This window comes from Pelophylax lessonae (assembly GCF_965119305.1).
Source record: "Pelophylax lessonae genome assembly, chromosome: 9".
NCBI lineage: Eukaryota > Metazoa > Chordata > Amphibia > Anura > Ranidae > Pelophylax > Pelophylax lessonae.
Genome location: NC_138776.1, coordinates 104110357 through 104164274, shown reverse-complemented (window position 1 = coordinate 104164274; position 53918 = coordinate 104110357). Strand labels below are relative to the sequence as shown.

At 41.8% G+C, this 53918-nt stretch overlaps 1 protein-coding gene across 1 annotated transcript; it reads left to right on the top strand.

Moving 5' to 3' along the window:
• Positions 1–5258: 5258 nt before the first annotated feature.
• On the top strand, positions 5259–30376 carry LOC309562565 (uncharacterized protein). The gene is made up of 3 exons (XM_082266814.1): positions 5259–5351; positions 18620–18736; positions 29503–30376. The coding sequence occupies exons 1-3, from the start codon at positions 5300–5302 to the stop codon at positions 29706–29708; spliced, it is 375 nt and encodes a 124-aa protein (XP_082122940.1). The 5' UTR covers positions 5259–5299; the 3' UTR covers positions 29709–30376.
• Positions 30377–53918: the final 23542 nt, after the last annotated feature.

The following is a 53918-nucleotide window of genomic DNA, read 5'->3' as shown; positions in this document are numbered from 1 at the left end:
ATGGTATTGGCCAGGTGATGAGCGGTGCCTGGTTTCCTCTAAACATGACGCTTGCCATTCAGGCCAAAACGTTCAATCTTTGTTTCATCAGACCAGAGAGTTTTGTTTCTCATGGTCTAAGAGTTCTTCAGGTGCCTTTTGGCAAACTCCAGGTGGGCTGTCATGTGCCCTTTTACTGAGGAGTGGCTTCTAACATAAAGGCCTGATTGGTGGAGTACTGCAGAGATGGTTGTTCTTTTGGAAGGTTCTCCTCTCTCCATAGAGAAACGCTGGAGCTATGTTAGAGTGACCATTGGGTTCTTGGTTATCTTCCTGACTAAGGCCCTTCTATCCCAAACACTTAGTTAGGCTGGTGGTTCCAAACTTCTCCCATTTACGGGTCATGGAGGCCACTGTGCTCATTGGGACCTTCAATGCTGCAGGAATTTTTCTGTACCCTTCCCCAGATCTGTGCCTTTATACAATCCTGTCTCAGTGGTCTACAGACAATTCCTTGGACTTCATGGCTTGGTTTTAGCTCTGAAAAGCCCTGTTAACTCTGGGACCTTATATGGATGTAGAAACATCTCAAAGATGATCAGTGGAATCAGGAGGCCCCTGAGCTCAATTTTGAGTGTCATGGCAAACACTGTGAATACTTATGTACATGTGATTTTTTATTTTTAATAAATTTGAAAAGATTTCAAACAAACTTATTTCACTTTGTCATTATGTGGTATTGTGTGTAGAATTTTGAGAAAACGAATGAATGTAATCCATTTTGGAATACGGCTGTAACATCACAAAATGTGGAAAAAGTGAAGCGCTGTGAATACTACCGAGATAGGTAGGGTTCTAAAGTAATATAGTATTTTAGGCAATACTATCATCTTCACAGATGAGATTTTTCCCTTCCAGGATAGGGTAGCATCGGACCAAATCCGCACATCCTCTAAGAATTTATGAAACAATGCTGGGTAGTTTGCTTTATAGAGCGACAAGACCAGGGTGGTCAATTTAATCCCGAGATAAGAAAGCGATGCAGTCTGCCACAGGAAAGGGTACTGGGCCTGAAAGCTGCTTTGCACTGCATTCGGTAAGTTAATGCTCATGGCCTCCAATTTGGTGCAGTCGACCAATAGGCCTGATATCCGGCCAAATTGGTCCAGTAGAAAGAATAAATTTGTCAGGGTGGTATGTGGGAAGGTAATAAATAATAAATTATCTGCAAAAAGCGCACATTTATGGTTGCGGTCTCCACTCATGATCCCCAAGTTATGGCCAATGTCTCGAGGCAATGAATTTTGAACCAAAATTCGATCTTTCCAGAAACCTAAAAAAATAAGCCCACGAGAGGGAGTAGAATGCTTTATGTATGTCAAGGGATAGTAGCATCCCATGTATAACCTCTCCCCCGCCCCACGAGGATTGCAATATTGAGATAAGGTCTATTGCTCGATGCACTTGGTCCGCCCCTTGCCTATGAGGCAGAAATCCTACCTGGTCAGAGTGTACATATTGGTCAAGGAAAGTCTGCAAACGATTTGCATGAATTTTTGTAAAGAGCTTCAGGTCGTTATTGATTAAAGGAAATTGGCCTATAATTAGCCACGTCGCTCTGATGTTTATGAGGCTTCGGTATAAGAGTAATACATGTTCTATTAGAGTCTATGGTCTATGGAACCCCCCTTTTGGATAGGCAAATTTTTTGTAGTATAGTGCGGTAAAGCCATCAGGACCAGGTGCCCTACCCAATGGAGCCTGTTTAATAGCGGACAGGACTTAGTCGGCTGTGATATCCTTTTCCATAAGCTCCCTATGTTCCTCAGGGATGGGAGGTGAGCCATGTATTTATCGAAGTTCTGTGGGCTAGACACATTCACATTCGCGTAGAGGTACTGAAGGAAAGCCAAAAATTCCTGTAGGACCAGCTTAGGATTTTGCGCAAAGGAGCCGTCCACTCTCATGCGCTTAGCAACATGGGCAGCAGGGCACCTAGGGGCCAATTTTGTCGCCAATAATGTGCCAGACTTATCTGCTTGGGAGTAAAATTTAGCTCTAGACCACCATAGATTCTTTTCAGTCCTGGTGGTGCGGCACACATTTAAGGCGCTTTTCCACTGCATGGTACCGCATGGTACGGGTTAGAACGGTTCAGTACGTTTGGTACAGCGGCACTTTTCCACTACACGGTACGGCGTCGGTACGGCTCACTTAAACAGTACCACCTCGGTTGGGGTTCCAAGCAGGCCGTACCGATACCATATCCCACAATCCTTTGCATGCAGCATTGATTGTTTGTCACTACTAGCCACTGATTGGTCAGAGAATCGTTGTAATCCCACCCACTTAGTACTAAGTACTACAACAGTGGAAAAGCAAACCGAGCCGAGCTGGGCCAAGCAGTGCTTAGTGGAGCCGAGCCGGTACTTGCAGTGGAAAAGTGCCATTAGTTCTAGTCGGGCAACCTCTATCTGGTTACATAGGTCTGTCTGGAGATTCTTTTTATGATCCTTTAGTAAGTCATGCAAGACCCTCTCTTTTTGTTTAAGCGTCGATTCATCATTTTTATTATGCCTGGTGGCTATTTGAATCAGAGTGCCACATACTGCAGCCTTCAGGTTAGGTAGAAATAATCAGCTGGATTTCCTTAGGTCTGTCATTCATAAACTGGATACCCATCAAAATTTCAGTTTGCAAGTCTAAAATTAAAATTGTTTCCACACTGCCACAGGAAGTACCAATGGCTCTAACAATTTGGTATATTGGGACTTGCTGATTACCAATGACAAGTTTCTCAGGTTTTAGAAATCATTGCTGCAGTTCTGCTTGTTCCTGTTCCTCTGATTCTCTTTTTATCTCCTCATTTTACTTGACAACATTGGGAAAGCCAAATTAAAATCTCCCCATGCTGCACACAAATTAGCACATGCCTCTTGGGCAGACATCTCTTTAAATCACAAAAATTTTATAACGACTTAGACTACTTTTTTCCACAGTTTCACTTTCCTTGGCATTTTGACTACAGTCTGATAAAGGATCACCCTTCTTAAACATTAAATAAAAGGCAGAGGTCACAAGATGCCATTCTACTGATTACCAAGACCTTTGAGGGAACGTGGAAGAATTTTGTTTTTAAATGTCACCTTTAATAAAAATAATTTCAACAATTTAATTGTACAAAGAGCCTAAAACATGACTGTACTGAGGCCTCAGCAAAGCAGCTAATAGTAAATAAAAATATAGACACAAATGTGATTTAAATTGTGATATAAACAATAATTATTGTTGCATCTGCCCTTTGATCGGAGAGTTTCATGTGACATTCTTCCCCTTCCGCCCCTTATGGTCTACTCCACATAATTCCACAAGATGTCCCTCTTCTTTTAATGTTTCTATGTCTTTTCAATCAGACAAAATTCCTCCACATGTGTTAAGAGACTCTCCGGATATGGCTTCATGTTTCTCATATTATTTTATTCCTGTATTTTTAAATAAATAGTATTTATTTATAACACAATTTAAATCAAATGTATTCCTATTTACCATTAGCTGCTTAGCTGAAGCCATAGCATAGTCATGTTTTAGGCTCTTTGCACCATTAAAACTGTTTTCAATTACTTCATTAATGATAACATTTTTATTCCATTGATAGTGATGCCTCCATGTCCACAGTCCTCCTTGTGATTATATCTTTTGCTACAGTTTTATTTAACGTGTAAAAAAATGCATAGTTGACATACTAAAACAAATCTGTTAAAAAAACTTACATCCACAGTCCAGGGGAATTCAACCTGCAGCTCAAGGGCCACATGCGGCTCAAGATGGCTTTGAATGCAGTCCAACACAAAATCATAAACTTACCTCAACATGTTAATTTTTTTTAATTCTTCGTAAAAATGCATTTACACTTAGTGAACACGTGCGACTGAAGGAAAATTTGACAGTGTCTCTTTACTGGACTTTTTACTGGATTTATCTTCCCAAAGAAAAATATCCCACTCTTCACAATCACGCCTTATTCATGTCATCAGTTATAGGCAGCACCTACTGTATATTTGTGAGCAACTATTTTCAAGGATGAAGTACTCGAAGGGAAAAATTAGAACCAAATATTTGATGAGCACCTTGGGAATTCATTGACAATTGCTACTACATCCATCCAACCAGATGGGTTCATTCATTGGTCTCCAAACTGCGGCCCGAAGGCCAGATGTGGTCCTTTGCTTGCATTTATCCAGCTCATGGGGCACAATTCCTCTCACTGATACAAGGCACTATTTCTCCTACTGACTCCAATGATGGGGCACTATTCCTTCCACTGACACCAACAAAAAGCCATAATTTCTCCCATTGACACCAACGACAGGGTACTGTTCCATCAACTAATATCAGTGATGGGACACTATACCTCCTTTTACTGACCACAGGTGCTATGTAATTTTCTTATTCCCAAGGCTGAGGTGGTGTTGCTCCCACTGACACTGGGGTATTTTCTACTACCACTGGCTACAGCCCGGCCTCCCTAAAATCTGCAGGACAATAAACTGGCCCTTTGTTTAGAAAGTTTGGAGACCCACTGCGTTAGTTATCAAAAACAATGTCAATTATCACACTAGTTTTATATTACCTCCTTTCTCTTTTTTAATAAAGAATAATAGAAAAAAATAGGTTTTATTACTCAGATATCTATATCAGTGATCGTTAACTTGTGATCTGCCTGACTTTTTCTGCTCATCACCTATCCTTATTGTTAGTGTATTTCTTGTGCGGCCCAAGACAATTCTACTTCCTCCAATGTGGCCCAGGCAGATCAAAAGGTTGGACATGACTGCAGTAGTCAGTCATATTAGCAGTGCACCTGACTAGATCCTTTTATTACCCTTATATTATTACATAAGGCTGTGCTAAATTTATTGATAGAATCAAAAGTTTTTACAACAATTTTAGACCGGAAATTCAAAGGTACCGCACACACATAACAATATATTAAAAATAAATGATGTTCCATACATAGTTAAAATCATATAAAAATATTGTCTTGTGAAAGGATAAAAAGACCCTGAACTCTATACATGTGGTGCCATAGGGTTAATAGTGTGCAGAACTCAGGAGATCAGGATGAGGTTGGAATTGGAGATTTAAGCTGGGAGTCTTTTTTCGAGGGATAATGTCAATGACATGAGCTTCTAATTGGAAAGATTTGTCTTTATCAGTGTGCTCTGCCCCCCTCAGCACCAGATTAAGAAAAGATGTTAATCCTTGAGTTAGCTCAGGCCCATCTTCACTAGTCTGTGGGGAGATACAAAGACGTGTTACCATGCGGCTGGTGCACACCCTACTGCTTCTCTTTGCATTCAGTATACAAGAAGGTAAGTTTTTTGTTTTTATTTCTCTTATGTTGCTGTAATTGTCATGGTTGTAATGGTTGGATTTGAAAATTGAAATTTGTAAGAAAATAATTACTTTTCTTTACACCTGCTCTTATCAGTATGTAAATGTCAGCACTTTCAATAAGTTGCCCCTTCTTCAATGAAATTGGCAGCTTTTGTTTAAAGAAGTAGGTTATTACCACTTGTGGAAAACTGTTTGTAACTGATGACAGCAGCCAATCGTATTCCAGCTATTGTGTTTTTAGTGCATGCCACAGGTAAGCAAGCACCTTACTGTTAACTAGGGTAAACTAGCTTATTTTCTCTTTGATTTATTATACTATCAAGTCATAACACTTCATGACCATCAGGACCATGCAAACGTTCAGTAGGGTGAGGGCATCTATGTTCTTTAGAACATAAACAACCACAGCCAGTAATATAAAGGCCATTTCAAAGGCAGAGTGCTTAATTTGGGGCTGATGTCTCCATGTATGATTGTTAAAGGATTAGTTCACAAAATGATATTCAGATGTATGTAGAATCTCGGGGGGCTGAATCAGACCATGGCTTTTGATATGACTTGGATGCTCCTTGCCAAAATTCTTGACTGTTCCTGTCCATCTGGAAGATTTTGGTGCCTCCACCCATGTGTGCATGCTCCAGCATATCTTGCTGCTATAACCATGATAAAAAAAAAAAACATTCATAATGGCCACAGCAGGCACAGGTGCCTAACAACAAAGTCCCCTAGTAATATCAGACATTAATAGAAAATGTAACTATTCTGCATCTCTCAAAAATGTAGATAACAGCAGGAGTGATCCTTCTAGAATAGATGTGTGGGGATGATTTACTAAAACTGGAGAGTGCAAAATCTGGTGCAGCTGTGCATGGTAGCCAATCAGCTTCTAACTTCAGCTTGTCCAATTAAGCGTTGACAAAAAAACCTGGAAGCTGGTTGGTTTCTGTGCAGAGCTGCACCAGGTTTTGCACTCTCCAGTTTTAGTAAATCAACCCTTTTGTTTCCTTACAGCTACTTATCAAAATCAAACCTTTAATGTGACATTCCTGGAATTACTGTTTGAATTTTTTGGCAATGGGGCAACATTGACAATAGAAAATTCTGACACTTTATACATCAGCCCCTTTGTTTAATAAAATACTGTGAAGATAATACATAGAATAAAGAAACTGTTTACAATCAATTGAATGTTACCTGTCATCAATTTAGATAAGTCAGAACAATGAAAGGTTATTTGGGTTTGGTGGGTATTGCAGCGGGTTCAATGCCCCTTGCTTTATTAATGGAAACTCTCAGGAAAGGATTAGGGGAGCTGCCATTGTTGCCCTATTATGAGCTCAGGGATTGGCATCCTTATTTTTTCTTCACCACTATATGAGCTCAGGTATTGGCATCCTTATTTTTTCTTCACCACTATATGAGCTCAGGTATTGGCATCCTTATCTTTTCTACACCACTAAGGCCAGCCATACTCAGTGAATTTCTTTCCTGAAACCACGGGCAGGACACAGATGGTGTTGATCTAGAAATCCCTCCTTCCGGGCCATTGTCTTCTCCCCACTTAGAGAAGACAGTGATTATCACTAGTGGCTATAGCAGCTGCTAGCGATAATCGCAAGAGAAACCGGCAAGCTGGTTGTACCCAAGTTGATCGATCAACTTGGTACATTGAGGCCGACTCATTAACAGTTCAAATCTCATCTGGTTCCTGCTGAACCGGCTTAGATTCAAACCGTGTATTGGCCTAAGTGAATCCTTGACCTGGAAAATATGCATAAATTAGGTGTTTTGACACATCATGCTAGGTCCAGGTCAATAAATAGTGTATAATAGATGAATATGATAGGCCCAGAACTTCAAAAAGCATGTCAGCAATTTCAGCTCCTATACTTCTTACCTTATGAGATTCCCTTGAAATAGGTTTTTCTGAACTCTTTATCAAAGATATTTTTTAGATACCTTCCCTGAAACCTATCCCTGTATGAACTTGGAACTTCTGACTTACAATGTGCTATGTATGACTTTTTCAATTCTGTGGTTTTCTGGTATTTTCTGTTTAAATTTATTATTTTTATTGCATTTATGAAAAGCATAGAGGTTACACTAGCTACAGTATTTCATTACCCTGTGTAGTGAAGAAAACATTACCTGAGTTAGTCTCCTTACTATATAGCATGCTATATTTTGCCAATTATGGTTGTTCCACTATGCAAGTATAGCATAGAACAGAACATACTGGCATTCATAGACTAGACCTATTTTGTCTTTAATAATTTACTCTATTGGCATCAATTCGAAGTATTTGGTGTAATTGTGGGCTAATAATATCTGTTGACTTATTATACTCATTGCTGAGTAATAGATGCCTATTATTCCAGTTATAGTTCAACTATCAATAGTTCTGTTCTGATGGAAACGGTTTGAAATCTTCAGGACTTTCTAGAACTACACGTTTTGAGCTTTTTTCGTATTTTACAGAATTTGATATCCTCTGCATCCTTCTGTCAAAATCCATTACTACTGCATAGTTGCAGATCTGTCAGTGTGGGCTCATATCCAAAGGCAATAGTTCTCAGGATAATAAATATACTGATCTTTGACTATTTGAGTTACCTTGTAGGAGCAGTAGTTCTTGGCTCACTTTAAAGGTGATGCTTTAACCCAGCTGGAGCCTTCAAACTTTCTGGAATAACAAAATAAGCAATACTTTTATTTGTAAAGTGCATCCAAATGTTAGATGGTAAAAAATAAGACATTGAAATAAGACATTTAAAGGGTAACTCCACTTTTGTTGAGAGAAAAACATTCCCCTCTGGGTGCAGGGTCGGACTGGGAATAAAAACCAGCCCTGGAAATAATTTCATACCAGCCCCATAGCATTTTAATACCGGCCCAACAGCACAGCGTCATTTTTTTGATTATAAAAGGGAAAACCATGCATTTTTAAGCACATGTGAAGTGTGTATTATATGTAGATAAGACAGATATGAAATCACATAGGGTTTATATATATATATATATATTATACATATATATACATACATACATAAGAGCAAATTCCAGTTAAAAGTGGAGCAATTATCAAGAACAGTCCACTTATTGCGATGGTGATATATTACCAGAATAAAAAATAATCAAAGTTTGCCTTTACATGAGGGTCCGCAGAGTTCCCCCTTGTACTGTAATGAGGAATTCTGCAGACTCTGATGTAAAGGGGAACCCCAGGAACTCTGGAAATGTGACCATAGACCACCTTCTGCAGATAGAAGGGGGGGTTACTGATATAAGGGGGGCCTTTATATCAATGCCCCCCTTACATTACTGTATTCATTTCCCCCTTACATCACTGACCCCCACTCAGCCTGGTCTGGCGGAAGTGTCACTGACCTCCTCTCAGGGGGACCGTGCAGGGCTCAGTCAGTTGGCTCCAGCTTGTTGGCTCTGGGTTTATCCTATAGTCTTCTCTCCACAGTCCACAGACATTTGACTTCTCCCGTGACCCCCATCCCGGTGGCACTCTCACTCCCGACTCCTCTCCAGACTCCCCCTCAGAGACTGCAGACATGATAAAAGACAAGAGATGGTCATAGGCTGTGCGGACATGGTACAGGAGATGTCAGAGGTTGCAGACATGGTACAGGAGATGTCAGAGGTTGCAGACATGGTACAGGAAATGTCAGAGGTTGCCGACATGGTACAGGAGATGTCAGAGGTTGCAGACATGGTACAGGAGATGTCAGAGGCTGTGCGGACATGGTACAGGAGATGTCAGAGGCTGTGTGGACATGGTACAGATGTCAGAGGCTGTGTGGACATGGTACAGGAGATGTCAGAGGTTGCAGACATGGTACAGGAGATGTCAGAGGCTGTGTGGACATGGTACAGGAGATGTCAGGGGCTGTGTGGACATGGTACAGGAGATGTCTTAGGCTGTGCGGACATGGTACAGGAGATGTCTTAGGCTGTGCGGACATGGTACAGGAGATGTCAGGGGCTGTGCGGACATGGTACAGGAGATGTCAGAGGCTGTGCGGACATGGTACAGGAGATGTCAGAGGCTGTGCGGACATGGTACAGGAGATGTCAGAGGCTATGTGGACATGGTACAGGAGATGTCAGAGGCTGTGTGGACATGGTACAGGAGATGTCAGAGGCTGTGTGGACATGGTACAGGAGATGTCAGAGGCTGGGCGGACATGGTACAGGAGATGTCAGAGGCTGGGCGGACATGGTACAGGAGATGTCAGAGGCTGGGCGGACATGGTACAGGAGATGTCAGAGGCTGGGCGGACATGGTACAGGAGATGTCAGAGGTTGCAGACATAGTACAGGAGATGTCAGAGGTTGCAGACATGATGAGGGGGGTGGGATGAGTGGCAGCAGGGGTGATGGTGAGGGTTGTGGAATCAGTGGAAGCAGTGGTGATAGTGAGGGGGGTGGGATCGTGGCAGTGGTGGTGGTGAGGGGGGTGGGATCAGTGGCAGCGGTGATGGTGAGGGGGCGGTCGGAATCGGTGGCAGCAGGGGTGGTGGTGATGAGGGGGTGGGATCGGTGGCAGCGGTGGTGGTGATGAGGGGGATGGGATCGGTGGCAGCGGTGGTGGTGATGAGGGGGTGCGATCGGTGGCATCGGTGGTGGTGATGAGGGGGGTGGGATCGGTGGCAGCGGTGGTGGTGATGAGGGGGGTGGGATCGATGGCAGTGATGAGGGGGGTGGGGTCGGTGGCAGCGGTGGTGGTGATGAGGGGGGTGCGATCGGTGGCAGCGGTGGTGGTGATGAGGGGGTGCGATCGGTGGCAGCGGTGGTGGTGATGAGGGGGTGGGGTCGGTGGCGGTGATGAGGGGGGTGGGGTCGGGGGCAGCGGTGGTGGTGATGAGGGGGATGGGATCGGTGGCAGCGGTGGTGGTGATGAGGGGGTGCGATCGGTGGCATCGGTGGTGGTGATGAGGGCGGTGGGATCGGTGGCAGCGGTGGTGGTGATGAGGGGGGTGGGATCGATGGCAGTGATGAGGGGGGTGGGGTCGGTGGCAGCGGTGGTGGTGATGAGGGGGGTGCGATCGGTGGCAGCGGTGGTGGTGATGAGGGGGTGCGATCGGTGGCAGCAGTGGTGGTGATGAGGGGGTGGGGTCGGTGGCGGTGATGAGGGGGGTGGGGTCGGTGGCAGCGGTGGTGGTGATGAGGGGGGTGGGGTTGGTGGCAGCGGTGGTGGTGATGAGGGGGGTGGGGTTGGTGGCAGCGGTAGTGTTGATAAGGGGGGTGGGATCGGTGACAGCAGTGGTGGTGGTGAGGGGGGTGGGGTTTGTGGCAGCGGTGGTGGTGGTGAGGGGGGTGGGATCGGTGGCAGTGCTGGTGATGAGGGGGATGGGATCAGTGGCAGGGGTGGTGGGATCAGTGGCAGGGGTGGTGGTGAGATCAGTGGAAGCTATAGTGGTGTGGGGAGATTAGTGGCAGTGGTGATGGGGGGGTGCCATCCTCCCCACCGCCACTGCCCCCCCCCATCCTATCAGGAATAAGATCTGTGGGGGTGGTGAGATCAGCAGGGGGCAGTGGTGGGTGGTTGTCTGGGCTGGTGGAGGTTGGAGGATGGGATCACTAATTGCACTGCTGGTTTTTCTTACTAACTTGGTGGTCAGTCGGACTCGATTCCCCGGGTGAAATCATGCTGCTGGCTTCTGTGTAGTACACTGACTGTGTACTGTGTGTTGGGTACTCTCGGAGCAGTGACCGTCCATAATCCACCGCCGGCTCCGCGCAGCCGCTCCCGCCGGCGCCATGTGTGACGTCATGCCGCTCATAGCGGCTGACGAAGGGAATCACAGCGCGCCCGCGGCGCGGCAACCTATATAGCGGCCGCGGCGCGGCAACCTATAGCGGCCGCGGCGCGGCAACCAATAGTGGCCGCGGCGCGGTAACCAATAGCGGCCGCGTCTTAAAGCGGCCACGATCTTAAAGCGGCCCCAGGGCCGGCGGCCCACCGGGAAATTTCCCTGTATCCCGGTAGGCCAGTCCGGCCCTGTCTGGGTGATCTCTGTACATTACAAGGATTTTAACAAACTTTCTTGCAGATTCCTACCTTTTGTTATTCTGAAGAAATCATTATTTGTTCCTCTGTGCTGAGTGGGTCAAATGGTTGTGGTTTCATAATTATCAATCAGCTGTGGCAGCTACAGGGCTCTAGAGAGGAAAGCTGCTGGGCATGCATCATTTTAGACGTGTTCCTATTGGAGTATCTCACCAAAAAAATACATTTTTGTTGCAGGGGATGCCAGAAATCTGACTTGTATCTTAGGCAGACTTCTGGGAAAATCAGTGAGCCAATCACACAAGCAGGATATGATGTTTCTGGGGTGTGGTCAATACACATTCTGTATACAGAATGCTTCCAGGTAGCCATATTGTATAGCATTTTTAGAAAATGACAACAGCTGCAGGTTGAAAAGGAAAGATAATTTTTAATAACATTAAATTACAATGTGATTTGTGTCACAATTGTATATGCTATATTGTTTTTTCTTTATTTGCTGATTTTTTTCCCCCCACGAAAGTGGAGTTACCATTTAAAGGCTAAATATTTTACAAAAAAACAGCAAAAATTTTCAATAAATGCTATAAAGCAGAGATCCTCCTTCTGTGCATATTGCCCTCCACAGCAGAGTTCATATAATACATAATCAGCTTCAGCTATGACAATGGGGGAGGGATATATATCTTTTTTTCTGGCCACTACCCCTTCTGATTTTATCATACTAACTATATGTTTGTTTGTCCTGGAGACTGTCACCAGAAAGAAAGTGATAAAAAAATTAAAAAAAAATTTTGAGTTGTCACCAAAACATTAGATGAGAGTAAATTTTCCGTCTCAAGGACACGAAGTGAAGGTAAAGCCACTCAATGGAACAACAAAAAATAAACTGACGGGGTTTTACCCTTCCCTACTGCATCAAAACTCAAAGAATAGATTTTAGTACTTGCAGTAAACTCCGTTACTTCTAATTCTTTAACTAGCTCAGTACCGGGCACTTTCTGCCCAGGCCAATTTTCAGCTTTTAGTGCTGTCACACTTTGAATGACAATTACTCAGTCATGCAAGACTGTACCTAAATGACATTTTTATCATTTTTTGAGACGGATAGAACATCCTTTAGGTGTTTTTTAACCACTTACCAACCAGCCGCCGTAGTCATTCTGCAGCAGATCGGCTCTGTTACGCGAAACAACGTACATGTACATCGTTTCATGTAGCATTTAGTGGGGGCGCACGCACGTGCTGATTGACTAGAGGGGGAGTCAATCAGCGGGTCCTGCGGCTGCAATGTCCACCATGCACCCGCGATTGCTCCCCATGGAGACAGAATGGTGGTCCGCCATTGAAATCCTGTGTTCCTCCTATTTAGGAACACAGGTCTCTGTGTTCATCCATTGAATACAACCCCCACACAGTTAGAAAGCATCCCCATGGCACACATTTAACCCTTTGATCGCCCCTGGTGTTAACCCCTTCCCTGTCATTAGTACAGTAGCAGTGTATTTTTTTTAGAACTGATTACTGTAGTAATGTCACTGGTCCCCCCAAAAGTGTCAGTTAGGTGTCCGACCTGCCCGCTGCAATGTTGCAGTCCTGCTAAAAATCGCTGATTGCCGCCATTACTAGTAAAGAAAATAAATAAACAAAAATGACATAAATCTTTCTCCTAGTTTGTAGACGCGCTAACGTTTGCGCAAACCAATCAATATACACATATTGGGATTTTTTTTACCAAAAATATGTAGCAGAATACAAATTGGCCTGAAATGATTTATTTGGAATATTTTATAGCAGAAAGTAAAAAATATAGTTTTTTTTTTTTTTTTTTTCAAAATTGTGGCTCTTTTTTTGTTTATAGCACAAAAAATAAAGACAGCAGAGGTGATCAAATACCACCGAAAGAAAGCTCTATTTGTGGAAAAAAGGACATTAATTTTATTTGAATACAGCGTCGCACGACCACACAATTGTCAGTTAAAGTAACGTAGTGCCGTGTCGTAAAAAATTGCCTGGTCATTACGGGGGTAAAACCTTTGGGTCCTTAAGTGGTTAATCACTGCTGGATTTTTAAATATTGTTTTGCTATATAAACAAAACATAGCAAAATTAAAAAAAAAAAAACAAACAGTTTTTTTTGTTTCTGTTATAATTTTTTTTTAAAAAAGAATCTTTCTTCATAAATTTAAGCCAAAATGTATTCTGCCACATTTATTTGGTAAACATACCCCAAATCAGTGTATATTATTTAGTCTGTCTGAAAGTTATAGAGTCTACAAGCTATGGTATACAGATTTGAAAATTGATCAGTCCTGATGTACTGACTCCCTTTATCATTTCTTGAGGCCCTAAAATGGCAGAACAGTATACAAATACCTCCCTGCAAGAAAGAAATTCTCTCCATGTATGGCCGGCCTAATGCCTCGTACACACGCAACGATTATCGGCCGACCGATCGTCCGACTTTTGTCCAGAGTGGTGTTTTGTTGGTTGGAATGTGCCTAGACTGCACACGAATTTTCTCGGCCAACAAAAATCTACTTCAGAAGTGATGTCATGTGCTGGTTTACTTTCTGTGTGTTTTTTCTTCTCTGAGCATGCCCAGTCTTGCTCATCAGATTTTTGTCTGCCGAAATCTGTACTGACTGACGGAAAATCGGCCGTTGTGTTGACGGCCGACAAAAATTTTATAGCCTGCACACCAGATTTTTTTCGGCGGAAAAGTCGGAGTCGGTTGTCGGAAGCATCATACTAACAAGCCGAAAATCGACCGATTGGACATTGGCCGAAAATTCCCGGCCAATAATCGATGCCTGTGTACAGGGCTTAAGAGACAACTGGAACTTCCAAAAGCAATCCAACGGAAGGGTGGATAATTATATCAAAACATTAAAAAACCCACATAACAACAGAACTGGGATCTACCTGCAGATCAAAAAGCTGCCTGAAGGACCTTACACCCAAAGCTGGCATCAGATGAGGCCTGAACATCCACCTGGTAAAACTTATATAAAAAAAAAGAAACAGAAGACCAGGTGAACCGCTGTCTCATGCCAAAAAGCCCAATAAGCCCTCACAGATCTATTAGAGTAAGCTTTAACCGGAAAGGGTAGAACCCAATCCCTAAAACCATAAGCTTGAACAATAATCTGTCTGAGCCACTGAGAAATGGTGGAATGAGAAGCTGGTTTCCCTTTACAGGAACAATCAAATCAGAACAATCAGGGTCCAAACAAACCTTTTAAATGTTTGGGCTGTCTTCATTACATTGTCAGGAAGAATCTGTGTCCACTTTCCTTAAGCACTTTACCACTAGAGGATTTTGCTGTCTTACGCCTGGGCCACTTTTTGCGATTTGGCGCTGTGCAACTTTAACTGACAATTGCGCGGTCGTGCGACGCCATACCCAAACGAAATTTACGTCCTTTTTTCCCCACAAACAGAGTTTTCTTTTGGTGGTATTTGATCACCTGTGCGATTTTTACTTCTTGCGCTATAAACAAAAAAATTAGCATACATTTTGAAAAAACAACAATATTTTTCACATTTTTTTTATATGAAATCCCCCCCCCAAAAAAAATTTAAAAATCAAAATATTTTTAAATTTTTGGCCAATTTGTTTTCTGCTACCTATGTTTGGTAAAAAAAATCACAATAAGCGTATTTTGATTGGTCTGCGCAAAAGTTATTGCGTTTACTAACTAAGGAAAAGATTTCTGTAATTTTTGGTGTTTTTTTTTTAACGAGTAATGGCGGTGATCTGCGATTTTTTTTGCGGGACTGCGACATTGCGGCGGACAGATCGGACCCTTGACTGACATTTTTGACACTTTTGGGGGTACCAGTGACATTACTGCAGTAATCAGTGCTATATATATGCACTGTTACTGTAAAAATGACACTGGCAGGGAAGGGGTTAATTTTATTGGAGAGGGAGGGGTTAATGTATGCCTGGTGCTTACTGACGTGTGTGGGGGGAGGTGACTGTGTGACACAAGGACAGATCCAGGGTTCAGCTATGCTGAACCCTGCAATCTGACCCTGCCTGTCACTTAGGAGATCCGCCCGCTTGTGTTTACACAAGCAGGCGGATCTCCACACTAGATCCCCGACGATCGGGGAAGAGCAGCGGCGATCGCCGCTGCTCCTCCCCTGGCCCGACTCCCGCTGTAACTGAATACAGCGGGAGAGAGCCTCCGGCGGCGCGCATGCGCCGCCGAGAAAGGAGAGTGTCTGACGACGTAGGTCTACGTCATAAGACGATAACAGACCACTTTACCGCAGTAGTGTCAACGTAAGCAGACGGCAAGTGGTTAATAGGAGGTTGTCCAATTATCCTACAATGGGAATGCTTTTCGAGAGTAGTAAGGGTAGTGTTCTGTTTCAAATGCTGCTTTATGTATTGACTTACCTTTTTAGACCCAGTCTTTCTGGACAGTATTGTCACCTGCTAACTTGGCACCATCCACAGGCAGCTTAACTGTTCAATAAGATGCAGATGTTAAATCCAATGCAATTTTACTTCAGCTAATTGCCAGATGTTTTTCCAGTCTTTAAAGTGTAAGAAGACAATGATTTTCCTAAGCCCTGTCTCTAAATAAGGCAAGCCATAGATCACTATGCGCGGGGAGCCTTTCCTGCTGGCAGAACACAATGATTACTGCTAGCGGCGATAGCCTTTGGCGGTAATCGCATGCCAAAAATCCAACAGGCTAGTTGTACTGAAGTCGATTGATGGATCTATTTCATTACAATCAGCCTGAATGGATTGAATTTCTGCCAGTCCCGGCCGAGTTTTGATATATCTTGGGCCGGCTTAACACAGACTGAGGAAACATGGAATAAGTGGGGAGGGTCAAGCTAGGACTTAACTAACCAGCACTAAACAGAAGGGAAGGACAGGGAAAGATTCCCAAATTGCGTTCATTAAACAAGTTGTAGCGGCTACATGTCAGCATACTACAAAATTATTATTATACAGGATTTATATAGTGCCAAGAGTTTGCGCAGCGCTTTGAAACATGAGGGCAGACAGTACAGTTACAATACAATTCAATACAGGAGGAATCAGAGGGCGCTGCTCGTTAGAGTTTACAGTCTAGAAGGGAGGATCAAGTAATACAAAAAGTAATAACTGTGGGGACCTAATGGAGAAAATAAAAGAACAGTTGTTAGATGGAGGCAGAATAGGCTTCTCTGACAGGTAATTTCATATATCCTCCTGGCCGCTACGAGAGCCATTCCACTGTGCTGGCTGTATACTGCTCCTCTGTATCAACCGCACTTATTGCAACTCATAGCTGAAATTAGGAGAATGGAATACTTTACCGCCACTGTACACGAAGCAGTCCCTCAATTCAACAAAATCTGGGATCAATCTGAATATGGGGACCAACCACCTTGATTTAAACTTCTGTAGATTTTATAATCCTAACTGACCCTTTTTATTATGGTTTTTTGTGTCCATATCTGATCTTCCTATGGTCCACTATGTACCATAATACAACTAGATGCTAGTATACTCTTTTTACCCAATACTATATACAGTATTTAGGCCCTATGCAATGATTTCTGCTTCTACATTATGTGTTCTGCCTGCAGAATATTCAATACCCTTCATGTTCTTGTCCCTTTGTTTTATGCCTTCAGCATTTTGAGATTTATATCCTGTATACTGCTGTATTTCTATTTTCTTACTGAACCAATAAAAAACACAATTATACATACACACATACATACATTATACATATACTAAAAGCAAACAGAGTAATAGATAGTCAGACAGATTGGGGTAGGGAGTTCCATAGGATAAGGAGGCTCAGGAAAAGTCCTGAAGATGAGCATGGGAGGGAGTGACAAGGCAACTAGAGAGCAGGAGGTCTTGGGGGTAACAAAGGGAACAAGTAGGTTGGTATTTTGAGACTAGCTTAGTGGTGTAGCTGGGGGCTGAGTTGTGGATGGCTTTGTAAGTTGTTAGAATTTTGATTTTAATTTGTTGGATGAGTGAAAGCCAATGGAGGGATTGGCAGAGAGAAGTAGCAGATCCTGAGCAGTTGGCAAGGTGGATGAGTCTGGCAGCAGCATTCATGAATAACTGAAGGGGGATAGACTATCTAAAGGTAATCCCGTGGGGAGGGAGTTGCAGTAGTCGAGGCAAGAGATGACCAGGGAGTGAACCAAGAGCTTTGTGGCATCACTGGTTAGGAAGGGGCGTATTCCAGAGATGTTGCAGAGGTTGAGGCGGCAGGATTTGGACAGTGATTGGACGTGGGGCCAAAGGGAGAGTTCAGAATCCAGTATAACACCTGGAACCTTGGCATGCAGGGACAGGCTGATAGTAGTGCTATCGATCTTGACAGAGAAATCGGGGGAAGAGGCACATGGGGGAAGGAAAAATCACAAGCTCAGTTTTGGAGAGATCGAGTTTGGGGAAGTGGTGTGACATCCAGGCTGATATGTCTGTTATTAAATCGGTGATATATGAAGAGACTGAAGGAGCGAGCTGAGGCGGTAGAGAGATATATTTGGGTATTGATGGTATTTGATGCTTAACAAAACAATAATAACGTAATAATAATGTAATGCAGTTCAATACAACAAAGAAAAATTACATGAAAGTGGAACAGAACAGCTAGCACGAGGGCCAGTACCTTGCTAATACTAGGGGGGATGCGGGCACAGACCAGATAGTAGGTCCACAAGCTGGTAGTGATAAGCATCCATAGCAAAATGAAGATAGTACCGTTATGCTGGGGACATGCAAAAAGGCAACCCTGATGCCCACAAAGGCTAGCAAGTCTCCCTTATAGAGGGAGGGTATGGCAGTCTTGGTGGATCCTATTCATACAGCAAAACAAAAAAATATTTCTTACATTTTTAATTGATTCTTTGGAGTAGGTTTATACATAGGGCACTATAGGCAGCTTCTATTTCTTTGATTAGATGGCAATATGGAGATAAGGGACAAACATAGGGACATTTTTTTTTCTCTAAGGACATTACCATACAATACACATCTTGTTTACAAGTGACAATAAATGATTAACTATGGCCAACACAACTCTCCGACCCCTTTAAAAACATTACATACAAAGGTAGAACTAAGCAGGATTTTTTCAGCACTGGTCATATGGAGTTTCATTTTAATGATGCCAATGTGATTTGCATATCTGTTATACATGATTGTAGAGTTATTTTTTACAAATATATTTCTTCTGGCAGGCAGAGGCTTACAGTGTTTCTCCTGTGTGGGTTCAAATGATGAAGAATGTAATCGGCAAGGTTCACAGGAATGTCCCAGAGACTCAGATGCATGTGCCATAATACGTGGCCAGTCCAGTAAGTCATTGTCTTCTTTGTTACCTTTCTGTGCTGCTTTGGCCATTCTCTTATCATTGTGGGTTCATTTTTGCTCTCTTAGATTCTGGTTGATACTGGAGAACTCAATTACATTTTTTTATGTCTCAGACTGTGTTAGATATTTATTCCAAATTCATAATTCGGCACTTATTGGAATTATATTATATTCACAGCAAGCTTGCAAAATATATGTGATTTTATGATTAATCATAGTATTAAATATGTGTGAATGACCTTGATCCGGTGATTAACAATGGAGTTCTTCATCTGAGCTGAGACAGTAAAATGTCAGATAATTCTGGAGTATGTAGCTAGTTGGAAGATGACATATAAGGTATCTGCCGGGATAGTATGTCATGGAAGTCAAGAATAGGATCCATGTGTAATACTAGGAAGATACATATAGTAGTTTAAATAATGTTAGTTAGCATTAGAGTAATCCCAGTCATAATTAATAGTATTTGTATGTATTTACTTAATGTTATACAAGTCGTATAAGTTGGTTATATGTGTTACTTTTGTGTAAGATAAATGATGGTTATATGGTTTAACATGACATTAACCACATTAGAGGACAAGAATAGGGTGTTACATGTGGGCTTGTCAATCAAAGTCCATATATGACTTTATGGGCTTAGTACCTCCTCTTGTATAGAATAACTGACGTTAGCAGAGTTATGTATGCCATACAAGGTTTTGAGCTTTGAGATTATGACGTCTACATGTAAGATAAATTGCCAGGCGATTCGGACCTCGGGAGAACACACAGACACTCAGACTAGGAAAGATCACACATATCACATCCTCTCCACACAAATCTATTCATAGTCCTTTTTGACAACCTAAGCAGGTGTTTTGCTCTCCTCTCTGAAACCTAGCAACGTCATTTCCTGCTTCTTCCCAGACGAGAAAAGATTAACACTGAAGAAGGACACAGAATAACATACATGTCTATACAGCCATGACTTCAAGCTGAACACATTTTATTATAAGTATTGTTTTTATTCCTCATATTTTTACCTACACTGAACTGAACTGTTAGGGTCCTTTCACACGGCCGCTCCGTGTGAAAGGTCCGCTGCGGGACTTTTTTTTTTTTTTTCCACGGAGCGGATGACATTTCTGTCATCCGCTCCGTGTGCCCGCATATCATCCCATCCGTTTGCGGATGATATGCGGACATAATGCAAGTATATGGCACTGCGGATGTCAGCGGATGACACCGCTGACATCCGATTTTCCTTCCTTTACGTTTTTTACACGGAAGAAAAAATGGGGTTCTGTTCCATTCGAAAAAAACGGAACAGAACCGAAAGGAGGAAAATCGGGTGTCAGCGGATGGTATTCCGCTGACACCCGCAGTGCCATTCACTTACATTATGTCCGCAAATCATCCGCAAACGGATGGGATGATTTGCGGACACACGGATCGGCCGTGTGAAAGGACCCTTATACCTTTTACATTGTATTGTTGATGCCAAGTGTGTTTGAATAAAATCACACTTTGTTTTTAAAGTCAGTCTGCTAATCAAATCGAAAACTCCTAATGAGATTAGAATATTAGATATATTCTATATTTTACAGACTGTTAGAGGGGGAGGATTCTGGTGGTACACCTATTGGGAATGGGGCTTACTCCCCTTGTTGAATTTCTACTTTATAAAGGATGCAGTGGGAGGAATGAGACTATATTTGGTGCAGCAGAAGTCAGATTTCAAAGCAGTGGAACCATTGCTTGGAACTCCATAAAGGAATACATGAATGACTGAAGTGTGCCAGAATCAGACCCCCCCCCCCCAAAAAAAAAAAAAAAAAAGTGGTTTCAGGTTAACTGTCCCTTTAAGCTGTCTCATGTTTTTTTTTAAAAAAAAAAAAAATCTGATTTACTATAAATTTATAACTCTGAGTACAGCTAAAATAGCTGACCTTTTTTTATTTTCTAATGTTTGAAATATGGAAAAGATTACAATAATTCCAGAAATAGGAACAGTGAGATCCATGACAGCAGGAGGAAACAATTACCATAGCATGTTCACCCAGCTCATCAGGCCTCTGCTAGATAGCCAAGAACTATCAAGCCATCAGGATGACAGCTGATATTTTCAAAACCTTTGTGCTACTTTGTAAACAGATCTTTGTTACTAAGTCCTGTTTTCTTTTTAAAAAACATTCAATTCCATTTTTATTAATGTGTTCTGTTCCCCCAGGGCACAACGTACACGTAGTACTTTGCCCCATCTTCCTATCTGCTGTCTAAAGCTAGCTGTGAGGTTGGACAGGGCACCCCCTTCACTCCATGAAAACGCAGCTACCTAGAAGACATCTTATTTGACAGATGGCACTTTTCTTCATCTCTAAGCTTGTGCCTGCTTGTCTGCAACATTTTAGCTGACATGCCTCCTTCCCCTACATTCCTTGGGAGACGCTCATGTCAGGCAAGTGTTTACAGACAGAGAAAAATGGCATCTTCCAAAGCAGCCTTCTATCTAGCTGCGTTGTCAGGCAGCGGTGGAGGGGGTAAGAGTGCCCTTTCTGACCTCACAGCTAGTGGTAAGCTGGCCATACATTGCCATACAATGTTGGCCATACAAACCTTAAAGAGGAGGTCTACTCTGTAAAAAAAAATAAACTAAACTTAATTAAAAATTAGACTTTTAATAAAAAGACACCTGTCCAGAGATCCAGCACTATCCTCACCCAGGCTAGTTCTTCACTAGCCTTTGGGTTCACAGCACTGGCATCCTAACTGTGGGCAGCCAGCTGCTCACTGCACATGCTCGAGCCATGCTGAACTTTGAGAATGGTCCTGCAGTCTTCTGGGACCTGTGACGAGTCGAGTTTTGGGGAAATTTTTAGGCCCCTTTCCCACATGCCGCTCCGTCGGCGGACTCCGTTTTTCTCAGCAGGGGATCGATCCGCCAATCCCCCGCTTAGCAGGCAGATGGCAGCTCTGTCTCCGCGCTGTGTGCGTAGACAGAGCTGTCAGGTATCCACTGTTCTCTATGGGGGAATCAGATGAGAACGGACCGCCTGTCCGTTCTCATCCGATCCCATCCAATCCAATCTGCCAGATGGATGGAAAATAGGGTTTCCATCTGTCCGGATTTGATGGACAGGATTGGATCGGATGTCAGCGGACATGTCTCCGCTGACATCCGATGCCCCGTAGAGATGCATGGGGCATCCGTTCAGATCCGCCTGAAAAACTGACAGGCAGATCTGAACGGTCCGCCTGTGTGAAAGGGGCCTTAGGTATTTTGCCAAGGCACCCCCGAAGAAACCTCAAGGCACCCCAGGGTGCCTAGGCACCCTGGTTGAAAAAGGCTGCTCTAATTAATATCTATCCAAAGTGCCTTTACGGATGACAAAACTAGCCACTTTAGTGTCTATTCACTGCTCACACTATTCACCTTTCATCACCATCATTGCCTGCTTGATGTATATCTCAGGGCTAGAAAGGCTGTTTAATCCTGCCGCATAGGAAATCTCTTTCTCATGAGCTCTCTTATCAAGTCTATCTCAGGGAATATGTTCTGTCAGAAACTGGCTAAACATTGCCTGCCTGATCTCTAGCTGAGAACTGGAAAGGCTATTACTCATAAACTCTCTTATCAAGTCTGTCCCTGAAAATATAGCCTATCAGAGCTGGATAGCTATAGATCATTTAAATAGGCTGACTGCTCTTACTAAAGCATACTGCTCTCAAGATTGACCACCCAGCATCCCTTATCAAAAAGCTGGAAGGCCCTATCGCTCTAGTTCAAACCTATCCAAAATGCCTTTTCTGGTGTCAACACTCACCACCGAACATAGTATTTATTCACTGCTCACAAAGCTTGTTGGTTATCTGACATCTAAAGCAGCACAGATTGCCTGCCTGCCTGCCTCATCTATATCTGAGGACTAGAATGGTGGATCAATCCTGCCTCATAAAAAAATTGTCTGTCAAAGGCTGACTTTATGACATTTAAAGCAGAATGCATTGCCTGCCTGTTCTCTATCTAAAAGGCTAGAAAAGCTGTTTAATCCTGCCTCATAGAAGATCTCTCTCTCATAGGCTCTCTTGTCAAATCTGTCTCTGAAAATATAGCCTGCCAAAAACTGGACAGCTATGCACTATTAAAATAAACTGGCTGCTCTTACTTAACAAATCTTCCCAGTACCTGCTGCTCTCAGGATAAAAAGGCTGGTTAAATGATAAACTGGCAAATATTGTCCTGCCTAGTAAATTCTGAAGGCTAGGAACTCTGAACAAGCCTGCCTCATCAAATAAACTGAATGCTATTAGCACTATAAAAGCTTGCCAACCCTGTAGAAACACCCTCCCCACAAACCATGCTGTACCCCAGATTATATTAGTGCTCCCAAAAACAACTATACTCTACATGTTTCGCTTAGTAAATAAGCTTAGTCAGGAGTGGTAACTAAATGCACTAAAGTAAAAGTGTCAAAAGAAAAAGAAAGAAAATGGAGGGGACCAAGCTATCCCCACTTGGTTAGGAGTCAAAATGGTGGCCTCTCCCTTCTTCCCTTTATGTGTAGGGTTTTCCCATTCGGTGGGAAATATCGCTATCTAGTGGGGAGTAAACAGAGGACAGTCTCCCAAACTGGGGAAATGTCAACAACTTCACATAATTCCCCAAAAGACCTTATTAAATCCATATAGGAGGGCATAGAGACAATAGAATAAGGATATATCAATATTCCCATATCAGTCTCTACATATACCCTCTTTATATTCCCAGTCTTCTCTGACCATTTTTAGCCATCCAGAGCATTATAGGTTTATATTCAATTCAAGGGGAACTTAGAATGCACACTGCAGAGTCTAATTATTTTTGATAAAGGGCAGGTAACTAAACCCCTCATTCAAGCCTGATGGCGCCCGCGAGTTTAGTCGGAAAATCCACCTTGCTTCTGTTTTTAATAAATATTTGTCCAGGTTTCCCTTTCTTACACCCAATTTTGTTTGTTCAATGACCTAGATTTTGAGTTGATATGGTTTCTTACTATGTACCTGTCGCATACGTCTCGCCAAGGTCTTATCTCTATTGAGTGTAATATCCCCAATGTACTCCAAGAGCCGTCGTTGTAACCGATGGATGGTCTTACCCACATATACGGTAATTTGGGGCAAGGACACTTGGCTGCGTAGATCATGCCGTCTGAACTGCAATTGTAAAATTACATCAGTTGGATCACTGTATTATCCTTTGGGTTTATAAACTCCCTAGTTGTCGGGATATATGTGCATGCCTTGCAATGACCGCATTTAAAGCAGCCCCTAGAATGTCAGGGTAACCAAGTCGAGGTAGATGGTTGCACAGGAGTTCTATCATGACTATGTACTAACATATCTTTTAGATTTTCCCCCATCCTATATGTAATTAGTGGATTTTGGGGAAGGATGCCATGCAGGTCCTTGTCGTCATGTAAGATATTCCAATATTGTTTTATGACATTGAAAATCTGCCCCAACTGATTAAAATATGAGCCAATGATTCCAAGGCCCACATGTGTGTGGCTTTTCTTCTGTTTGTCAACCAATAGACTCTCTCTTGAGATGTCTTTTACCCTTTGATATGATCTTTTAAGGTCATGCATTTATACCCTTCCGTGAAAACTGTTCCATTAACAGGGAGCTCTCTGTTTTAAAAGCCTGCTCCGTTGAGTAATTTAATTTGGCTCGCATAAATTGGCCGATGGGTATACCCTTTTTAAGGGATGCTTGGTGGGCATCCCTTCTGATTGACAAATTTAAAAAGTTAATACTGTTGTAATTGATCTCACTTGTGAAGTACATGCCGATCTCGTTCTCGTTCAGACAATTCACAAACTCCACAAAGGTTTCTTTCTGGCCTTTCCGCAAGATGAACATGTAATCTATAAAACGTACCCAGAGGAGTATCCTTGATTTATAATGTTCCAAAGCTTCACTGAACACCAAGGTGCGCTCCCACCAGCCCAAAAATAGGTTAGCGTATGTCGGTGCACATGCAGTGCCCATAGCTGTGCCTTTCCGCTGCCTGTATATTCTTCCATCAAATTGAAAGAAATTGTGTTCCAGTATAAACTTTATTAGTTGTAACAAGAACTCTGTGTGTGTCCGGAAAAAAATTCCTCTTGCATCCAAGAAGAATCTACATGCCTGTAAGCCCAAATTGTGTCCGATATTGCTATATAGGGCTTCAACATCCAAGCTCGCTAGCCAAGTGTCCTCTTCTAAGACTATATCAGTCAGCCTGTTCACAAAATCCATTGTGTCCTCAATATAGGATGTTGATTTGTGAACAAATAGACGCATGACAAAGTCTATGTACTTTCTAGCTCCTTCTATCAGATTCTCATTGCCGGAAACATTTGGACGACCCGGAAGTCTGTCCTGCTGTTTATGCACTTTAGGGAGAGCATAGAAGGTTGCTATGATAGGGTGATTATTGATAATAAATGCATGTTCCTCTTTGGAGAGTAGGCCTCTATCTAGTGCTCCTTTAAGGATACCTGATGTGGGATCTTTTTATAACACTTCATAATTCACTTCATTACTCAAAATGTCATGACACATCTTAAGTTAGAAGTGTCTTTCCATCAGAACAATGTTTCCACCCTTGTCTGCTGGCCTAATCACCAGTGACTGACTTTTTCACAATTCTTTTAAAGCTTTCCATTCTGCAAATGACAGATTAAAGGATTTTTGCCTGCCTCCCCTCTTTTCTCACAGTAGTTGTAGATCCTTCTCAGCCAGTTTAACAAAAAGCTGGATGTGGCTACCCTGTGGAAATGGTGGGGTGTAAATGCTACTAGGTTTAAATGGGGAGAAGGGACCCACCACATCACCGCTTCCTCCCTCACTTTCCTTCTGTAATGACTCCAGCAATCTCAAGGCCTCAATATCCTTTGCTGTCATATCATCAGTTTGCCCGATTGGTTTATCCTTATACTCTTTTCTTAGTACCAGTTTCCTGGCACATAGATTAATATCCTTTACACATTCAAATAGGTCAAAATCCTGAGTGGGTACAAATGATAAGCCTCTTTTCAGCACTGCTAAATGCGCATCATCAAGTCTCATCTCAGACAAGTTGTAAACCTGCAGATCAACCTGCGTGGATGTTGATGGATCTATTGTTGTTGTTTGTTCCACCCCCTCTTTGTCCCTGTGTATCCCCACTTTTCCAGATTCCTCAGATATTGCAATTGTCCTAAAAAAAATGATCCTCTCTATTTCTTGGGGGACTTATTCTGCCCCTTCTACATGGAAACTGGATTGGTCTATAGCCAGAGTACGACTCTTCATGGTTTCTCCATCCCACCCTCAGTACCTGAGTTATCAGACTCACAGGTAGTCTCTGAGTCTAAACTGTAAGTGGTTTGTGGGGTTCTCCCCCCCTCCATTTTCCGGGCCCAGCTATAGACCCTCCCATTTGCAAAGTCTTGGGAATCGCTAATAAATTTGTAAAGTTTTTTCGCTTTAATTAGCTCTTTATGTTGTTCAACCTGTAGTTTCTCTTCCAGTTTCTTAAAATCCGGGTGATCTTTAAATAGGAGGATATTCGTCTGTTCAGCTTTCAATTGGACATTCAGCTCATTAGACTGGGATTTCTCAAAGTCTAATAGATATTGCATCATTCTGGGAGTATTATCAGTTTGTAATTTATCCCAGCCTGCCATAAATTTGGGATTTTTAGAGTGGATATAAGGCCTGATCATAATTCTCAGACCACGGACTGTGATTTGCTTTTTAATATACATCTCCAAGCTTGCCACCTCCCACCAGCATCTTGTATGTCTTTTATAGGCTCACAGTGTGCGTCTGAATGCCTCATGAATGTTAGTTTCTTTCGGCACAACAGGTGCCTCATCTGAAAATACATGGCTTGCTTGCAGAGAGAGTGACTCAAAGTCAATTACTTTCTCTGGGAAGCCTGTCATTTTAAGATATACGGCCCAGGTAGAGGCGTAACACAAACACAAAAAATTATAATCTACACAAACGAATACATGAAATTTAGCAAAAATACCAGACTGGCAATATACTGTAGCTACACTGAAAGAAGGGTGCGTTCCCTTATGCACCATAGGTATTTATAATAGAACTTTTATAAAGAGATTTCATATGCAACAGGATTGAGTCTTTATAACCTTTCTAGCCCTGAGATATAAATCAGGCAGGCAATGATTGCTGCTTTAATCATCAGGTGAATAGTGTGAGCAGTGAAAAGACACTACCTTCAGTGGCTAGTTTTGTCATCATAAAAGGCACTTTGGATAGATATGAGTTAGAGAGACAGGGCCTTCCAGCTTTTAGATCTGACTGAACAAGTAAGAGGAGCAAGCATAGCAATAAGTATACGGCTACTCGGTTTTTTATAGACCATCTTGTCTAGCTAGATTTAGTTTGAGATTCTATAGGAGTGAGCAATGGCTATTTCTTTTCTCTCTTCTCATAATCCACCGTTTTCCTATGCCTGATCATTTAGTATTATGTGCATACACTCATTAGCATACTATTGGCCAATCCATAAACACACCTTCACTTTTTGTTAATAATACAGTCCAGACAACTTTTATAGGAATGAATAAAAGTTATATTATAAATACCTATGGTTCATGGTGCGTAAGGGAACACACCCTTCGTTCAGTGTAGCTACAGTATATTGCCAGTCTGGTATTTTTGCTAAATTTCCAGTATTAGTTTGTGTAGATCTGCTTAGTTGAAGCAGCTGTAGAATGACAAATTTCCACCTGGCTCCATTGATTTGTTTGAGTTGAAGGATGTCGAGGGGGAGGGTGCCAACAGAATCAACTACAAAGTGAATTTTGGCCAGGTCATCAGGGACCATGTGTATGGCCAGTTTTAGACAGCACAAATGAAGATAGGACTAAATACTACATGAACTTTGCCCCTTGGGTAACATAATGCATAAATTAAAATTGCAGTGAGACTTCTTATTTAACTTAGTAATCTATACATAACTAATAATACTATACAGGAGCTGTTCTATCTGCCAAAGGATTTGCATTACTTTTGAGCCAGTGTTGAAAATGTATACATTCCTGGCAGGGAGGAAAGCCAGCTTGGTGACCTTACTTTTTTCTGCTGCTTTGAATTAGTACAGCCTGGTCACCTCCCCCACATCAGCCTGTTATTAGACAATGAAGGAACAGCAGCTGAATGATGAGGTTGCCTTTTTGCTCATTCTCTTCTCTCCTCTTGTAAGCTTGCTTCTTAGGTATGCATGCAGCATACCTAATTAAAGTAGAATTATAGGCAAAACATTTTTTTTCCATTTTGGACAGAACAAGAAAGGGTTAAGATCCCTGTCCGATTTTTTTCACCATCTGTGTTCCATAGGCAAACAGGAAGTGAGAGGGAATCCCTACAAATTAGGGGAATTCCTTGGGTAACATCAGGTGACCAGTAATAGTGTCCTCATTGTAAGATTTCCCCTTTATTACTTTTCTGGGGAAAACCCAACATTTTGGGATTTTCTTTTACTTCCACTTTCAATGGTGATGGTAAACAGGACAAATAAAGATGGTGAATCTCCCTAATGGTGGTACAGACAGCAAAAAAAAACAAAAAAAAAAAAACTGACAAGTGTTCTAATTCCTCTCCACTCTATGCAAAACTAAAATAAAAAAATTGCCTTTAGTTATACTTTAACTCTTAGTGTTTTCCCTTCCTCTGTGTCAAGGTCTTACCTTGCCCTCCTGTTGGCAGCCATCTTGGACATGTGCAGACTGCTGCCTCTTAGGGCTCTTTCACACGGGCGGTCCGATCAGATCCGCCTGTCAGTTTTTTAGGCGGATCTGATCGGATCCTCCATGCAGCTCTATGGGGCAGCGGGTGTCAGCGGAGGTCACCTCCGCTGACACCCGCTGCCATCCGCATCCGATCCTGTGCTGAAATCTGGACGGATGGAAACCCTATTTTTCCATCCGTTCAGTAATCGGATCGGAGGGGATCTGATGAGAGCGGACAAGCGGTCCGCTCTCCTCCGATCCCCCATAGAGGGCAGCGGGGGCTGAGACACCTCCCTCTCCGCTCTGCAAGCGGAGACGGAGCTGTCATCCGCCCGGCTCAGCGGGGATCGCGGATCGATCCCCGCTGAGCAACACGGATCCGCCTGCGGAGGCGGACCGTGTGAAAGAGCCCTTATAGACTCTGATTGCATCATCACTTGTCTATGCCTCGGCATTGCACAGTGAGGATGATGCACACCTGACTATATCTATCACCTGATGGGTTGCAGTCCTTGCCCTTGTGTTTGTGCTCCAGTGTGCATCTCTGCTAGCAGTCTTCTGTTCTCCGTGTTCCTCCATGTATGACCTGGCTTGGCTGATGACTCACCTGGCTCTCGACCCGGCATCAGCAGACGACCCGGCATCAGCAAACTACCCATTTTTGGACTCGACCCAAGCTTGAATGACTACCCGCTTCTGGACTTGACCCTGGCTTGTTCCTGCTCCCACTTCCTCCCTCTTGCTGTACGTTTATTGTTGTTTGCTCCAATAAACTTCTTTATTTTACCTGTATCCCCGTGTGGTCTGGTTTCCTGGCACCGTGACACTCTCCCAGTTTGTTATACAGTACAGAAAATTACAAGAGACGTATACTAAGTCAAATTCATGTAATATTTTTAATGCACATATAGCAGTATTTATTTTTCAGGTATCTGTGTGAAGCTAAGGCTTAATCCAAGATTCAAATTGATATGACTGTACTATTGTGTTTTGTGCAGATGGAGTGATGAAGTCCTGCTCCTTCAAGTCATTCTGTGACCGGGCACTGCAAGGAGGCTCCAAAGCTGCTGGTGTCAACATCCAATGCTGCTTCTCCAACAACTGCAATAGTGGCATCCAAGGATCTAGTAACAAGATCAGTGGCAGCTATGTACGTCTTCTAGTGGCTCTTATGTTAGGTTTCTGCCTCTTGGTCATCAGCTGATAGATTGATGTTACTCAACTCCAGTCCTTGCCTTCCAACTATGAACACATCTAAAAAATGGATATGTAGGTACAGATGGAGCAAACTTGTTTACACTCAAGAAGTGCCGCTATGGAAAGCAGGTGTTGGTTTCTGTGCTTTAGATTAGGCGCACTAAATGATACCAAAGATCCCCAACTGGTGTTAAGCTAACTTCTGGACTGCATGATGCTTAACCAACCTCTCAACTAAATGTCTTTACAAATTGGTTAAAGGAATCGTCCCCATTTGAAAATTGCTCTTTAGTTGGTGTCCACTCAAGTCGAGATCTGTGTGTGTCTCTATAGCAACCAGAGCCATGTTTTTCATTAGGAAGACTGAAGATGTGCAAAGATCTGTTAACAGTAGCAGCCATTTAGAATTTAGTATATTGATATAAGGCCAAAGAAATGTAATTCCGAAAGCTGCTATGGCTATAGTTATTAAGCTATAGTTGTAAAAGAGCAGTGTGTACAGCATGCTATTGTGATCCATTTGTAAAGCTTTTGGCAAGCTTCGAGCAGCGTTGTTGAAGCCTTTACAGAACTCTTCAGTTCCAGCTCGGAAACGTTAAACACAAATCTTAATATGAGTGCTCTCACTTTAAAAAAGCTACTAGCATATTTCAGCTGGCTTTCAACAAGCTTTAAATAGTGACAGTTTTTTATTTATTTATATTTTTAATTTATTGTTTTGGATGATAGTCAACGTTCCCATTCAGGGCTCATTTAGATGTTTGGTAGCCCTTTCCCCATCCACAGTTGACAGGCAGATGGGAGGTGGTATGTTGCCTTCTCATTGCCTGTTTTAATCCTAAAAAGGCCAAACCCCCATGCCAAAACTGCTTGTGTTGCACGCTATTGTGAGGCAGTTGTGTAGCAGTCCCATTCATTTAAAACAGGCTTTTAGGTGGTGGTATTGCCAGCTGAATACAACTAAGGCTTTCATTTTTTGCTATGGATGTGAAGCAAAGCATTGCGACCTTGGCATGTGTACAGCCCTGAGTGACTGCATTTCCTTGTTCAGATGGATGGTTGAGAGGTGGGAAAACCACGGTTCAAGCGCTTGCTTTGAATCAGTAATTACTGATGGAGTTTTTATCTCCACCAAATCCGATACTGAGGTTGGCGGTTTGTTTTTAAGACTTAAAAATCTTATGGTGTCAGAATTACATTCTGAATGGGACATTGCGTTTTTAGAATATTATATCTCTAAATCAATGGTTCCGAGAAGCCTGAGATGGGAGGTATCCCCCCAATCAGACGATACAGCCTTAGAGGCTTGGTCCGATTATTTCAATAATGCTGGTTTACAGTTATTACGGCATCTTGTTGAGATTAAACGTACCAAATTAACCTCCCTAGACATGGAGATTAAAGAGTTAAAAGAAAAAGTTACCCCTTTTAACACCACAGCTGAGTACAAAACTCTCTCTGAAAATCTTCAAAAGTATTTAGAGAAAGAGGAAAGGGAACAAAAAACTAAGAAACAAAAAAAGTTTATGAGAGACATGTCCGATTATGATAACCGTACTGTCTTTCAATGGCAAAGGAATCTACTGAATAGTGATCCTAATGATGGCAATCAGACGGACCATGTGATTCCTAATGCTCCTGGGGCTACCTCTGTTCAAACTTCTCTTCCACCCAAAACACAAAAGAAGCCAAAAAACAAGGGTCCCCCCCATAAAAAAGGAAAAAATCCAAAAAATCAGAATTGGAAGGGTAACCATCCACCACAAACACCACATGAAAGAGGCCCTGTTAAGAATAACTGGTATCCTCCTCATCCAGTGAATTCCCCTAGGGGACAGTGGTCTCATAATGAGAATTATCAAAGACATTTCTCTCCCCCTCCATTTAGACCTTACCCTCAACAAACATATGCTAAACCATATAATGTGAACACACATAATAGGTTTTCTCCTTTGAGGCAACAACCTAGACATGATGATCAGTCTCGTTCATACGATGAGGAGTATGACCATCAAAATAGTTCACCCTTTAATTATAACCAGCCACGCCCAGGACCCAGTCATGAATGGGATTTTCCCCGGCAACACAACAAGGGAAAAAGGGGTGCGGATCCAAGCGAGGTACCAGAGGGGGGTGGCGGATCCAAAGAAAAAAGAATAAAAACTTGATTGGATCCGGTATCTTCAACCTTAGCAAGGTGGAACTCAGTCCTGATGAGCTATACACCTTGGATAGAGGTTTGAAGTTCGCTCCACCCATACCCATTAACAAATTTAGTACATTTATCGATGTCCACAAATATGTACGCAAAATAAATGTACAAAGGTACATTCTGTCAAAACCCAGAACAGAAGTACCACATGAATATACCTCTTCTATTAAACATTCCGGATTATCAAATCCATCTTTATTTAACCCCCCTGGTCCGGTTGCTCCATCAGTGGCGGTGTTTAAAGATTTGGTGTTTAAAGATCTGGCTGAGTTAGCTGTTAAGAAACCCTATATACAGCCTCAACTGAAAAAGGGTCTAAAATCTCTGTGTGAACAGAAAGACCTCATAGTGCGCCCTGCAGACAAGGGCGGCGGCATCGTCGTCCTTGATAAACAGGACTACTATGATGAAATGGGTAGAATCCTAGGCGATCAGGACACCTATATTAAAATACAAAATAACCCTACTACTTCTTTTAAGAAGGAATTGGTGAGACTGGTGGAGAAAGGCTATGAAAGGAACTTAATAAACAAGAAAGAAAGGTCTTTTTTGGTTCCCACAGCCCCTCGCATCCCAGTCATGTACTATTTACCGAAAGTACATAAAAACCCGGTAAATCCTCCTGGTCGCCCTATTATTAGCGGCATCAATTCTATTACATCACGTATTGGCAAATACATCGATTTCTATCTACAACCGCTGGTTATTGAAACTCCTTCCTTCATTAAGGATACCTGTGATGTTATCAACAGGCTGAAAAATATCAAGTTAGAAGGTGAACATCTGATGGTGACAGCAGATGTCACCTCTCTCTATACTTGTATCCCTCATGATCAGGGTTTAAATGCTGTTGACCATTTTTTAAAGACAGATAAATCTATCTCTCCTTCACATCGAGATTTCATTCTAGATCTGTTGATATTTGCCACCGGGAGGAATTACTTTTGGTTCAATCACCAATACTTTTTACAACAAAGGGGTGTGGCCATGGGGGCGAAGTTCGCCCCTAGTTTGGCCAACCTCTTTATGGCCAAATGGGAGGAGGATGTCGTCTTTCCTTATGACGCACCCGAGCTGGTTCTCTGGGTGCGTTATATAGACGACATCCTCCTCCTGTGGAAAGGGGACACCTCATCTCTCGAGACATTCATGTTATTCTTGAATGATAACACGAGAGGTATTCATTTGTCTTTTGAATATAGTTCCACCAATATCCATTTCCTAGACCTCAATATTTCCATAGTGGACAATCAGTTTGTCACCAGTACTTTTTTCAAGGACACAGACCGTAACTCATACCTGCCTGTTGACAGCTGTCATCACAAGGCTTGGTTGGGTGGAATACCTAAGAGTCAATTCATCAGACTTAGGAGGAATTGTACTCATGAACATGAATTCCTCCAACAAGCCCAGCTGCTAAAGGATAGGTTCTTAGTTAAGGGTTATAATTCTGATGCTCTTGAGTCCACTATAAGGGAAGTAACCCAGATTGATAGAGTACAATTACTTTCTGGGTCTAAAAATAGAAATAAAACAAAAAACCAGTCTGATTTTGCTAAATGGTCCTTTTTTACCAATTTTTCTATTCAGCATAATTCCATCAAGAGAATTATATCCAAACATTGGGATGTACTTAGAAATGACCCCATTTTGGGTACCATTTTACCTGTACGACCCTCGGTCACTTTCAGAGGTGCACCTGCATTAAGAGGACAATTAGCTCCCAATGTACCGGATGAACCAATTAAACCAAAAAAATTTTTTGCTGATCTTATTGGTTTTTATCCCTGCCGGAAGTGCAGAGTGTGCGAATATAATTGTGATAAAAGAAGGAAATTTACATCCTTTCAATCTTCTGTCACAGGGAGTCTTCACCATATCAAATTTTTCGCCACTTGCATAACTACTCATATTGTTTATTTGTTAACGTGCCCCTGTAAAAAGCAGTACGTGGGACGCACTATAAGGTCCTCTAATGTGCGTGTTAATGAACATATTACGAGCATTCTCACAGGCAAGGATAAGCATACTGTAGGTAAACATTACCTTCTTTATCACCATAAAGATCCCACTGGCACTTTATTTCAGGTCATAGACCAGTATGTACCTCCCTGGAGGGGTGGCTCAAAAATTCGTGGTGTCTCTAGGAGAGAGACATACTGGATCTATACTTTGAAGTCCTACCATCCTTTTGGGTTGAATATAGAGTGGGATATAAACGCCTTTATAAACACAGCTTAGCGTATTAAATATCCCACTCCCATCTGCCTCTCTGGCTATCTTTAGCCTTATATGTTCCCTTTATCCTCATTCGTTCTTTTATGTGATTTTATTATTTTTATCCATGATATTTTTTAAAATATTTTTATTATATTTGTCTTTTGGCTGTATACATCATGTAGTTATGTAATAAAAATATTTTTTGTTATAGATATCCTGTATTAAGGGTCACCTAATATGGAGATAGACTATGGACTGTATATAGACAAAATTTGTTATTATGTCCCTTTAACCGTGGACAATTGACATTTTTGTTTTTTTCAATATACTGGTTTCTCAATAAATGAGCCCACTATGTTGATATATTATGGTTTAGATAACTAAACCGATTTTTTCCTCTCCCCTTTTTGTTGGCGCTGTTTAACTATAACGTCATCTTTTTATCCTCCCCTTTTTTTGTTCTCTTATTGGCGATATTCACTACTCGCTGAATCGGCCAATCTGAGCTGTCTCCATTTCTGTTTTGTTGACCTGGTGCATTGATATGCTCCAACTTCCGGTAAGGCGGTCCGCCTTGCCGTGCTGACATCACTTCCGCCCAATCCCGGATGTGATGTCGGCATATCCGGTCTTACACTTCAGATGGAGGCTTGGGGTTGATGATGGTTAAATGCCGTCCCCCCTCGATGTTTTGACGCTGACATCACTTCCGCCTATTCCCGGATGTGATGTCAGCACTTCCTGTCTTACAATTCAGAAAGAGGCTTGGGATGTACGATGGCTAATGCCATCCCCTCCAGGCATTTCATCACTTCCTGTTTCCCCTTATGATTTAATAGACTTCATTTTTGGCGCTATACCATAGTGAGGCTTGGAACGCACGCCGGTTTTCCTTCCGGTTTCCATGCAGTCCACCGCCTACTTCCTACAGGTGTACCCAATTAATTCTACCTCTATATATATATGAACACTGGCTACCTGCTGACTTTATCTTTTGAAAAAGGCATTTATGCCGAAACATGTAAAGAGGACTTGGTCAGCCCAGCTGTTTTACATCTTATATGCCTGTCTTTCACGGATGTCTGTAAGTGTATCAGCTTTATTGATATTAAATTGATTTTAGCAATATTACGCTATATGTCCCTCCATTTTTTTCGGTTTTACCACCCACCATGTGGAAGGGGAATCTCTGAACTATTCCATCTACCGGAGATTTGCATGGTTGCCGTTGGAATCGGTGAAAAATCTGTGGGGACACTCCATCATTTTTAAGCCTGTTTGACTCCTACACTATAAGGTGTTTTGGGGTCCCATCCATCTGGTGAGCGCAATATATTTCTACCTTCACTGGTGACGGGATTTGCTGCACTTATATATGATTTGCACCATTATATATTGGACTTTTTTTCACCATCAATTGTTTACGTTACTTGTGGAATGTTTCCTGCGATTGGACAATTTATTTTGTTGGGAATTTTTTTCTTCTAGCGCTGCACATATTTTTGTATTTATTGATTTATCACCCTCCTTAGTTCAGTGATTGATGTCAGCTGCTTACATTTTTTAAAGTTAGCGCAATAATCTCTATTTTATTCTCTTTGAATTCCCCCTGGTCACATGTTTGAACAAGCCCTAATAAACAAACTGGAGATAAAGGCTTAAAAAAAGCTTGCCGGAAGCTCTGCAAATACCTTGTAAAAACTTTCTATGCACATTGTTCTGATACAAGCTGAAGCCTGTGTGAACAAGGTAACATGTCCAACCCTGCTATACTGCAATACAGTATTCAGAAAAATGACTTTGGCCGTATATGTAAGTGTCTATCTAAATGGAAAGTACTTGCATTCCCTATGACAACCAACCAGATTCCTGCTGCTCTTTAGTATATTAGAAAAAAAAATAATAGGAACAAAGTAGTTTGCTTTTCATATAGATTCATAAAGGTCAGTACTGTTGTATGGAATGCATAGTCTGATCTATTGTTCAACCTGAAACATGAAATGTTGTTATGTACATGTGATATATGATATATGTATTTCTGTAACAATAAAATTTGAATTGAAATTACTGAATCATATAATCCATGTGCAGATTTGCCTCCAGTGACATACTGATGGCCATAGACTGCCTGAAATAAGCATTGTCTTGGAGGAATAACAGTCACTCCAGATGACCATCTGAAGATTACCATTTGAAGAGATTAGCCTGGTATCAACAGGCTAAAAATATTTGATTGATTGGTTTAGGCTATAGCTTGCTGCTAAACCTTGCCCCCTTTTGGCATTTTTGGTTTTCTATAGCCAGGCCTGACATTAGTATGCAGCCCACATAGAGACGCACTCCAGGTAAACATAAAAAGCAATACAGAATGAATCGGCGCTTGTTCTAAATATTGTAATGTCCTTGATGGAACTTACAGTGTCCTGTGGAATTTGAAAGGCATCATAAGGGGATGAGTCCACAAGTCTCTAGGCAGCCATTTATAGGTGGGGGAAAAAGAAGCGATTCTTGCAGGCATGAAATAAAAGAGAAAACAAGACACCTCTGAATGCAGACTGTAGACAATTTATTAAGCATGACACATATAGATGTGCTCACATGTTCCCAAAAGTACATGAGCCTAAAGATTGAGGGGGGGCAATCAGGCCCTCTGTGGCGTCCTGGGCATAGCGGATCTGGTAATCTGTTATCCTCTTCCTTCCTCCGTGAGTGTGCCGACCGACTTCCGGGAGCGAAGACGAGAACGAGGGCCGGACCGCAGAGTGAGCCGCAACCAAGCGCCAGTGACGTCAATGACCTGCGACGCGTTTTGGAGCATGCGCCATGTGGCCCTGGCCTACCAGCGCGCTCCTTTCTCCAGCTAGGATGGGGCTGGATGGATTTGTACCTTGTATATATGGAGACCAAACATAAAAAAGCATTTACAGCTGAACTCCAGCCTTGTCTTCATCTTGCACTGGAATACATGCTCCTCCCCTTCACTGAAATTGCTTACTCTGATTTCACTGCGCTGTAAGCTTTTCATAGTGTGCATTAGAAGCTGCAGCAAGTCAGAAAGAGCCTGTCCCACTTCCTGGCTGGAGGACATCAACCATCATCTAATTTTTTCTTCCCAAGCCTTACTATCCCTAGCCCTCCCTATTCGTTAATTGGAAGCATAGCATGTCTCACATAGCATGCAATAAAGAGTCTGCCTGCTCGCATTTGTTTTTTTTTTCAATTTAGTTCCACTTTAACAGTGGTTGGGGATGCTTACATTGGTCAGCTTTTATTTATATTGTTTAAACCTTGATCCAAAAATTGTTTCTGTAACTGTTTAAAAAGTGTTGGAGCTGGAGTTGGGCTTAAACGTGTTAGTCACTTATGTAAAGTCCATTTAAATCTACCAGTATATGTAACTACTACCCTCTCCCTAGGTTGACAATACTGCTGTCCAAGGGTGGCTGCTTTACTCTCTTTATAGATACATAGGAGGTGTGAGTGTAGCCACTCTAAGACAAGAAGAGTGTTACTACCCAGATCACCAGGTGAAAATAACACCTACGGATTGGTAAACTGTAATATAATATATATTGATGTTTGGAATTAGATACAATTTAATTGGCTGCTTGGGGCAATGTCTTCACTTGTGGTTCAGGTTTATAGAGTCAATGTTGCACCCTATTTTGTTTACTGTTTATCAGAGGTGGGGGACTTGAGTCACATGACTTGACTTAAGTCACCAGTTTGAGGACTTGAGACTTGCTTGACTAAAATTATTAAAGACCCGACTTGACTTTGACTTGGTATTCATGACTTGAGACTTGACTTTGACTTGAGACATATGACTCGAAATGACTTTACTTTTTTAAGTTATTAAATATTTGCATTTTCTCAAGATGTGTTAAAGCAAAATGAATGTGCCTGTTATGTTTCTGACACCACAGTCAATTAAACTCCTCAGTGTGTTCTGATTTTTAGGACACTGGTTGTTTAACAATGGAAATACTTTATGTTTTTAGTGACTGTGGTGTTGAAACATGACCGGAGGAAGGATTTTGAGCTGTTTGGGCATTCAAAGTGTTTCTTAATATGCCAAGAAAAAAGCACTAAGCAGTTTTGTTAATGTTGAAAATAAAACAAAACCTTTCCTGACCACTGATTTTTAACTTAATTAAAGGTGAAAATTGGGGTAGATCAATATTTTGACTTGATTTGTGACTTGACCAAAATAAATGACTTGACTTGACTTGCTTGACTTCTAGCAGGGACTCGACTTGACTTGCTTGCTTTTCACCACAGTAACTTGGGACTTGCTTGAGACTTGAAGGTTAAGACTTGAGACTTGCTTGTGACTGCACATGTGTGACTTACTCCCATGTCTGCTGTTTATATAAGACACCCATCTGGGTAAGAAGTGTGGCTCTCCTCCAATTGCCACTCTATATTTAGTGATTCCTCCATATATTTGCTCCTTACCCCTAGGCAGGGTCCCCAGTATGACCTACCTAAGCTTCTGAATTTAGAATTCATCAGATGTTTCTCCAAGTTTATAGTGGCTGAGAAATTTAAGACAAGCAACTTCCTCCTCCTGCTTCTTCAACTTCCATGGAGTCAAAGAGTCACATCTGTAGTTGCTGTACTGTGAGGAGGTTGTGAGTCATTCCAGATGAAGTGTAAGTGTAAGCACATGTGCATTATTTTTCCTAAGCTATCCCACCAGATACTGGGCTATAAACAGCCTGAGAACCACCCAAGGCAGCCACAGCTGGAAATTGTGTTATGAAATATTGAGGAAGATGATTGATTGTATTAAACACAGCCATTGTCATGATGCCTTCTGTAGCAGGGAGTGTAAAAATATCCCCTCCAATACTCTGAGCATGCACTACAGGAAACCTGTACTGTAGGGAAATATGAAAGACGCCACTGCTAACCTCCTTCTGAAAATGCCAGTTTTTCTGACTGTATCAAGCCTTAAAGTGTCACTAAACCCACCTCATAAAAAATCTATCAATAAAGGCTGTATTACATGCTGTTCATACTTAGTCACTATAAAATGTGTTTTCTGTATTCTGTAAAAAACCTGGTTGATCCTGCCGTTCTCTATCTGCACCTTCTGTTCATGTCCCCAATTTAGGTAGGGATTTTGCAGCTGTGGTGGCAACTCTGCACATGCTCAGTTTTCAGTGAATTTCTATGCTAAGCATTTCAGGACAGGATATAACATGTGAATTATTGTTGGCTTCACTTCCCTCTTATTCTAAGACACATGCTGGAGGGCCCGTGACTGGCAAAAATATGCCCACGCCATGTTATTGTGAAAAAAATAATAAAGACTTAAATTCAAATTTATATTTGTATGACAATTTAAAACATTTTATTGATATTAATTATTTATTTTTACACTGTATTCCAAAGGCTGCTTTTTTCTTCTGAACATGTGACCAGCAGCAGACGACTAGATTATGTTTCCCTGTGCAATATGGCTACCTGGAGTTGTCCCCCCCCCCCCCCGAAACATAATTTCCTGCTTGTGTGATTGGCTCACTGATTTTCCCAGAAGTCTGCACTAAGATAAAAGTCAGATTTCAGGCATTCCCTGCAACAAAAATGTCATTTTTGGTGAGATACTCCCAATAGGAACATGTCTAAAGGGATGCAGACCCAGCAAATTTCCTCATTAGTGCCCTGCAGGTGCCACAGCTGATAGATAATTATGAAACCACTCCCATTAGATTAATTTTCCCACAGGGGCACAAAGAAACACAGAGGGATTTCTTCAGACTAACAAAAGGTAGGAATCTGCAACAAAGTTTGTTATAATCCTTGTAATGTACATAGATCACCCAGAGGGGAATGTTTTTTTTCTCAACAAAAGTTATGCTTTAATAATGTTTAGTCACTTAAATAGTTTCTGAATCAAGTAAACCAGAATGTCACCAAAGTGACATCAGAATTTATTACATGAATACTTGTTCCTAATCAGTGACTCCAGTATTGAGAACTTGACAAGCAGCCATCTGGTATTTTCAGAGGTCAAGGTCAGCAATAGGTGCCTGAACATTCTCCCAGTATAGGCTACTTTTATGTTATTGAAAAGATGATGTGCTGTGCGCATAGGGTTGTACCGGAGCCTGATGCAGTCAGAGATGGCCATTTTTGCAGCCCCCCTCCTTACCAAAGCAAAGAAGGCTGCCTCGAACAGTAGTGCGGCTCGCCCACACAGGCAATCAGCTTGGTGATGCTAAGCTTGTTAAAAGCGTAGGCTCGTTGTCAGCAAAGTTTCCTGCCCAGACGCTGCACCTCTTGTACTCAACAATTCTAAACCTGCACTTTTAACAGGCTCTGCATCACTAGAGAGGCTTTTTCAGGCAGAGATTTTTAATGCTGAATCTCTGGTGCTTCCAGTATGGACACTCTGGCCTTAGTGCCGTTCTTACCCAGCATTGGCCCCATGATTGTCAGGCCCTGAGTGTGCAACAGTAGCAAGCAACCAGATTACACTTATCATTAGTTACAAGTAGTCATCTAACAAAAGATAAATGTGGTCTGCTTACTGCTGGTTGTTGCACTTACAACCAGAGTTGTATAAAGTACTCGAAACCCATACTTGAGTAAAAGTACAAATGCTCGATCAAAAAGTGACTTGAGTAGAAGTGGAAGTGCTCAATCAAAAAGTGACTTGAGTAGAAGTACTAAAGTATTCAACATTTTTTGTACTTAAGTATTGCAAGTAGTTTTTTTTAAAATTTTGCTACTCAAGTACTGAAAGTAAAAGTACAAGTACTGTGTTATGTAGTTATTAAAGAAAGAAGTCAGAAGTTTGAACATCATATTGTTTTTTATTATTTCAAATGCAGCTTTTATTTATACATACAGTAGAATTTATTTTCGTATGCGCTGATAATACACATGTTTTGAGCTTCATGAAACCTGCCATCTACTGTTCTAGCAGTGGTAATTTTTATAATAGTAACAAGTAACTATGCAGCACAAAAAAAAAATATTGGAGTAGAAGTATTGAAATCATCGAAAAAATGTAGTGAAGTAAAAGTGGAAGTAGGAGAAAAAAATTCTACTCTAGGAAAGTACAGATACCGACTTTCGGTACTTAAGTACAGTAGTGAAGTAGTTCTACTTCGTTACTATAAATCTCTGCTTACAACTAATCTTTGATTAAAATCCAATATCAGCCTTGTTGTAATTTTGGATACACTCAAAAAGAGTAAATACTTCTCTTATGTTTTTATTGCTTTATTTATTAGAAACATAATAGAAAAAGCTTAAGGTATCACAACCATAAGTTTACAAAAAGCCTTTCTTAATGAATACAAAATGTATACTAATTGGTGATTGTAACCCAAAAAGATCTTCATTGCTAAGTCCACCAGGGCCACCAAAGTGGTGACAAGAGTGGCTGGGTACCAGTGCATCTGTAAAATGTTTTTTCACCTGATAGTGATAGAACAGAAAGTGGTGACTCACAAATGGTCATCAGAGTGAACGTTATGCCGCAGGGCACCTTCTGATGATGTCACAGTTTGTACATAGGGACATTATCAAACCTACGCCATCTTGTGCACACCAGGAGATATTATTATCACTAAGAAAATGTAATGCATTCTGAGTTGAAACACAAAGCTAAGGTCCTAGCAAAATGTTCTTTCTGAGAATTTTTCAAAAAGGATTTCTGACTTTATAGTACTTACCTTCCACAATTGCCCAGGGACATCTCTGTACAAATGAGATGGGAGACATTTTTTAATGGCCTATCCTTTTTTTATGTTTTTTTAACCATTAATAAAGATATTTTTTAAGCTGCTGTGTTTGCAGTATTGAAATCTGCGAGCAGGATTACCTGTTAAATGGCTGCTCGGGTATAGACCTCCAATTAGTGGCTCTGCTGGCAAACAGATAGTTCTCCGTACTGAACACTTGCCCTACATTTGCCCCAACTCCTCTCCCTGCAAAAGAAAAGGCAAGTCATTTATGCCCCGTACACACGTTCAGATAATCGGACAACTTATCGTTCGCATTTTGTTGCATGATACTAACATCGAATTCAACAATGCGTACTAACCGTATGATTTTTGTGGTACGATTCTGGAAAAGCTTCATGGTTGCTTAGCTATGTATCAGATGGTGCAAAACAAAAACAATGGCATCCAGGCTTTTTCGGGGCTATTTTAGTGTTTCTGAGCATGCGCGGTCTTTGTCGATTGATTTTTAGCGGACGCATACTGTACTGATGAAACGATTGTTGTACGCGAGGCTGTCGTACGACAGAGGTTTTCCTGTTTGTCTCTTCGGATTTTGTTGGACCAACTGTCGTGATCGGCTGTCGAAAGCTGTGTACTAACGATCAGATTATCGCGAGATCAGGTCAAAAGCGAGTTTTGTCGTCCGATTATCTGAACGTGTGTACGGGCATAAGTTTCAAATGCTGCTTTATGTATTGACTCCTTAAACCCAGTCTATCCAGACAGTATGGTCACCTGCTAACTTGGCACCATCCGAAATCAGCAAAACTGCCACTAGGTGTCAACATACTACAGAAACAATGTTAACCTGATGCAGTTCAATACCAGACATAAAAAAATACATGAAAGTGGGACAGAACATCAAAATATTAGAGAAAAAGGAAAAGGTGAAAAACCCCAGGTAATTGAGGGGTTAAATACTCACTGATTCTTAGTTAGGGTGTGGTATGTGCCTAGAGAGTGAACATGATTAAAGGGAAATGACAGTTGGAGAAACAGACTGTCAAACAGTTGGGACTAGTCTACCGTGCAGTTTAGTTTGCAAAAAAATGTATTAAAACTTATTATAAAAACAAACTTGGATATACATCCACTTTTAAACCTTCCAAAAATCAAACATTAATACATCATACAAACCACAATAATAAAAAAAAATTCAGATTGTTGCGCAGTGTAATGGATGGATACAGGTATAGCTAATTATAAAATCTAACCAATAATTGGGCGGAGACGTTTTGTCCAGTATGGCTGATATTTTCAATCAGTAAACCATAAGGAATGTTATGCAAATTAACTGCAATGCAAGGAGATTGTCGCACAATCCCAATAAATATGGTAGAAATGACCTCATCAATATTATAAAATGTAAGGATTGCTATTATTTTGAAGTAGCATGGGGAGTGGGAGTTTAAAGCTAGCCAAGATCTAGGTAAGAATTTACTGTACATAATCAATATAACAATTTAAGTTTGGATAACCTGGCAACCTGAAACATACATTCATACATATTCATTATATGTAATCTCTTTATTATAATGATTAGCTTGCAACCATCAACCCAATTCAGACTTGAAGTGTTCAAACCTGGTGTGCCTTTTGCTTATCCCTGCCACCTGGTGGACAATATTGAGCACTGCGGCATGGTCACACTGCAGGTGCACACCTGATCTCAACAGTAGCACTTATATTAACCACTTAAGCCCCGGAGGATTTGGCTGCTAAACGACCAGAGGGCATTTTGCGATTCGGCACTGCGTGACTTTAACGGACAATTGCGCGGTCGTGCGACGCTGTACCGAAACGAATTTGGCGTCCTTTTTTTCCCACAAACAGAGCTTTCTTTTGGTGGTATTTGATCACCTGTGCGATTTTTTGATCACGCGCTATAAACAAAAAAAGAGCGTAAATTTTGCAAAAATAGCAATATTTTTCCCTTTTTTTTATATGAAATTCCCCCCAAAAAAAATGTAAAAATCAAAATTTTTTAATATTTTCGGCCAATTTGTTTTATGCTACCTATGTTTGGTAAAAAAAATCGCAAAAAGCGTATTTTGATTGGTTTGCGCAAAAGTTATTGCGTTTACTAACAAAGGGAAAGATTTTTGTCATTTTTGTTGTTTTTTTTTTTAACGCGTAATGGCGGCGATCTGCGATTTTTTTTGCGGTACTGCGACATTGCGGCGGACAGATCGGACCCTTGACTGACATTTTTGACACTTTTGGGGTTACCAGTGACATTTCTACAGTAATCAGTGCTATACATATGCACTGTTACTGTAAAAATGCACTGGTAGTGAAGGGGTTAACTTTATTTGAGAGGGAGGGGCTGTGTGTGTCCCTAGGGGCGTGATTCTAACTGTGATTGGCTGTGGCTTCAACTGTATGAGGAGTGATCAATGGATCTACATAGTAGATCCATGTGATCAGCTCTCATACAGAGAGGAGAATGACAGGCAGCTTGTTTACACAAGCTGCCTGACTATCTCCCTCTCCCCCGCCGATCGCAGAGTGGCCGGCGGCGATCGGGTCCGCCGGTCACGCGCGCGGGGGGGTCCGTGACCACGCGGGAGCGGGAGCGCGCCTCCGGCGGCGCGCGCTCGCTCCCTAAACCCTCACAGGCGAGCGACGTAGACCTACGTCACTTTGCCTGTGAGGGGCTGACCGCCCACGTAGATAGTCGTGCGGCGGTCGGCAAGTGGTTAAGATCTGAGCACTCTGTCGGAGCCTGATCAAAGGTTTCTTAATTCTGCATTTTAAGGTTGCATTTATTAAGTTATCACCCGTTTAGAGCTTGAATTGTAACCAAATCAGTCTCTCAGTTCATCCTTGGGATCTGCTGCCTCTGGTTGCTTCTGGTTAGAACTTGGACAGTTTCTGGTTTATGCTTTCTGCCTGATTGTCTGCTTCCAGCCACAACATATACAGTAACTCTTCATGAGTTTATCTCTGCTTTTTCATACTTTGTTTTGGTCATGCCTAAACTGTTAGCTGTCACCAGGACTGCTGATAAGGCAGTAAAGCCAGCACTCCTGTACAGGGCCTGGGCCCATCAGTTCAAAAGGAGGGCTCGGGCACCTTCTGAGCAGGAGGTGCAGCTGTACTGTCTTATTGCAGACACCGATCCTCTTCTGCCTTCCACTGCAGCACTGCCAGCTTCTAGTCTTCTTTCTCCCTACGGCTGCACTGCAGGGGGATTGGTTCTAGCACATGTGCCCCTTCAAATTGCTGTATAGGTCCCTCTGTGTGACCCTTTACCCAACCAGCACTGCCTGCTTCCCTCCTCACCTCTCCCACCAGCAGCTGCTGCGGGCACACAGGGGGATGTTTCAAGATGGAGAGCGGGGGAATGAGGTGGTAAATATGTAATTTACCTGCCCCTTTCTTTCCTGAATGAACAAAGTGAGTGATCATTACCAATCACTCTCAATATACATTCCAAAATTGACTCTGGAGAAGAGCAGCTAGTACAGGGACCTTCACCTTGGTGAGAGCTTTGGGCTGCAAGTTCTTAACACACAAATCCACTTTACATCTTTCAAGTCTTGAACTGAAAAATAACATAATAAATAAAAATAAAACAATCTTTTTCCCATACAATGTGTGAATTAGAGGAATTGTAATAATGTTTTTTTAAACTGACTGTCACGTACCGGGTCGGAGGCCGAAGTGCTGAGAGGTCTCCTTTTGCGGTTAAGTGCAGTAGACCCCTGAAGGTGGTACAGGAGGTGCAGTGCCCAAAGAAGCACAGGTTGCCAGTAGGATACTGAAGAGCTAGACCGGTGGTCACCTGATGAGTATTGGAGGAGGCAGGATGTACAGCAGGACAGGTGTCTCTCAGGAACTCCAGAAGTACTTGGTAACAGTGCACACAGGAAAGCCAAGCCAGGGGTCAAACACGGTGGATCAGTCTGAAGCGGAGACAGGTAGCAGGAACAAGTTGAGATCATAAACAGGAAGGCAGGCAAGAAGCAGGTAAGTAGTAGCAAAGTCCGTAATGCAAGCTGGGGTCATACACGGGTGATCAGACAGCAGCAAGGCCGGTAGAACAAGCCAGGGGTCAAAGCCAGATGAGAAGATCAGACAGGTCAAGGGCAAGCTGGGTCACAACAGAAAATCCAAGAAGATATGCACAGAGGTTCAGAAACACAGGAAGGCTGATGACAATCCAGTAATCTGGTGAACTCACAGCAGTATTTTATAGGCCAGTGAGTGGCCGTATCTGTCATGTATTGCGCTGTGTGCCAAATGCGCGTGCACACAGGAATGCGCCAGATGCGCCCATTTCCAGTATTGGCAACATTGTCAGCTCTCCTACGGCCATTTTCCTGACACCAACGTAGTCTGGCCTGCAAGCAATCTGCAAAATTCTGCAATGTGATTTGCTTTATGAGTTCACATAGTACCGGTTCACCTTCCCAAGTTGGTAAAGCTGTCCCTTGGGCTCCTTACTGGTAACTAGTACAGTTACTGTGGTATTAGGCCTATCTTTTCCTGGTGACTGGTAGATTTTAAAAACATGATAGTACTGCAATAATTTGCATTATATTTTATCCCCTTCATTAATAGTATCATTAGAGACTCTTGTATGTAATATATTTTAGAACAAATAACATTTTCAAAGTTGGATGTCTCCCCTTCCACTAATTAAAATACTTCTTCCTATAGAAGACAGGGATCAAAACCACACACAAAGTCTGAAGATTAAACATAAAAACAATAAGAGCAAATTCAAACATATTTGAATCCTAAATCTTTAGCAGTTGGATAATTGCTGCATGTACGTTTTAGAGGTCCAGAACATGGGATATTGTCTAAACTTGACCTGACCTAGTCAAAAACCTTTCAGGGGTAACAAGAGTGCTGAAGTTAAGCTGATTTGTGGTGCCTGCAACTACCACTATTCATCTTTAACCACTTGCCGACTGCCGCACGACAGTCAGCCCCTCACAGGCAAAGCGACGTAGGGCTACGTCGCTAGCCTGTAAGGGTTTTGGGAGCGAGCGAGCGCGCCCCTGCTGGATGCGCGCTCCCGCAGGATGCGCGCTCCCGTGCGGTCACGGACCCCCCCGCGCGTGTGCCGATGTCCGCCGGGCACTCGCGATCGTCCGTGACAGCGGGAGAAAGGCAGGCGGCTAATGTAAACAAGCCGCCTGTCATTCTCCCCTGTGTATGAATGGTTATCAAACGGTTCTACTATGTAGGACCGTTGATCACTGTTCTTACACATCAAGCCACAACCAAATCACAGTTAGAATCACACCCCTAGGACACACTTAACCCCTCCCTCTCCAATACAGTTAACTCCTTCACTGCTAGTGTAATTTTTACAGTAACAGTGCATATGTATAGCACTGATTACTGCAGTAATGTCACTGGTAACCCCAAAAGAGTCAAAAATGTCAGTCAAGGGTCCGATCTCTCCGCCGCAATGTCGCAGTCCCGCAAAAAAATCGCAGATCGCCGCCATTACGCGTTAAAAAAAAAATGACAAAAATCTTTCCCTTTGTTAGTAAACGCAATAATTTTTGCACAAACTAATCAAAATACGCTTTTTGCGATTTTTTTTACCAAAAATATGGTAAAAAAAAAATTGGCCTAAAATGTTAAAAAATTTTGATTTTTACATTTTTTTTTGGGGGGGGGGGGAATTTCATATAAAAAAATGTGAAAAATATTGTTATTTTTGCAAAATTTACGCTCTTTTTTTGTTTATAGCACATGATCAAAAAATCGCACAGGTGATCAAATACCACCAAAAGAAAGTTCTGTTTGTGGGAAAAAAAGGACGCCAAATTTGTTTAGGTACAGCGTCGCACGACCGCGCAATTGTCCGTTAAAGTCACGCAGTGCCGAATCGCAAAATAGGCCCTGGTCAGGAAGGGGGTAAAATATTCCGGGGCTTAAGTGGTTAAACCGATAACTGGGTCTTTGTGGAGCCCCCTTGGATCCTCATGCTACTGTATGTAAGGTGTATCATGGTTTGATATTTCTGGTACTTTTTTCCTATCTTGTATATCAGAATGAAAACAGATGCTCTGAGATTGTAGATTACAGTAAATATTCTCACCTTGAGCAACAGAGTAAGGTAAATTCACACACATTTTTTAAATGTCTTCCTCAGAAGATAAGAAACACTGACAACATACAAGATGCCTTGGAGCTGAATGCAGAGAACGGTGCAAACAGTAAATTCCAGTTTATGGAGCGTAACAACTAAAAATGAAAATACATTTACATGCAAGTAAAAGTAATTAACAAGTTTACCAAATAAAAAACATGACAGTATAATAAAGTTTTTTCTCCAGGATCCAAAAGTATTTATGAAATACTTCTGACCCCTTTAAGCCCAGCTCCAGCCCAAATCTTTTTTGTTTTGAGTAGAAAAGATAAGGATTTGAACATCTTTCTTGTTTTTTTTCCTGATTGCAGTCTATCACCACTGGGGAGATTTCCTCTTAATTCCTGTCCCAGAGGCAAGGATTAGGAGGGACAGAAAGCAATCAGAAATCTCTCCAAAAGGGACAAAAAAAAAAGAAAGAAAATTTCTTAGAACAATGAGGAAAAGTTAGAACCTTGGTCAGAATGTTATTGCCATCTACTGCATGTCTCCTTGTCCCGGTGACCCTCATTTATCTCTTGCATAGTTCTGGTGTCACAGGGGTGTCACTGATACACATAGCCAGTGCCGGGACAAGGCCATCTAGAGCCCAGGGCAAACATGCCAAAGTGACCCCCCCCCAAGATGTGTGAGCATTATGTGTCAGCAAAAATCTCCACAAAAACATTGAGCACTAGTCTGCATGCTTACCCTCTAAGTGTAAATTTCCCTTCCTCCCAGTACATATCCGCCCCCTGCTAAAATCCCCAATTTTAGCACAAATCTTTGCCCCAACATCGCCCAACTCGGCCCAGTTCAAATGCCCCCTCCCTCCCCAAAAAACAAATTCACCTCTCCTAGCACAAATCCTCTACCCTTAAAATATTCCCTCCTAGTACACATCCTCTACCCCCAGTTCAAATCCCCTTCCTTCCAGCACAAATTCCCCTCAAATGCCTCCACCTAGCACAAGTCTTCTTCCTTCCAACACAAATCCCCCTAAATCACCACTCTTAGCAACCCACTCCCCCAAATATCCCCTCCTAGGACAATACTTACCCCCTGCAGCCCCCTAAATTCCCCCTTCCAACACAAATCACCTCCCCCCAATCTCTATATGGTGCCCCCCCCCAACCTCACACGATACCACAGTGCCCAGGGCAGCCGTCCCTTCTGCCCACCCCTTGTCCCGGCTCTGTATATAGCAGTGGGCAGTATCCCCAACAGAGTCACAGACAGCAGTGAAAGAACTGGAAGAGTTTTTGACGTTTGAAAAAAAAAAAAAACTTGTAAAGTCATGTCTGTGACTGGTGGCTAAATATTCCAAAAAACAAGGTTATAGCAGAGCTCCCAAACAAAGAACGCTACAAACCTAGAGGGACAAATGACCCAAGGGAGTTGCTGTCCAAAAATCTAAAGTTTGTAAGTACAAAAATTAAAATAAAGCATAAATAGACTGCATCATCTTACCCGAAAATATCCCACTATATGAATAAAAGGTTAGAAATGACAATGTTGTCAGAACCAATATGCTAAACACCCCTGCATGGATCAGTTTACCCCAGACATCAAATGAGACAAGTCACGTCTGATATTACTTGTATAGGGCATAAATGAGTACACCAGCTGCAAAAGGGTTTAGGCCTAGTTAACACTAAAACACAAAAAATTCTAGAAATGAGAGTTTTGCTGTAGGTCTGCTCGGCCTTTACTATCTTCATTAATTTGCCAGGTTTCTTTCTTTTTCTTTTTTTAATCAAGAGAAGGTTTACTCACAAAAGAATGTAAAGGTGTAATGTACAAAAACAAATGGTCAATTACAGCTTCCAACTTCATAGAGCTACCTACAGATATCAGCTCACTGAAGAGAACATGCATCCCCACCTAGTGGCTGAAAACAGAAATTACAGTACCAATAGAGCACCACCACTATGGCTCATTCCAAAGTCAGATAGTAATAACCACCAATCAAAGGCATTCTACACCAATATATTTAGCAAGGTTTCTAGGCATTCATTTTTCACTTTGTTTTCATGACATGTCCTCTTCTGAGAGCTACGTAAGAAGGGAGACCCCTTTATTTTCAAAAATTGAGAGGACATAACAAATAATTACCAACTATTCCTGATTTTAATGAATAGACACATTTTTCCAATTGTTGTCCCTAGAAATTTCCTCTTACTGAACATATGTACCATGTGCAGTCTGCCAAGAAGGAGATCTAAACACTCATGCCAGCTTAAAGAGTAACTCCACTTTTGCTGAGAAAAGATCATTCCCCTCTTGGTGATCTATGTCCATTACAAGGATTTTAACAAACTCTGTTGCAGATTCCTACCTTTTGTTATTTTGAATAAATAGCTGTTTGTCTGTGTCCATGTGCTAAGTGAATGTGAATGGGGGTGATTTTATAATTATCAATCAGCTGCTGTACCTGCAGGGCAATTAATGAGGAAAGTGGCAAGGTCTGAATTCAGATGTGATTTACCTTTGGGAGTATCTCAGCGCCGAAAATTGTATCTTAGTGCCGACTTTGGGGAGAATTAGTAAGCCAATAACACAAGCAGGAAATTTCCCTTCCGGGAGGGGGGCATTCTGTACATCATCTGTGTACAGAATGCTCCCCAGGTTAGCATATTGTATTGCTTTTTACAGAAAACCAGATTGGAAAAGAAAAGTACTTTTTATTATCATTCAATTGCAAACTGACATCTGTCACAATTGTGTATACTATATTATTTTTATTTGTCATTTTTTTCCCCATAAAAGTGGAGTTACCCTTTAAGCTTTCTGTAGCAGCAAGTTTTCATAACATGGGTTATTAGCATGAAATTAGCATTTCAGTCTGAGTTCAGGGCTTCTGCTATATTAACAAAGTCTACCTATCACTAGGAATGATCGAACGGTTCGGGTCCACCATCGGTTCGGCCCGAACATTGGGTGTTCGAGGTTCGGCCGAATTTAGAACTTTTTGCCCAAAAAGTTCGGAATTCGGCAACCAGAACCCACCAAAATGCAATGCTTCAGGAAATGGGCTTTAAAAGCCCGTGATTGGACCAGAACCATTAGCAAAAGCCAATTGAGGGGGCAGGAGAATGCTAGAAATGTGATTGGAGTGACTAGGGGGTCCCTAGACCAATCATTAGAGAATACGCCCCCCAGTATATAAGATCGCCCACGCCATATTCCTAGCATTGTCATACTGGACATGGAAGAGAGTGGAAGCAGTTCTGTTAATTTTACTTTAAAAGTGTCATTTAGCATTTATTAGTGTGAGGAAAGAGATATCTAGTGTAGTTAGAGTGCTCCTTTACACTTAAGTTAGCTTCAAAAAATTAGTTTCTGTAGGGAAAGTGTTAAGTGTAAGGGGACCGTAGTGTAGTGTAGGGTTAACTGACAGTGACTGCTATGGAAGGGTGACAAAACCCTTCCATAGCAGGGTGACCGCTATAGAGAAATGATCATTTCTCTGAGTTACTTCGGGACAGGAATATGGCTTCTCACCAGCAAGCATTTTTCATGCTGCAGTGGTTGCCATTGCCAGTGCTTTTTTGAGGACATGTTTGATGTCAGACATGACATCTGAACATGTGTATATGGGGTATATATACACATATATGTCTGTATATATACCCCTAGACATATATAGGTGTGATAGTAGCAGAAATATATGCTTGCGCTAATGAAATCATTTACAGTAATATATTTCTGCTACTATCACACCTATATATGGCTAGGTGTCTATATACATATAATTATGTGTGTATATATACCACTATACACAAGTTCAGATGTTTTGCCTGCCTCAAAAGAACCCAAAAAAATGACAAAAAAACGCTAGCGTCAAAAAAAAAAAATGCCCAGGTGTGTTTTTGCTGGCATTTTTTGGGGGGTTTTGGAGGCAGGCAAAACATCTGAACTTGTGTATAGTGGTGTATATACACACATACATATATTTATATACACATCTAGACATATATAGGTGTGATAGTAGCAGAAATATATGCTTGCGCTAATGAAATCATTTACAGTAATATATTTCTGCTACTATCTGTAATGTTCCGGTACCTTTGGTACCCTAAATTACACTTTCCACAAGTGTATGCGCCCCACCATTTACTTTTGGAAAGGTGCGCATACACCTGTAAGACTGGAGCTGTCATCACCCAGCGCCGGACTAGATGGCTATTTAAATCGCCAGTTCTCACTCACATGTGTTCGTTCAAACACCCTTACCTGGATGCTAACCTTGCTTGAAGCTTCCATGCTTGCAAGCTTACCTCGCTGACGGAACCTCGCTGCGCTGATCCCTGTATCCCGCTACTGGATCATCCGCCTCTCCTGAACCACCCTTCGGCTGTATCGCTAATAGTGCTAAGTACCCCGCAGGGGAATTCTCTATAAACTTATACTAAGCTTACACTATCTAGCTCTGCATAGTAAAGACTGTTTATCACATCTGCATAACTAGATTGCTAGCTCTTGAGACTACTGCTACTTTTCTGCACTGGGTTGATCTCTTTTGTATGTCCACCTGCTATTCTGTCATCTGCTACCATACAACATTGCTAAACCTTCCTGCATCCATCTGCTACTGTCTCACCTTCAAGTGTCTATCACCTACCACCTCCACTCAACCTATCCCTCAACCTTCATCATTGTGTTACCACATACATAAAGTCACTCTAGGAACCAGCTTGCTAATTGTGTGTATTTACTGGCTGAAATAAGACCTTCCACACATGATGAGTCATTGAGGTTGGGAATGGTATCTCAGCATATCTCTTACATGACTACTGACGTGGAACTATTTCTGCAGCTGAAAATCCAAACCATATAAGAAACGCAGGAGCGTTACACTATCACACCTATATATGGCTAGGTGTCTATATACATATAATTATGTGTGTATATATACCACTATACACATGTTCAGATGTTTTGCCTGCCTCAAAAGAACCCCAAAAAATGCCAAAAAAAAACGCTAGCGTCAAAAAAAAAATGCCCAGGTGTGTTTTTGCTGGCATTTTTTGGGGGTTTTTGGAGGCAGGCAAAACATCTGAACTTGTGCACAGTACCACTATACACAAGTTCAGATGTTTTTCCTGACTGCAAAGAACCCAAAAAAATGCCTGCTATTAAACCGGCAAGGTGTGAAAACCGAGAAGAGAAGCCAACCCCCTGAGCTGAAAGTGTTCTAATACAAACAATCTTTTTTTTATGGTTCTGGACATGCTACAGAGCTGAAACTTCACAGGTACACCTTTTAGACCCCCCAGATACGAAATCACACAAAAAAAGTTCTTAAAAATTGTCATTTTTGATAAAAAAGCCAATTATTGAAAAAATTTTAAAAAAAAAGAGATTTTTTGATTTTTACTTTGGATTTTAGATCTGGGGGGGGTCTAAAAAGTGTACATGTGAAGTTTCAGCTCTGTAGCATGTCCAGAACCATAAAAAAAAAAAGATTGTTTGTATTAGAACACTTTCAGCTCAGGGGGTTGGCTTCTCTTCTCGGTTTTCACACCTTGCCGGTTTAATAGCAGGCATTTTTTTGGGTTCTTTGCAGTCAGGAAAAACATCTGAACTTGTGTATAGTGGTACTGTGCACAAGTTCTGATGTTTTGCCTGCCTCCAAAAACTCCCAAAAAATGCCAGCAAAAACACACCTGGGCATTTTTTTTTTTTTGACGCTAGCGTTTTTTTTGGCATTTTTGGGGTTCTTTTGAGGCAGGCAAAACATCTGAACTTGTGTATAGTGGTGTATATACACACATACATATATTTATATACACACCTAGACATATATAGGTGTGATAGTAGCAGAAATATATGCTTGCGCTAATGAAATCATTTACAGTAATATATTTCTGCTACTATCACACCTATATATGGCTAGGTGTGTATATACATATAATTATGTGTGTATATATACCACTATACACA

Coding starts and splice junctions, on each gene's coding strand:
- LOC309562565 (XM_082266814.1), top strand. CDS start 5,300: ATGCGGCTGGTGCACACCCTACTGCTTCTCTTTGCATTCAGTATACAA. Junction 5,352..18,619: donor TGCATTCAGTATACAAGAAG/GTAAGTTTTTTG, acceptor TTCTTCTGGCAG/GCAGAGGCTTACAGTGTTTC. Junction 18,737..29,502: donor CATAATACGTGGCCAGTCCA/GTAAGTCATTGT, acceptor TGTTTTGTGCAG/ATGGAGTGATGAAGTCCTGC.